The sequence below is a fragment of the Dermacentor albipictus genome, chromosome 2 (assembly GCF_038994185.2).
Source record: "Dermacentor albipictus isolate Rhodes 1998 colony chromosome 2, USDA_Dalb.pri_finalv2, whole genome shotgun sequence".
Lineage (NCBI taxonomy): Eukaryota > Metazoa > Arthropoda > Arachnida > Ixodida > Ixodidae > Dermacentor > Dermacentor albipictus.
In genome coordinates, this window is record NC_091822.1 from 114403594 (window position 1) to 114470647 (window position 67054).

The window sequence follows — 67054 nt, forward strand, 5'->3', positions numbered from 1 at the left end:
GTTTATAATTTATTTGTTGCATGAACAGGAATTACTTGTTACTTGAAGTTCATGGTGCAGATTCACTGTAAGTTACAATGCGGATTGCTGACAGATGTTATCTTTACAACTAGCTCAGACGCGGGCTACTGAACAGCGAAGCGGCTTCTGCTAGGCATAGATCCTAAGCATCGTTTAGATGAATAATACTTTCGCTTTCAGTAAGACTAAACTGCTGAAGATAATTGTGTGCATCTGAATTACCGCCCAGCTAATAACAGCGGGTACATTTTGATTGTTTAAACAACAGTATCTTTAGTAAACCTGTGAATTTATGGTAACCCTACCTCTAAGCAAACGGTGCTTTTTAAAGCAATGCATTCGGAAATGTCGACATAACGTCGCGTCGAGAGATTGAAGAGGTCACCGGTGGCTTACCATTGTGGTGTTCTAATCCGTCGGAGGAGCAGAAGCTTCTAACTGGGCTCACTTTCGAGCCTGCCTTTTATACCTGGTAGTTGGCTTCAAGAACAAGTTATAAACTGGCTTTCACTGAAGGCGAGGGAGGCACAACGCCCATATTAAGATCATCAATAGTCTCTCAATCGTTGGTTAAGGGAGCAAGCTTGCGCATCAAGTAATGCTAAGGAGCTTCCATATTTTATCCCTGCCTAGTTCTTACTTTTCTTTACGTAGTGAGCTGAGCTCCCAATTTACATATATTGTACTGCACATTTTACCACTGTGTTCTGCCGTGCAATAGTCTGTGATGGAGTAAAACCGGTACGCGATCTACGAGCGCCCAATTACTTATTCAGTTTGCCGACGGAAAGGCACGTGCGAATGCAAAGATCGCCTTTGTTCGACCCTTTTAAATTGTGTGATTTGAATTGAAATAAGTGCAAAAGTAAATGCGCTGTTCGTGCCACTAGGTGCTAGAATAGCTATGCACAGCTATGTGGTGCACCATACTAACAAAATGGATGGTTAACTCTGAACTGAATTGTACGATGAGGTGTAGCCTCATAGGCTCCAAAATTTGAAGTGCTGGGGCCTATGAGAACTTCCAGACTCAAAGGGGAAGTGAACCACAGTGACGTCCAATAGGCGCAGCCTTGTGGTCTCCACCCGGCTCCGTCGTACCCTTCCCACTGCAAGGCATTGAAGTAGGACTGCGGTCACTGCGAAACTGATCAAAGGCTATCTTTACTGCCTAAAACTGTGCTTTTACTGAGCGCATTGACGTTAGTTTTCCGCCTAAGTATTTCGGAAATAGTGTATGTTAAGGTGAAGTGGCATTTTACGACTTCGATAAAAAGCGTTTGAGGCCACCTGTGGCGAAGGTTGACTTGGGCTAAATTTTCTATAAGTGTATAGCGTATACTATTAACCTAGACAGACTCTTAGGGCTGTTAATTGTCTATCTTTCGATTAGCAGCATTTAAATTGTGCCTGCCCAGACGATGCGGGCACCTGGCTCTTATGAACATGCGTTTAGAGTTCCTTTAGAACTCCTAATGACTTCCCATGCAGTGAAAAGGGTCTCTATAGGAACAGATGTAGTCTTCTGCACAGAATCTCTATAATAAGTGTAAGGAATCCTGTCTATAGAAACAAGTCATTTCACACAGAATAGATGTACCATAGAGGATGGATTGACGTCATATGTACTGAATTCTATAAAGCAATTTTTATATAATTTCTTTAGAACTTCTAACGCGAGCTCTCTTTAGAATAGCCCTACATTCGCCGTTTATAAATGTTCTATGGGGGGTGTATTTATATCATATGTACTAAATTCTATAGAATAATGTCTATAGAACGTTTTTAACACTCTTAATGCGGCTTGTCAATAGACCCACTCCATTCACCCTCTATGAGCGTTCTATAGGGAGTTTATTGTCATCATATGTACAACATTCTATGAAAGAATGTTTATCGAACGTTTTTAGCACTTCTAATGCGGCCTGTCAATAGACTAGCTCTTCATTCCCATTCTAAAATGAACCTTTATATGACATCATATGTACTGACTTCTATAGAGGAAGGTTTATAGGACATGTAAAGAAGCTAAAGTGCGGCCTGTCTAGGAATGGCTCTATATTCGCGCTTTATAAACATTCGGTAGAAGGTGTTCAATATTGTTGAATAATATCTCAGATTGTCTTTCTAACTCGGAAAGGCAACAATGCACTCATGAAAAATTTTGTACATAAAACATATTACATGAAAACGTGACAGACATTACTTCCGAGCGAATTGGACAATTGCATTTGTCCTTATCGTGGTGCGAGGCCCATCACACTGAGAGCGTACTGGGATATTGACACATCATAATAAGATTCGCGCACTTTAGCAAGTTAAATGTTTTGATGTTTAGTTCAATATACCGTGCTGTATGACTAAGTTCTTGCAAAGTTACCACTCACGCACTTATCGAGGAATAAAAGATCTGATTATTTCAACCCCATTTCGCAGTTCTTACTATCAAGCAAGAGCGTCTTCAAAAAGACAATCCTTGAAGAAGGCGAACCAGGCACTAATCAAAATTAGGAAAACCAAAATATTGTCATGGATGAGCGCATGGTGGTTTGTTTCGCATATGCAGTTAAATCCCAAAGTTGACCAAGAAACAGTAAGCGAAACTGCGTGTAAGCAGCCGCCTCATATCTATTTGCTGGAATGCAGTGACTAGAGCACTTGGGATGGAAGCACATCGAACACCGCCGCACACCTCTGATAATGTGATAAAATGCACGCTGCAGAAACGTGCAGTTTTTTTTACACAGTCATAAAGCGCATGGAAGCATCACACACTCCACACGTGTACCTCCGAGATCGTGTTAACAATTTCTGGGCTACATTTAAACGACAGTAGGAAGTTACTTCAAAGAGAAACGAAGTGAGGCTGCAGGTATCGCAGGTAACGGCTGCGCATAAGGTCAATATGGGCTTTAAGGCCAGTGGCCGAAGCTTAAATTGTTCAAATCACACCCCAGCGATAGCTTTGTCAGGCTAGCTTGTTCAGGTCTTAAAGGCCATGCTTTTGCTGACTGCATGCGGCATCAGCGATTCAAAAACAAGGATACGTCGCCTAATTTATTTCTGCGCTAAACTATAGCGTACAATATAAACATATGTATGTAGTTAGGCACAGAATGGCACAAAAGCTGCTGTAGTGGTAATTATTCGCAGAGGCCACAACGGCCGCACAAGTATGCAGGTGGCGCTGTCGGCGCCGGTCCTACGCGGCCGTTAAAATAAGGCTTGTTGTTATTGCTCCGTCTTCAATCGGTAGTCCGAGCGGTTTCGATGTGTTTGTTTGATCGCGTGTTCTTAGGTATGCTGTGGCGAAATAAGACCTAGTTTTCGTGCACGAAAGCGCACGAAGGTGATTCGCCTCTATCTCGCTTTAAACAAGCCGTATGCGTGGCGCGTCAGCTAAATGTAGACCAAAGATTTTTATGCCGTGGATTGCGTTCCCTTTATCTCTGCTGGTTGCCCTGGAAAGTTTGGTTGTCGTCACAAAAAATAATGTGGAAGCCCCGAGCTCAATATTTTTGTAGGCATCGCATGTATCGGTCTGGTTTTTATTTTCACCCTAATTTTAGTATATTGGCTCCGATGTCAAAATTGTTTCCCTTACAACAAAATTCAAGATTTTGAACTTTGTCCGATATATGGTGTGCTTCTCTATGAATACCACTTTTTGTCACATTTTGCAGGAACAGCCAGTGTTAATTTTACACATTAACATAGACTTATATGCTGTGTGGTTTCGGTATATGGTGTACCTATTTATGAAGATCATTATTTGCCACATTTTTGCAGGGACTGCCAGTGTTATTTTTACACTTAAACATAGACTTAAATGCTGTGTTGTTTCGTCAGGCTGACACATAACATTGCACTGCACATTCATATCAGTCTATTTTCAAGCTCTAGTATCGAACCATTTAATATGCCCTGCCGGAAAAAGCAATCCTTTTGCAGTTTTAATGGTAAACTTTTTTGTCCTGGTCAAGCCTGTTATTGCCAGATGTCAACTTTAATCAAGTCTGCAACTGATCTTTTTACCTCATATTTAAAGCGTTAGCACCACAAACTTGACCGGAGAAACACTTTGGCAGCTACAGTTTGTGTGTGGCAAGTTCTAGCCTTAAGCGTTTATGTCACATATACGAACTAAGTATATAGTCTAAAGTGCAATAAACATTTCAAGCTGAATACTTGGTGGTTCTAGCGCCAATTTCTTCGCAACTTCATTTACTGCAGTCCATATCGCCTACAATACCAGTTCTCTATAGCCTTGGTAAATTGCAAGCATTTTATACACATTGGCCTAGCTTCTGTAGTCATTTGCCTGTAGGGACACGAAAGAAACTGCACAGAAATATTTTATAGAAATTTGCCTTCAGCATCTCGAAAGCAACTCGGTAGAAACGTTCTATAGAAATTTGTCTTTAGCACCTTCAAAGCAACTTCATAGAAATATTCTATAGAACTTTGTCTTTAGGATGTTAAAATCAACTACATTGAAATGTTCTATACAAATTTGCCTTTAGGATCTTAAAAGCAAATCCATTCAGCGATGCTATCAAAATGCGTCCTTAGAGTTCCTATAACATTGCGGTGGACAAATAAGTTTCAGAACTATCTAGGAAAATTATATAGGTAATCAAAATAAATACAATAGAGTTGTATAGAACAAATTCAAAAGACTGTCTAAAAAAACAGATTAAAATTTTTTGTAAGAGGCCGCGAACGGTAGTGGTGCGGATATGGCGAATGTCTTGGAACAGTGCATGACTATTAATCTCCCAGTTGCTCCAAGGCACCCAGGCACAAAATGCCAATAGATGCTGTAGAGGTGCGTTGCTCGCTCAACATATGCAAGTTGATCGGTGTACCTCTCGTATGCATTGCGTACTTGACGTACGCATTGCGCAAATAATTTGAGCAGTTGCAAGAATGCAGCCGCGATACGTGGCCGTCGGGTTCACGAACATGTATTTGAACACGAGCGGTGGCTGTACATTACAGAACACTGTGCAAAGGAAGGTCGAAGACATCTTTGCTGTTCTAGCTTTCAAGGTGCAAGCTTGAACCACCCCGCGGAAGGCAAGTGAGAGGCGGACTAGACAACGCGCACAATAGATGTAAACTGCACTTGACGAAGCTGCGCAGGCTACATTTCGCGAGAAGGGTTATTTACTTAATGAAGGGAAAGTCGCACATACACCCGTTCATAGCAGTTGCTACAAAGGAAACCCATACGCGTTCCTCGAAAGAAAAGCCTCGGAGTTGAAGAAAAACTTGTGCTGGTCCGGGACTCAAACCCGGGATCACCGCCCTTCCGGTGCAGCCACTCTACAATCTGAGCTAACCAGGTGGCTAGCGGATGGTAGGGCGAAGTCGAATTTGTCAACAACTCGAAGCAAAGAAAAGAGTTTGAGATAATAGTTCTGCGGAAACCTGCAAGGTGGAGAGAAGTAATTAATGAAGGGAAAGTCGGACATCCACCCGTTCGTACCAACTGCTATAAAGGAAACCCATACCGGTTCCTCGATAGAAAAGCCTCGCAGTTGAAGAAAAATTCGTCCTAGTCCTGGACTTCAACCCGGGAACATTTTCCCTTCATTATTCACTCCTCTCCACCTTGCAGGTTTTGCAGAACTATTACGTCAAGGGTCATTTACCTATGGAAAATGTGCATGCAAACTTTGTCGGGGTGACTTTAAGTACTATGAGCAACAATGCCGCAGAGAAAAAAAAGGTATGTTGTAATCAGGGACGATATTCTCGAGCGATCATTTCCGGCGGAGCACCGTTTTAGAGACATGTCGCACATCTGTACATGGGGCGCTTTGTAGTGCAGACTAAAGAAAGACTCTGACACAGCCTCAGAAATGGTATCAGCATTAATCGCATGCTCCATTTGTCACAAAAGAGAACGCGTCGCGGTGGTTGTGGTATTCATAGGGCAGACAACGTCGGATTTGAGAGTGCGATATGGCCAAAACACACTGACCGAAACTTCACCTCGGCCATGACTTTACACCCACTTTCGCCATGGCTGAACTACTTCTCATACTTTAGTACATATCGCGGTAGTTTCTTGCTCAGGTTTAAACCTCTTGATAATTTTAAAGTAGCGACACTCTACTCCCCGCGGCGCTTCCATCCTCAATTCTTCTAGCGCGCCAGCTGCGCTCTGTGCAAACGGCACGCTCTTTCTTCTTCGGCTCCCGCGGAGGAGCCGCAATATTCGATGGAGGCGTATAATTTTGGACGAGCTGCACTCCCCAGTGGTGTAGACAATTTTGAAGAATGGTGATAACTTCATTGAGAACGCTGAAGGGAAGGTTTATGAGGAAGTTGGTTTCTTCTTAAAGCTGTATGAATGGGGCATACTGATGTCATGGGAGCCTTGAGGCAAGTTCTACACTGCAGACATTTTTTTTTTCTGCCACATGAACAGATGCTTTTCTTTGTCCGTCAGATATGGTATTGCTTGTGGCATATCCCTCTGTGTTTGGCACCTTCTTTCTTGCCTGTGCGCGCATGTGCACCGCACGTATTATATGCAGCGTGCCTTCGTACAATGAATCAGTCGCGAGCGCAACGTCTGTTCATGTGTTCGTCTTATCAATGTGAAAGTAGCTATGGGGAAGTATCTATATTGGTCAGTATGAAACTGTATAGGACGGTTGTGCAATTTTAGTAGGAGCAAGCGTGCGCGATCACAAGAGCACCCCCTGCACATTGCCTGCATGCATGAGAAAACCAGATAGTAATTGTTACCCGCACCTGCGTTCGTAGCAGCCCAATTCAAATCAAATTCAAGAACGGAAAAATAATGGAGGAACTCTGCTGGAGTTCTCTAAGTATCCGTAAACATAACCCCAAATCTCACCTCCCGAGTTCCAGATCAGATCCCCGAGTTTATTTTCGTCAACCCGAAATTTATTTTGGCCCACCCCCACATTTCAAGTTTACCGATCTCCAGATTTCATCTTGGGGCATCCCCAATTCTAGGTTGGCGAACCCCCAAATATAAGTTTGCCCACCACCAAATTTAAGTTGGCTGACCTCCAAATTTGCAGTTGACCCACCCCTACTATAAATTTCCCGATGCATTTTCTAAGAAGCCCTATGTATCTCTACAGGTATTCTTTTTATTTATTTTTTGGAGGTTAAAATGTTCCGTATGATTTATAAAGCTACGCATCATGTAATTATGGTGCTCTACATGCCAGAACCACTTTGTGATTATCAGGCATGCTGTAGTGGGGGACTCTGGAAACGTCCACCAGGTGTAGTTCTTTAACGTGCACCTATTGAGGACCATCTATTGACCTTTAACGAACATTTTATTGGTGATATGAGGGGCTACTTCAAGTTCCTGGTTCTGAAGTGTATCCGCAATTTTGTACCTGTGAAGCGAAAAGTGCTGCGGAAGCACAATCCTTGGGTAACAAAAGAAATAGTACGCATAGAGCGGAAAATGAAAAAGGTAAGAAAACAACTCAAGCAGCGCCCACCTGTTTCCGCAAGCGATCGGCTTCTTGCCTTGCGTACATTATTAGCTGATAAAATAAAAAGCACAAGAATACTATCAAAAACTAACACTAACATTTTCTCGTCTGATCCCCAGGAAAGTTCTGGCAGCACTTATCGCCAAAATAGAAAGCTGCACCCGAACTCTGTATCGGTGTTACGGTTTTAACCAACAGTGCTGAAACCGCAGATGCGCTCAACCGATATTACTGCTCAATGTTTACGCGTGACGACTGTATCAGCCCACAGTTTGATAGCTATGAACAGATTCTGCCGATTGATGATGCCAGAATTACTGAGGAGGGTGTGTTAGTACTTACGCTAAACCTCGATGCTAAAAAATAGGCCGGAGCTGATGGAATCCCGAATGCATTTCTTCCCAGGTACGCCGAATGGTGTTCGAAGTATTTAACAATAATATTCGAGAAATCGCTCTCATGCACGGAAATTCCAACCGACTGGAAGTACGCGAAAGTCATACCAATACCAAAAACAGCAAATCCCTCTCTCCTCACATCATACAGGGCAATTTCTTTACTATGCACATGCGCAAAAACCCCCGAAAACATAATTTTCAAGCACATTTCTGCCTTTCTTAACGACAACCAAATAGTTGACGCAAGACAACATGGTTTTCGGCGAGGTTTTTCTACCGTAACTCAGCTCGTAGAAACAGTACACGACTTAGCGACAGCTTTAGATAGACAAGGCCAAATTGACTTAATATCTTTCGATTTTGAAAAAGAATTTGACCGCGTTTCTCACTACAAACTACTTCTTAAACTAACGCCAATTTTAAAGAATGCCGCCTTAGTTAACTGGATTAAAGCATACCTTTTATTACGGAAACAAAGTGTTCAGGTGAACGATACGGCTTTGACACCAGCAACTGTAGACTCAGGCACTCCACAGGGATAAGCGTTAGGGCCGCTCCACTTTTTTATCTTTATCAACGACGTCATCAGTGACATACGCGTTAAGATAAAGCTTTTTGCGGATGACTGCTTTTTGTACAATTAAATACCCAATTCAAATGATCGGGAAGCTTTAAAAACCTCGCTGTCTACAATACAAACTTTGGGCACGAAATTGCAGATGACTATTAACCTCAAAAAGACTGTTGCAGAGACCATTACTCGCAAAAAGAATCCCTTAACTCCAACTCATAGCAGCAACAACCATTCTTTATCAGTCGTTCCTACGTTCAAATACCTGGGAATAGTAATAACATCAGGTCTGAGGTTGAACGAACATGTGACAAACATATATAATAAAGCAATGAAGAAACTAAGCTTTTTAATTCGATCAATAGGAAACGCTTCACCTGAAATAAAGCTTTTAGCATACAGAACATTCATCCGACCCATTCAAGAATACGCTGCGATTGTTTGGGATCCGCACACACAAATCAACATAACTAAAATTGAGAAAGTCCAAAGAAAGTAATTCAGGTTTATTTTCAATTCCTGCAGCTTGAGCTCATCCCCATCATCTCTTCTAGAAGCTGCAGAAATGGAAAACCTTGCAGTAAGGCGTTTCCGGGGCAGAATGAAAATTTTCTTATTACTCTATAGCAATCAATTAGGAATAGATAAAACATCATATATTCTACCGGCTAGCCACCGCTGCACGCGCTCTTATCACAAAAAGAAGGTTAGAGACTTTTCCTGCAGGACCAACGCATTTTAACATTCTTTCTTCTCGCACACGATTTCCTAATGGAACGCATTACCTGCCACAACTGTCGACTGTCCAACGGTTTCATCCTTTCTTTCTGCACTTTGTGAATAAATCGTAGCGTTGATCCCTCGTTTTTACCAGTCAAATCATAATTGTGAAAATGTTTCTCTCATGCTGTTTGTTATGCAGATTCTTGTTCAGTGTTTGTTATCTTGTTTGATCTTGTTTCATACTTGTTTTTTGTAGCACATGCCTACTCCTGCCTAAGGCCTGGTAACAAGGCTGGCAGTACTTGTAAAGTAATAAATAAATAAATCTAAGTTCACGGGTGTTTCCGCATTTCGCGCCCCATCGACATGCGGCCGCCGTGGCCGGGATTCGATCCCGCGACCTCGTGCTTAGCAGTCGAGCACCATAGCCACTAAGCAACCACGGCGGGTTGAAAAGCTACGAATCATCTACAGTTACGCTATTATAAAGATTAAATGACTTAAGTTTGCAAATTGGATATTTTTGTGCTGATACAAGGCATTACAATTTTCGCCTGACGGTGTTGGGCTATTCACCAAAGAAGGCATTGCATGAAAAAAAGAGCAATGACTTTTTAAATTATGGGTTTTCAAGTTTCAATAATAAATGAGCGCCTGCCGCCGCAGTTTCTTTTAACCTTTGAAGTAACAGTAGTGCACAATGTATCTACATCAGCGCTCGCGTTCGCATGTCGTCTGTCTAAAAGGTAGCTTTGCAAACACCTGCGTGACCATGCCATATCGTATCAAAATCTGTTGTACGAATTCACTTTTGTAGCCAATTGCGCAGCCAACTATGTAAGAATGAGGCGTGCAAAGTATCCCTGAAAAATCTGCGTTACAAATATTGTCACGTAGTAGTGACGTGAGAAATGACGCAGAGTCGAAACTGGCAGTTACAAATTTAACTCTTTATTAGGCGAACTTGTCCCCAGCAAAAGAAACACGCATTCGCAATGATAGCGGCGAGCAAAGTCGGCGACTGTCTAAAATCTCATCCGCCGGTCAAGCGCACCGGCTTTCATAAATGAGTCGTCGGAAGTTGCAGCGTATTCGCTGGTGCCTGCGCGCCTTCCAGAAACTACAAAATTCCTGTCGCGTATGCAGTCAGATCATAAAGGGTTCATTGACAATAGACAACCGTCAGAACCATCGACAACATTCGCGAAATTTCCGATATGTGCAGGCGCGTCCTGCTCCAGGCGATAACGTTAAAATTCGTTCGCCGGGGAAACACCGGCACCGGATACAGATAAAAACGGATCCCTGTCAATATAATTATGCTTGTTGGTGCATGAAACAAAACGTGAAAAAGGTTTTTATGAGAAAATCATCAAAAAGAATTCAGACACCTGTATCACTCACAACAAAAAACGCACAGAATAGCTAAAACATACGTAAATCCTAGGTCCTTTCCTCTCGATTCTTGATTCCGTCAAATCTTGCACGTTGAACACCTCACTTATCATTCTAGGTGGTTTTGAAGCATCAACACCGCATCGGGAGGCACTCACATTGAGTGTATTGCTAGAAACATTTTCACTGTGTTAAGGCAATGTTATATTGTAACTGGTTTCAAGATGTGAAGCCTATCTTTCTCGACAATAATGATATGACATAGGCAGATAATACAAGCGTGACAATCAGAGGGTTTTTATAGGTGTCTTTATTTTATTGCCACAGGGGGTCCGAAGATGTGAAATCTACTTTCCTCGTGAAGGAGTAAGTAAATGGGGGGCTAGGCCCGATAATCAGGACGTTTTACAAACAAAATTTTATTTGCATATTTACAAGAAAGTTCATAAAGAAATTGTACCAACCGATCACTCCGACCGGCCGTTGCTATTTCTATTCCCTGCGTGGTGTTTGTTCAGTCTCTTCCCCCAATCCGGCGTCAGGGGACCGATGACATCAGGTCTCACCAATCCGGAGGTCTGCTGCCCCTTTCCCCCGAAAGGAGCTTTGTCGTAAACAACGCACATCACTGCGCACAAAGAGGGGAAGGGGGATCGTACACTGACTCGGATAGTACACTACTCCGTCCACGCCGTGGATGTGCCAATTTGGGCGGCTTAGAAGTGATGGACCGTACCCTTGCATTATTTGCCGAAACATCTCATGACCGAGGTACTCCCGTGCTCGTGATAAATCATCCGTTTTGAGAACCATTTTGATGAGGCCGTCGGCCCGTTCCCCATAATCGCGCTAGCCGTGACCGGAGGTTGTCGCGGGCTGAACGGCCGATCACAGCAGCCCGTACAACGCCAGGAAGAGGGCTCGCAAGGGGGCAGCTCATCGGTGCCCCTTAAAGAGGCCTTGGCCACTCAGCAGGCTCAGCTCCGGCTCGAAGTCCCGGGTTCGCCGGGAGGATCACGTCCAGGGACAATGGCCATCTTGGAGGGAGAGTTGGCTGCAGGTCGTAGGCTGCGAACTGGCATTTAGGGATCAAATCCGCAAAGCACCAGAGCAGCGACAAGGCAAGCACACAAACCACCTCCGAGATATGCCAGGTAATCATAACCTCTCGCCTAATTATTCCCGAGGTTAGATCATCAGCGAGCGCCAAAAAAGCAGCCATACGCTCCTGAAATGGAGTTTCCCGGCGACGGCCGCGCCACCTGTAGCGTGGGAAGCGCAACTCTGGCATTGACCCAACTTCAGTCGACGGTGTAGAATCCAGCTGGCGCACGTGTTGTTGTTATCACCGCATTTGATTTGAAACTTCTGAACCATGTGCGCCACCGTCTTGCAGGTAAACGTTCCCATACCGCTGTTTTACGATGGCAAATGTGCAAGACATCAAAAACTTCGCAGGAAAAAGAAAGCGTGGGGATGGTAGTACTGCTGCGTCAAAGACTGTAACGGCCGCGCAGGACTGCCTGCTTTCCGACTCTACAGATTTCCTGGCCAGACGTGGTTTTGTGCTCACGCTTCCTTCCTGGAGGATCGCATTCGAAAATATTGTAGTTAGTAGACTGAAGTTTTTGGTCCTGAAAGAGTCTTGCCGGGAAGCCTACTTACATATTTTTGTAATTTCTTCATATCTTTTAGAGCTATTTATTTTCCTGTACGAACCGTACGGCGTGGTGGCTGCGAGTCGCTGAGCATTTCACGCTGTGAGGCTCTGCTTGGGTTCAGGTTGCCGGATACGGTCACCCGAGTCTTGGCAGCCGGAGTGTCCCAAGGTTGTGCTGGTGCCTCGGCAGTTATAAACAAAGTGCTGCGGTTGCTTGGCAGAACGTAGCACTCTAATACACTTTTCTTGCAAGTTGTTTATAGATAGATTTTTATAGATAAATTTTTTCTCTCAAAACAAAGTACAGGAATGACAGAGGACGGAAGGGAAAAAGCCGCTGGATGCAGCTCGAGGACCCCCTACGCCCCACAGAACAGCAGTGTAGTGAAAATCAAAGTCAATGCGACAGAGTCAATGCAAAACATACACAAAAATAGAATTCAAAATCACAATATCCGTAATTTATTGCATAATTCTAATTTTACACAGAATCTATTACATCGGCATGATTTTACACAATTAACGCAATTACACAATTTCTTAGCCAATTCCCATTACACAATTCTAACGCCAACGTAGACAAAAATACAGATAAACAGAATTCATTCAAGTCCCCTACAATGCATTGACAAACAGTTACACAGGTGAGCTATTCGGTTGAAGGCTCGAAAAGATTTGTCAGTTCCATGAAGGTTTGTGTAGAAAGCAACCTAAGAGAAAAACTATTATCTTCGAGAACATTTAGGTACCTAGGCAGATTGTACGATAAAGATTGTGTGCGGTATTTGGTGCGACTTAACGGTAGGGTCCATGACATAGAATGACGTGCATCATATGCAGGTTCATGACATACTAGCTGAAACATTGTTACCACAACGTTATTGTTCGTTGCTACAGCAGTTTCGTAAATGCAAAGCAGTTTGAACACATACCAGGTCGGTATTCGTAAAATATTGAACTGCCGGAAATATTCTCTGGTGTGAGCATTCCACGGAATATTAGCGATCAGTCTTATCGCACGCTTTTGTGCAATAAAAAGGCGCTGTTTATTGTGTTGTGTCGTCGTACCACAAACTGTGTGGCAATAAGTAATCACTGGCGCTATATATGAATTAAAAATGAGGAGTTTAGGCTGTGTGGGGAGGGTTAACCTATGTTTACATAACACGCCATTTAACCTGTTCATTTTAGCACGAATATTTTCCATTTGTAAATCCCAATTGAGTGTCTAAGAGAATACAACACTAAGCCATTTTATACTGGGTACAATATCAATCTTGTCATTACCTAATAATAGTTCGATATCACCACTGACTACTTAATTTTTTGTTCTATGTAACCCAGCCTTTGTTTTATTTGTATTAACTTTAAGACAATTTTTATTACACCAGTCTTTTAGTAACTCAAAAAGATATGGCACCTATTATCCGTGGCCAATGAGGCTTTGCAAGCGTGTGAAAACAGCACCACGGAAGAACCCCTTTTTGCCTACGGTAGCTCAAATAGTTGGCCAACAACACCTACACCTGACGCTTAATAACCTCAGCCATGACTGCGCACTGTGTGTGCAGTGTCGCATCTGGGTTGCAAGCCCCAAGGGTAGCGTTGGCGGCCAGGCCAACGCTACCGAAAGTCCTCGCAAAGGATGAGTCGACTGCTAACAGAACAACTTGTTTATTCTAGCATCGCAAAAGAGCGGCCGTTCAGGTCGACCGAAGTGGAGAAACGGGAGACCACGTTACTCGACGGAAGAAATCGAAGCCTTTCTTGGCGTCTGGGGGCAGCTGCTTTTATACTTTCGGAGTCGAGGGCAAGAAGGAACGGCTCGAAAGAGGCGCACGTGACGGCGGCGCCCGGACACGTCGTGACAAGAAGTGACGTATCCGCCGGGCCAGTGCCGGTCAGACCTCGTCGCTTAACAGTTGGGGAGCTCCTCTCCCCGGCTGCCGCGCTTTGAGAAGCGTGGGAACCAACATGCACACGCACACACACACACACACACACACACACGAAGACATGTGGCATTGAAACATCCCTGGACGCGCTCGGCAGGAAGCGTTGCGGCAGCGCTGAACGGGCCAAAATATCCGCCGCTGTGAACGAAGCCCCGGCGTCCGTTGCATCCGCGCCGGCTATACCGCACGTCGGAGGTGAAACGTAAGAGCAGTCATGCTGGTGCTGTAAATGTTTGCTAGCAACACCATTACGCCACTGCAGATATTCTGCAGATGCACCGCACTGTGGGAATGGGCATAAGCTATATTTTCGCGCAGCCAGCACCGCTGTATCATGCTTAACCCGGAAAAGCTGCTTACTCCAGTACGCCGTCTTGAAATGGCGAAATTATGTCTTGTCCCAACCTATCATGTCTTCTTATGCGCTACATCACTCAAAAGAGAAAAATATCGGGCAAACAGTTTATTCTGCCATAACAATGATTGCACATCATCGAAACCAGAAAATCTGAATCTCCATGGCTGTGTGGTTTGTGTCCGGTCCGAGTTGCAAGATAAAGAAAATTTCTGGAACGAGAACAAAAAGTACATGTTAGCGCTGCACACATCAAGAACAGATCGATACCGCAAAAAAAAAAATATTTACTACAGGCAGTATGGCGGAACTTACACTTCTTCTTGCGGAGGAGGGTGGAGTAGCTGAGAGGAGAGCCAAGGCCGTAGCCGTAGTTCAGACCGTAGCCGAGGAGACCGTGGCCGTAACCGTAGCTGCCAGCACCGTAGCCGAGGGAGCCAACACCGTAGCCGTAGTAGGCTGGGGCAGCGTGAGCAAGACCGTAGGTAGCAACGGCTGGGGCAGCGTGGGCAACGTGGGAAACACCGTAGGTGGCGAAGGCTGGGGCAGCGTGGACAGCAGTCACGGCTGGGGCAGCGGCGTAGCTGGCGACCACTGGAGTGGACTGGACAACCTTGGTGACAGCTGGGGCAGCATAGGTGGCGACACGAGTGACGGCTGGGGCGGCAGCGTAGGTCTGGACAACTGGAGCGGACTGAACCACCCTGGTGACAGCTGGGGCGGCAGCATAGGTCTGGACAACTGGAGCGGCCTGGACCACCCTGGTGACAGCTGGGGCGGACTGGACGACCCTGGTCACAGCTGGAGCAGCGGCGTAGGTGACAACTGGAGCGGACTGAACCACCCTGGTGACAGCTGGGGCGGCAGCGTAGGTCCGGACAACTGGAGCGGCCTGGACCACCCTGGTGACAGCTGGGGCGGCAGCATAGGTCTGGACAACTGGAGCGGCCTGGACCACCCTGGTGACAGCTGGGGCGGACTGGACGACCCTGGTCACAGCTGGAGCAGCGGCGTAGGTGACAACTGGAGCGGACTGAACCACCCTGGTGACAGCTGGGGCGGCAGCGTAGGTCCGGACAACTGGAGCGGCCTGGACCACCCTGGTGACAGCTGGGGCGGACTGGACGACTCTGGTCACAGCTGGAGCAGCGGCGTAGGTGACAACTGGAGCGGACTGCACCACCCTGGTGATAGCTGGGGCGGCAGCGTAGGTCTGGACAACTGGAGCGGCCTGAACCACCCTGGTGACAGCTGGGGCGGACTGGACGACCCTGGTCACAGCTGGAGCAGCGGCGTAGGTGACAGCTGGAGCGGACTGGACCACCCTGGTGGCAGCTGGGGCAGCAGCGTAGGTCTGGACGACTGGAGCGGCCTGGACCACCCTGGTGACAGCTGGGGCAGCGTGGTAGGTGGAGACGGTGCGGGTAACAGCTGGAGCAGCGACGGCGTAGCTGGCAGCGGGGGCGTATCCGTATCCGAAGCCAGCACCGTAGCCGGTCACGCCGGAGTAGCCAACTCCATGGGACAGACCGTAATGGGAAAGACCAAGGCCACCGTAGCCGAGACCAGAATAGCCGAGGCTTCCGTAGCCAAGGCCGTAGCCGAGGTTGCTGGCGAGGGTGTAGCCACCGGCAATGTGGCCAACGTTACCAGCGAAGGCACTGGTGGCCAAGGCGAGGACGATGCAGGCACGCAGCTGTAAAGGAGAGTACGCTTCTAGAAACGGTATTGATATTAATGTTTGCGCGTATTTTAGTATGCCTCCAATTTATTTTTTGGATACAGAGGAATAAATTTTCTCTAACTTTACTTATTGTGTGTAGATTTATTGCAACATTATAGTATTGACTGCTATCTAACATGCTCTTTGCACGTCGCTCACTTGTGAGCTACTCAGCAGTGAAACGGCATCTCCTTGGCATATAGCCTAAGCATCCTTTATGTGAGCAATACTTTCTTTTCAGACACATTGGATTCTTGTCATAATGGTATGACTGTGTATTTATTACCTTCCAGTTAATAATTATGGATGATATTAAGTACCATCTAATTACTAATCATTACCTTTCAATCAATAATAATGAATAATAAATTATAAATAAGATGGATAAGTATACGTAATATTTAGAAACCTAGCAATTATAGATAATTTATGCAATATTAGTAATCTTTGCACGTTAGAGTCGCTTCCTAAAGCAGTGCGTTCGAAAATGTAGTGGCAGCATCACCTCGTGAGAACAAAGCGTTCACCCGTGTCTTACCATGGTGGTGTTCCTAATCGGTCGGAGGAGCAGAAGCTTCTGATTCGACTCGCTGGTCAGCCCGCTTTTATATCTAGTAGTTGACTTCAAGGACAAGTTATAAACCGCACTTAGATGGAGGTAAGGGAGACAATGCCCCCTTATTAAGAATAATAAACTCTCTCTCTCTCTCTACCATCGCTAAAATGAACCTGTCTTTGCCATCAAATAATGCTATGCAGCATCCATATCCTTCAGCTTCCTCATTTTAGCTTTTATTTCTTTTTGTCCTATTACCACATCTTCTCTTACTCTGCCTTTCCTCCTCTCTCTGCTGCGGTGTGCGACATGTGATGGAGTAAAGCTGGTTCTCCTAGGAGTTCTTAATTACATATTCAGTCCCTGTTTCTTAGCGGAACACCGTCATCCACAGTCAGGACCAAATGCGTGGATGCGCACACGAGCGCAGCGTATTAACCAGATGTCGCCTGCTTTAGCGTCGAACGACTTCATGGACGATTTTGTGTTTTTGTTGTCGCCGCCTTGTGTGCGCAGGCACTATGAAAAATTAGTATTTCAAGCGTCGCTTGGAGGCATTTCGACAGCATAACTTCGCCATAGGGTACAGGTTAATTAACATTTACCTCATTTTCTCTTCTCACGAAAGAATGATCGTCCCAAGGTTGTGCCGGTGCCTCGGCAGTTGTAAACGAAGTGCTGCGGTCGCTTGGCAGAACGCAGCCCTCTAATACACTTTTCGTTCAAGTTGTTTAAAAAAGTCTTTTAGTAACTCGAAAAGATATGGCGCGTATCATCCGTGGCCAATGAGGCTTTGCAAGCGTGTGAAAACAGCACCACGGAAGAACACGTTTTGTACATGGTAGCTCAAATGGTTGGCCAACAACACCTACGCCTAACGCTTCATAAGCTCAGCCATGACTGCACATTCAATTGAGCTGCTTGATCAAAGCATAATATGATAGTGGAGTGTGTTCGCGTCCAGCGATACGATGTAGCTGTGTTTGCTTTGCTGGGAGTGACACTTCGCCAACACGCTCACACCGCCGACTTCTTTCACGCTGTGAACATTCCAGGCAGCGTAGAGCTTTTCTCTGTTACGACGATTGGCAGGGCGTTTCCGACCATCTAATTCTGAGATTGGCTTGAAACAACACAGCGAAATTTGCGCCATTTGTTCGTTTTAAAACGAGCATGAACATGCGATCACGTCGGCAGATACGCGTGGGCAGCCTGAGTAGCGTGGTCCGTCAGTGTTAGTTTTGACGGAAGGTGCCGCAAGAGCTGCTGACGATCACTGCTCGGACGCGCCACATGGGCACTGTTAACAGCGTATAAAGGAGCGCCGCGCAGACGGCCCTAAACAAAGTTGAAATGGTAGCGTGGCTCATGTTTTGATTCATCTAGTTTCCATCGTCTTTCAAGGAAGGCGCAACTCACGCCGCTCTGAGGCAATCGACAAACAAAGGCAGATCGTTTAGAACACAACAAACAAAACTAAAACTCTTCGTGTTCCCTATCGATGCTTAAACATTTATCAAAAGACGTAGCTGACGAAACTGACAAAAAAATGGCTGTGGCTTAGGTAAGGTTAAGCCCAGGATGCGAAGCATACTAGCCTTTATTTTAGTTGTTGAACCACTGTTTAGCCTGGTGAACTGCTGTTGCTTGGCTATATTTGGTTCGGCTAGACGAAGAAACCACTCATGCATTACTGCTTCGCCTTCAAGAGTGGAACGCGACAGCGTTCCCGTCGACCCGCCAAGGGGTGTAAGACAATGGGCTACAGGGCAGCGACTACGCGCCCCGCATTGGACGCGGTGAGCGTCGAGCAAAGCAGCGTTCGGCGCGGCAACGAAATGTGCGCCTGAGCAAGAGACGCACGCCTTAGAAACAGCTCGTTTCTAAGGCAACACCGCATTCACTAGAGGCGCTTTTGTACCGCTTTGAAGCATCGTACTCGTGGCTCAGTGGTAGCGTCTCCGTCCCACACTCCGGAGACCCTGGTTCGATTCCCAACCAGCCCGTCTTGCAAGAGTTGAGCCAAAGCCACTTCTCCTCTGTCGTGACGTCACGGTGTCACGTGGTTTCAAGGCGACACCGCCGCGCCTGAGGAGCTGGGTTGAGCTCTCGTAATATGCTTCGCATAAAATAAAAGAAAACGAATAAATCAAGAGTCTGAATCAAGTCAGCCCTGCCAATATCTTAAACGCCTCAGGTGAGGACAACCGCGTTTTGGTTAATTCTTTGCCGCGCTGTGCACTGAAATTGCAAAATACGCTCGAGTGAGTCACATCATTGCAGTAAACGGCAATCTAAGAGTCATACTTCACCGCTGTCACAGCGGGATGTTATTTGAAACGCGCGCCCTACAAGGAGCGTGCAAACCCATGAGTAGGTTACTTTCGGCCCCATTTGTCCCTCGCCCTCGAAGCGGTCTCAAGACCGCTGTCAATCGGGTCAGAGTACGGTTAGGTCATAGGTCGAAGAATTGGGGTCCTCCACCGGCAACGTGTCCCATGTCCTCAACGCCGCCCTTCCGAACTGAAAATTCCATGTGGTGCGTGATTCACACGTTGCCAAGGAGAAAGAAAAAGGAGCCTTTTTGAACTACGGGATTCGTCACAGCGATTGAAATGGTAAAAGGAATCAGTGCCGCGTGCCGAATTGCTCGTTTGCTCAGTGCCACCTGCTAGTACCAGTACCTCTAAAGCGAACCTACTGGTCTCTATTGACCTCGTTACTCTTAATTATATTATATCATAGAGCGATATTTAAAAGAAAAAGCTACACTCTATCTGGCCTTAAAAACCTATAAACAAAAATTGCTTTACTAGCGTGAAACTAGTAAAATAAAAAGTAATCTGTTCCTAATAAACAAAAAAATTGCCTCCCGTACTAGCTACAAAAAGAAGTAACAATAACAAAAAATCTCATGGATGCACCCAATTCGACAATGACTCTCTCCTAATTCGCGCTCGATTGGGTTGCCGACAGACAGACTTCGGGCCACGCAGAGCACGAGGGGTGCAAAACCTATATTGCCCTCTGCCGTCACCTGCCACTCCGTGTGATCGCGGCTTGCTGTCTTGTACCTAAGGGGGAGGCGTAAACACGGGAAGAATGCCCATTCTCTCTTCGTCCTTCCTCTCGCGGCGCATTCCACCTCAGTGGCTGTTCGATTGATCCGGTTTCAAATCGCATGTCTCATCCAAGTTAACCATTTCAGCCGCACCCTTACTCGCAGAGACGTGCTCTATCCTGTTGTTATCAGCCTTTTGCGACGCCTCCGTTTCCTGAATCGCCACAATGAACCTTTTTTGGCTTTGCGAGACGGCCTGTTCCTCATTCTCACGCGCGGCGATGTGGCGTCTTTCGTGAGTTTTCGATGCACCGAATACTTCGCTGTTTTGAGCCTGTGCCGTCTGAACTAATTTTTCGCTGCCAAGTGGTCGTCGAATGTGCAAGTGGAACCCCTGAGCGACGATGCCCTGACCTGCCTGACCACCATGGCTTTCTCTCCATTTGGCGATTCCGGAACGTCGCTCGAGTGCCGTGGTACGAGGAAGGTTTTTAGCGCCTCCTTTAGCCTGTTAGGGCTGCTAAAACAAGCCTCGTCCCCACAAGGAACGCCTTTCGGAATTGCCACGGTCTCTACTTCTTCCTGAATTCTCGGGAGTGCCAGAGAGTCACTCAAGTGCTGAGGCACGAGGAAAGTATCCAGCTCTACACTGACACTCATAGGGTTGCTGCAACAAGCCTCGTTCCCGCAAGGAGGGCTCTGCGGGATTACCGCTGGATCGGTTTCGGCGTACGCCTGTATTGCGTAGTCACCGATGCTGCAGCCCAGAGCGATCTCCGGCCCGTTCTGACGCGTCGGGTCTTTTCGTGGCTTGGCCACTACCGTATCTGGGTCTATTCTAGACGATTCCGCTAAGTCACCCAATTGCTCGTATACGAGGAAGGTATCCAGTACCTCCTTAACCTTCTCATGGCTACTGCAACAAGCCTCGTCCTCGTAAGGCACGCCCTCCGGAGTGACCCCTCTCTGTAGACCAGCAACGGCTTCGCTTTCGACCTGCTCAGCCTCTCAAGGTTTCACCATCTCGCACTGTTCGTGCTCTTCGTTTACTGGCACAACCTCAGTTTCTTCCAAAGTACAAACATTGCACTGGTAACTTTGATCTTTTCTCTCACACTCCACAGAAATACCGAAATGGCGCAAGAATGCCTGTTTAGCCAGATCGTACTTCTTGAAGTCTACCTCAGAAGACGGGCTAAGCAACAAGGCACGTCACACGGAAGTACCCCCATCAACCTGACATACCAAAAGTGATGGTCTAGCTCTACCTCCGTGCAAACATTTCCGAAAAAATCAAGAAAATTTTTTGTTTTCGCCATCCTTGAATACGTGCAGCCTACACCGTGCCTGCAGCACCCCTAGAGGCTAGATTTCCATGTGAACTTCCTGTATTTCTCTTTCCCGCTCTACATCCCACCTTATGTCGGCTTCTCTCTCACATTCGTGTTCCGTTTCGATTTCCTATATCCGTATTCTGTGCTGTCGCTTTCGCTCATACTCTTCCCTTCCGCGTTCTTTGTCGCGCCTCATTTCGGCTTCTCTCTCACGTTCGGGTTCATCCAGCTCTCGCTTTCACTGTCCCTGAAGATCCTCCCAAGCCTCCACGATCTCCTCATCTCTGCCGCTTGCTTCTATCGCATCAATGACCTCCGCCTTCTTCAGACACTTCCCACAATCGATCCCAAATTGCCCGCATGTCACGTTTAGGTCTGTTCTGCGCAACTTCCTCCAATCCACGACTGGCTACCTCTCTTTTGCCGATAAGTTTCTCAAGGAATTAAGTATTGAAGCAAGATGTCTTCCGACAAGGCTTCGAACACCCTTGTTACTAGGAAGAACCACGTTAAGCCGGGCAACTTTCAAGGAGAAAACGTCGTGCACTCACCATGCCGAAGTCGAAGAGCTGCGCAGACTATCTCGCCGCTGCCATAAAATTTTGCGACTGGGGTTCTGAAGATGTGGGATCTACTTAGCTCGTGGAAGAGCAAGCGAATGTGGGGCGGAGCCCGATATGCAAGACGCCTGACAAAAGAAGATTATATTTACATATTGACAAGAAAGTTCAAAGTAGTACAAAAAAGGTTCATGAAGTTGCAGCAGCCGATCCATCTAGCAATACGTTACTCTTTTTATGCCCTGCGTGGTTATTGTTCAGTCACTTCCTTCAATCCGGCATGAGGAGGCCGATGACATCTGGTCCCACCAATTCGGAGGTCTGTTGCCCTTTCCCTCCGAAGGGAGTTTTGCTGGAAACACACGCACATCACTAGGTACAAACAGGGGAGCGGGGATTGTACACTGACTCCGGCCGTACACCGACTCCCTCCTCGGCGTGGATGTGCCAGTTCGGGCGGCTCACTGGTGACGGACCGTATCGGTGCACCCTTTATCCAAATCTCTGATGACCGAGGTACTCCCGCGCTGGCCATCAATCATCTGTTTCGACAACGATTTTGACGAGGCCGTCGGCCCGTTCCCCATAAGAGCGCTAGCCATGACCAGAGGTTGTCGTGGGATGAACTGCCAATAACAACACGTTAAGTCGTACTATTGAAGCACCTACTCCTATGTATGGGGGCAGCTCATATGCATAACATGAGAAATATCTGTATAGACAGGTCGTTTTTATCATTTGTGGACTTCAAGTGACCACAAAAAATACCAGTTTATTATTTTAAAAAAAGCCTACGATCATGTTTTCACTGAGAAAGACATTCAAATTGTTCTGTGAGGCACGCAATAATGTGTGTGGCATATATTATTGCACAACACTAGATACCATAGCTGGCGATTAATAAAGCTGAGAAGAAATTAATAGCACAATACAAATGATCAGGCACATAGCATGTCATTGCACTTTCTTAATTCATGCCTTCTTTCTAATTGCACAAAATTCACTGCACTGAACTAATATACTAGTGCATACCTAAGAAGCACGATTTTATGCTATGATAATAATGAATCATTCAAATGTTTATAATAGTGCCCAGGAACATCTAGAGAGCCTTCGTACTGGTGCATTTAACTAGCAATATGCCAAACAAAATGTACAGAAAACATGAGTGTGGTAGAAAAAAAAATGCAAGATAGAGAAATAAATAGGGAAAAAAGAAAACTATAATTAATTAAGTCTTGAGCCTACAGGTGCAAGTTAAGGTATACTTGAGAAGGCTGAACTATGCTCACCAGAAGAGTGGTGCTTGAAGATAGATATCAATTTATTGTGGGCGCGTTCATGAGGTCAGAATTAGATTTGCATGTTGCACCCCCATCTACAGCGGCATACTCTAGTAGTGGAAGGCACACAGCAGTATACACCAGAACACCGGGAATTCAAAGGGCGCCGCCATATTGATGAGCGCCGGTCGCGCCATCTATCCCAAGCGCCGCGAAGTAGCAGGCCTGGGCTGCCACGCCGGGAGATGCGACCCGGCGCGAAGGCGAAACTTGGGCTTTTTAGCTGGGCGGAAGGCGTGTTTCGCGTTTTTTCTAGCCTGCCACTTTCGCTGTCTCGATTCAATCAAACTTCAAGACCTCATGCAAGTCCGCAATGGCCACACTGAGCGATGTGCAGAGTGCAGAAGCGAATACATCGGGTAACCACGTAAGCACGTAACCTGTGAAGGATTTTACAGCACTGTGTTGGTGACATATATTATTAAAGAACGCAGAACATTGTCCTCTGCACTTTCAGTTTGGTCTTGTTTGTCATGGTCACTACTGGGTTGGCCGCGTTTGGCAACCAACTGGCGAAGTCGTTTGACTGCCTGATTAGCAGACGCCAGCCCTTCACCACCTGCACATTGAAAACAAAATAGATGTTATAGTAAGAAGAGCTGTAGTTCTTTCCCATGCCATCACTGCTGCGAAGATATAAAGTCCTCTCAAAATGAAATAGAAAATGCACCAGGCCAATTGTATCCTGCAACCACTTAACCGTACAACATTCAGAACACAACCCTACAGCACTCGAACAAGCAGCAAATGATGCTAAACCTGCACTCATTGGAAAATGAGGAACTACAGTAGTTATAATGTTCAACTACATGTGCAGTCAAAGCCCGTATAACAGGGCGAGCATGACGGATGCAGGTGTTGTACAGTTGCACAAACCATGACAGGGCACATAAAATTACCACCCCTACTTGACGCTGCATCATCAGGGAAGCCTTTGGTACAAGACAACCGCACCTGCATTCCAAAAAATTAGCCCCACCAACTGCAGCTACCTGGTTTCAGACCTGTTTCGCTTGTGCAAGGCCATATCGGATTGTTAGCGCTCCCTTAGAAAAGAAAACAGTAAAAAAAAAAACTGGTGAGAACGAGCAATATTTTGTTACAATATACAACAATAATTAAGCACCACATTTTCCTCGCCTTATCAACGGAAAAATTTTGCGCTTTGCCCCGCATAACAGCCCACACGCAGTTTAGAGCTCAGGAGGCTCAAGTGAATTCGTTACGAATGACACCTGCAACACCAGCGCGTAAAGACAGGCGCGCTGCAAGAACGCCTTCGTCGACGAGCAGTCGTCGTTTACGTTTTTGTGGACGCATGCTGACTTTTTGTGGACGCATGACTTCGGTTTACTTTCATTAGCAATAACGCTCACCAGCAGGGCAACATACTATCGCCTACAACTTGTCGTTCACGCTTAATGGTCATGCCGTGCACCAGCTGCAAGTATCGCTGACCGCAAACTCAACTGTTCCGCTTAACCGTCGGGAGCTCTGCCTGAATGAAAACACGAAAAGGCTTGCCTTCTTGTTATAGCCAAGGCGAAGCACCGGCGCGGGAATCTGCTCTGTGGGCTTGTCCAGAAAGTGCTCAGAGCAAACCTGCGTGTTACACATATTACGTTCGCAGGGCGCAAAGTTGAACGTGGCACCAAAATATACACCGATCGAATACTCACTCGTGCATTTTCACTGGGGTGGTAGTTCTTCCTATTCACTGCAGCTATCCACCGGTGGCGCAGCTTGTCATTCTTCGTTGCGGATGGAAATCGGTGCAGGCTGAAAACACCACACCTGCACGATTCCCTACGTGTATTGTGCACTTCGCTAACAGCGCTAGGCAACCTGCTCCTTTTCTGCTGGTTATTTTGGCATCCAAACACGACGCAACGATGCCCAGATGACTTCTTGTACTTAGGATCCGCGTGAACGGGCACATTTCTGCACTTTGGAGTCCTAGAGCTAGCGCTAGCCATGTCTGCTGGTCGCCGGCGAACACACTTTGGCAGCCCAGAACAAAATGGCGCTGGTCGACCGGGCAATCCGGGTGCGAGAGTATGTGTTCAAATAGTCTGGGCGCGAGGCTAGCGTATTCTAGTCTATACAATTTCCGAAACAGAATAGGTGAGTGGAAATCATGCAATACACGATATACAATTCCATGAACATGAAGCGCACGTTGTGCGATTACCTGTGTGAAGAGAAGCTTAGCGTTTTGTCAAAGTACACACCGATGTCTACATTTCATAGACCCTGGGCATTAAACGAGCGCTATTGAATGTACTAGACTTTAAGGAACAATCGAATATTTTTGGGAGAACGGCGAAGAAGTATGCTTCCATATGTCTTAACCCTTTCAGATGCCACTTCATCCCATTGATTCAAAACATGCTTTCGCCCCATCTCTTGCATCTTCAGAATCATAGAAAGTGTACAAATGTAGCAAAGATTAAGAATTTTCAATAATTTACCGACTTTTGTTATGTTTACAGAATTTCCACTCCATGCGAAAACTCGTTAGAAGAACATCAAAATGAGAGCATAAACTATTTCGTGTTTTGAAAAGCTTCAAAAACACTTATTCAGCCACTTGAAAATTATGCCTGGTGCATGGCATTGTGAAAAAGAATGAAAGAAGTGAAACCGCTACACACAGCATAGTGACACAGAGTAAAAACACCCAGCTGTCTACGTTTCCACTCATTTTGCTAAAACATTCTGCATGTTATTCAAAATGGCAGCACAGCTACAATAATAAATATTTCAAGATGTAGGCAGCACACTTTGAATATCATTAGTACTTTCATCAGTGCTTTTGCTGTCGATCTTGCAGTACACAATTACGTAGCAGCTTCTGAAAGGGCTAAGCACTGCGGAAGGAATACCATCAGCACCAGAAGAAAGGGAAGGTATGAGACGCTTCATACCCATGAAAACGAGGTCTCCATTGACTGATAGTGTACACACCATGCCAGACTGAGAAAGCATTTTATTTCAAACATCTTTTGCACCATGCACAGAACATAAATGTTCTTAAAAGCCATCAGCAGTGTCCGAAACATCAGCGTTTTCACCATGAAGGCATACATCATGGGCACTTCTTGTTAGAAGATTGAGCGCATACGAAATTCCACAAATATTTCGAATTACGTGTCACGGTGGCTCCAACACATTCAGTGTGGTCGTAGGCATGATTCTAATAATAATAATAATAATAATAATAATAATAATAATAATGGTACCCGCCGCGGTTGCTCAGGGGCTATGGTGTTGGGCTGCTACGCACGAGGTCGCGGGATTGAATCCAGTCCACGGCGGCCGCATTTCAACGGGGACGAAACGCCGCGAAAACACCAGTGTACTTAGATTTAGGTTCGCGTCAAAGACCCCCAGGTGGTCAAAATTTCTGGAGTCCCACCCCCCCTACGGCGTGCCTCATAATCGGAAGGAGGTTTTGGCACGTAAAACTCCATAAATAATTAATTAAATTAATAATCTTGTGTGGTATCATGGCCCTGTAGACCACTCGCAAAACTAAAAAAAGGCTGATGCCTGTATGCTAGAGCATCTGAGAGCCAGCCATGTCGAGCAGGAACTTGCAGGGTCCAGACGACACACACACACACACACACACACACACACACACACACACACACACACACACACACACGCACACGCACACGCACACACACACACACACAAACCCACACACACACACACGCACGCACGCACACGATTGCTTAATTGCAGAGCACGGAACACACGCATATAGTCGACGGGTGCACAATACGCAGGTGTGCCAATTCAGTGCGGTCGCAAGGAAAGCCAGGGAGTGGAGAGAAAGCTCTGTATGCCAGATATGCATGGAGTTGCGATCTCGGGCCGCACAGACTAGTGCAATGTTGTGCTGTTATAGCAGGGTGTGCCACTTGAAGGCTTTCAGGCAATCCTCGTAAGCTGGCATGATCTTGCGATGCTTGAAAAGACGGGAGTAGAGGGTGCATGTTGCCCAGCGCCGAACAAAAAGAAGTTTCTCAGCGACGTGAGTTTGGTACACGGTCTATACTGATGAGCAGTACTCAAGCCGTGGCAAAATAACAGAAGTGTAAAGTGCTCGTAAAACCTCAGGTCCACAGGAATGGGACACAAGACAGAAAACCAAGAATGCGACGATCCTTAGATACAGTGCTGGTGACATATGCAGAAAAGTCGAGAGAAGGGCTGAATGTTACACCCAGAATGGGAAGGACCCGAACAGTCTTTATAGGGTGCCTCCGCTGAAGTAGGTTCGACACGCATCAGTTTTCTTGTGGCTGATGCTCATGGCAGTACTTTTTGCACTGCTACTACGAAGTTTGGTATTGTAGGCCCAGTTGTTCAGCTTTACTGAAGGTATATATTTCAAGCGCGTATGCTGTACACCAGCATAAAGTTGCAGTGCAAGGGAGTGTTAACTTGTTAATCAAACACATTCTGTGGAAATGCATTAGGAATTTGGTTCCTAATGATGCATTAGGAACTGCCTTGGCTTTCTCGCGTTGATCAAGTGACAGCAAATGCTGTAAAGGTTTTATTCTTTGTTTTTTTTTCGGTAATGGCTCCCACAGAAAAGGAGACTTGTTTGTGTTGTAACGAAGAGCGTTCCTATAGTGAAGGACTGCTTTGCGCGGCGTGTGGCCACTGATACCATTTAGGGAATTGTTCGAAGGTGTCTTATAACACATTTAAGTCAAAAGGCGAGTCATGAAGAAAGGCATGGCGGTGCCCTACTTCTCGAACGGGCCGGACAAAGGGTGTTCAAGAAAGCAAGCCCAAGATTGAAGAAGCTGCCTTAGCAAAACTCCTGGTTTCTCTGAAAAAAAAAAGAGCTGGGCAGAGTTGCAACGCTTAAAGCTACTGTTGAATGTATCGAGAAATCAGTTCAGCTGATGTCAAGTCAATATGACGATATTCTGATCTACATGCGTCGTCAGGATAAAGAAAATACAGTGCCTTCGTAACAAACTAACAAAAGATATCAGGACCGCTAGAGATTAGTATTATTGCACTTTCTTAACTCAACCTCTGGGACTCTGGAGTTGTCGGACAGGAAGTTTTTATTGACCTCCAAAGAAATGATTATGATGTGATGGCTCTGGAATACATAAACTGCACCGTTGATGATATGTTTCCCTAAGTCCTGTAACTGGGTCCGGAGTAGAGTCCGTATATAAGGCCCTTCATAGCAATACAGTGAATATGTTTACCTGACGTTTCTTGTTTCATTGCCTAGATTCGCAATGAAAAGAGTCATCAACGAGCACATTAGTAGCGTCAGCATAGGTCGCTTTAAATATGAGCAGCCTAGTCTTATCGGTGTTATATCCGGTGGTGCCAGCGCCACCGCAGAAGCTGACTGCTACTTTCTCTTGCACATGACGCCTTTCCCGCAGCCGTAATAGAGTTAGAGGGCGGCGTGAGAAGAGGAGGGCTGACCCTTTAGAGCACTGCGCCAAAGAATCTACACCATGAGACGCCACAATGCTTACATGGGACAATGGGTACGTCTCAAAGATTCATAGCGTGAATGTCCAACGAGATTGAAGGTCCCACGAGACGGTATGTCCTACCGGCAGACAACATATCCAACGGGAGTCCACCTCTAACGGGTCTGAATATCCATGCTAGGACCTCAGGTGTCATTGAATAATCAGCCTCGTTGTACATATAGGCTGCGAGATTGTTTCATAAAGATGGTAGTTCGGTGCCTGAACGCCAGCCCGAACGCCCGCCCAAATACTATTAGAGAGCGTTAGCTTCACTTGTATTCGGGTGAACGCAAGCGTACTATGTGTTTCACGGGATAACCCGAGGTACAGTTGCGGACGGCCTGCACGCTGCAGCAACCTGGTGGCGCAAAGTTCAACCAAACAAAGACAGCTAATATTGCCGTAAGGAAGTCTATTTGGCTTTGCTTGTTCTGTAAATGTTTGCTAGCAACACGATTACGCCGCTACAGACATTCTGCAGATGCACAGCACTGTGGGAATGGGCATATGCTAAGTTTTCGCGTAGCCAGCGCCGCTGTATCAGGCTTACTCAGGAGAAGCTGCCAAGCCCAGTACGCCGTCTTGAAATGGCGAGATCATGTCTTGCTCCAACCTATCATGTATTCGTATGTGGTAGATCAATCAAAAGAGAAAAATATCACACAAACAGTTTATTCTGCCATGACAATGATTATACATCATTGAAACCAGGAAATCTGAATGTCCATGGCTGTGTGGTTTGTGTCCGGTCCGAGTTGCAAGATAAAGAAAATTTCTGGAACGAGAACAAAAAATACATGTTAGCGCTGCACATATCTAGAAAAGATCAATACAGCAAAAATATATTCTACAGGCAATATGGCGAAACTTACACTTCTTCTTGCGGAGGAGGGTGGAGTAGCTGAGAGGAGAGCCAAGGCCGTAGCCGTAGTTCAGGCCGTAGCCGAGGAGACCGTGGCCGTAACCGTAGCTGCCGGCACCGTAGCCGAGGGAGCCAACACCATAGCCGTAGTAGGCTGGGACAGCGTGAGCAACACCGTAGGTAGCAACGGCTGGGGCAGCGTGAGCAACGTGGGAAATGCCGTAGGTGGCGACGGCTGGGGCAGCGTGGGCAACGTGGGCAACTCCGTAGGTAGCGACGGCTGGGGCAGCGTGGGCAACGGTGGCAACAGCTGGGGCAGCATGGACAGTGGTCACGGCTGGGGCAGCGGCGTAGCTGGCGACCACTGGAGTGGACTGGACAACCTTGGTGACAGCTGGGGCAGCGTAGGTGGCGACACGAGTGATGGCTGGGGCGGCGGCGTAGGTCTGGACAACTGGAGCGGCCTGAACCACCCTAGTGACAGCTGGGGCGGCAGCGTAGGTCTGGACAACTGGAGCGGCCTGAACCACCCTGGTGACAGCTGGGGCGGACTGGACGACCCTGGTCACAGCAGGAGCAGCGGCGTAGGTGACAGCTGGAGCGGACTGGACCACCCTGGTGACAGCTGGGGCAGCAGCGTAGCTCTGGACAACTGGAGCGGCCTGGACCACCCTGGTGACAGCTGGGGCAGCAGCGTAGGTGACAGCTGGGGCGGCGTGCACAGCGGTCACGGCTGGAGCGGCGTGGACAGCGGTCACAGCTGGAGCAGCGTGGTAGGTGGAGACGGTGCGGGTAACAGCTGGAGCAGCGACGGCGTAGCTGGCAGCGGGGGCGTATCCGTATCCGAAGCCAGCGCCGTAGCCGGTCAGGCCGGAGTAGCCAACGCCATGAGACAGACCGTAATGGGAGAGACCAAGGCCACCGTAGCCGAGACCAGAATAGCCGAGGCTTCCGTAACCAAGGCCGTAGCCGAGGTTGCTGGCGAGGGTGTAGCCACCGGCAACGTGGCCAACGTGACCAGCGAAGGCGCTGGTGGCCAAGGCGAGGACGATGCAGGCACGCAGCTGTAAAGGAGATTATGCCTCTATAAACACTATTGATATTAATGTTGTGTGCGCATATTTTGGTATGCCTCTAATTTATTTCTTGGATACTGAGCAATAAATTTTTGCGGCTAACTTTGGGTATTGTGTGTAGATTCTTTGCAACATTATAGTAGTGACTGCTATCCTATCTGTTATTTGCACGTCCCTCACATTCGAGCTACTGAGCAGCTAAACGGCATCTCCGTGGCATGTAGCCTAAGCATGCTTTATGTGAGCAATACTTTCAGTTTCGTATACATTGGATTCTTGTCATAATTGTATGACTGTGTATTACCTTCCAGTTAATTACTATGCATGATATTATGTTCCAACCAGTTATTATTAATTATCTTCTAATCAATAACAATTAATAATGATGAATAAATAACATGTATAAGTATAGTTAACATTTAGAAGCCTAGCAATTATAGAGAATTTATGAAATATTAGTAATCTCTCCATTTAAGAGTTGCTTCCCAAAGCAGCGCATTTGAACATGTACTGGTAGCATCACCTCGTGAGAATAAAGCGTTCACCCGTGTCTTACCATGGTGGTGTTCCTAATCCGTCGGAGGAGCAGAAGCTTCTGATTCGAGTCGCTGGTGAGCCCGCTTTTATACCTAGTAGTTGACTTCAAGAACAAGTTATAAACCGGACTTAGGGGGAGGTGAGGCAGACAGTGCCCCTTCTTGAGATTCATAAACTCTCTCTCTCAACCATCGCTAAAATGAACCTGTCTTTGCCATCAAGTAATCTTATGCAGCATCCATATCCTTGAACTTCCTCACTTTAGCTTTTTTCTTTGTTTTTGTCCTATTAGCATATCTTTTCTTACTCGGCCTTTCTTCCTGTCTCTGCTGCGGTGTGCGATATGTGATGGAGTAACGCTTGTTCTCCTAGGAGTTCTCAATTAAATATTCAGTCCCAGTTTCTTAGCGGAACACCGTCATCCACAATAAAGACCAAATGCGGGGATGCGCACACGAGCGCAGCGTATTAACCAGATGTCGCCTGCTTTAGCGCTGAACAAACTCATGGACCATTTTGTGTTTTTGTTATCGCCACCCTGAGGGCCCAGGCACCATGCAAAATTAGTATTTAAACCGTCGCTTGGAGGTATTTCAACAGCATAACTTCGCCGTAGGGTACAGGTGAATTAACATTTACTTCCTTTTCTCTTCTCACGAAAGAATGATCTGGCCTGCAGGAGGTATTAAGATTATGCTAATCGCGGCAACGCACGCTGGGGCTAAGACAGCGCGCGCCCCTTCGTGACAAAAAGGAGAAAAAAGAATGAAGACTGGTGTGTGTTCTTCTCATGTTGCAAGTCTAGTGGCCAGTGAGCAAGCTGTAATGCAACACTAAACTCTCTTTCTTTTATGAGAGAGAGAGAGAGCCACAGAGAAGACGGATCGAGAAAAGCACAGGGAGATGGACATAGCAGGTGGGTCACTTTGAGAGGTTTTTATTTGTTTGACCTCTTGGCGGCGCATTCGTGGTACCGTCTGTGACATACTTGTGAGTAAAGGTAGCATCATCGACACCAACTTTATACTGACTTGATTTAACTATAGTGGGATGCATCATGAAAACGAAGAATGCCGTCCACGAGGGTTGCACGAAGCTGGAAAGAAAAGCTAAGTAGCAAATAGAACTATACTGTTTCAGCTTAGTACTAAACTAGAGTGGATGACAATTTTTTTCCTTTCTTGAAACTTTCTACACCTCGTGGATTTGCGCAGAAGTCGTCTGTCATATTCAGAAAAGTATTATGTCATTGTCACACGAATGTGACTGAAAGTATGAGTGTATGTTTCGAAGCAGAATAAGAAAGGATGCTGAACTTATGACTTACTACAATAACTGTTCTACTTTCAGAGAAGGTATGACTAAAGGCACCAACATAGTCTCAACGCACGTGAGTCTGAGGTTTATTTAGCCAAACTGATTGTGTATCTGCTCGAGCAATCGTCACCTAGCTCAATAATTTTTTTTCAATATAGACCTTTATTGCTGCGCAAACATAATTCGTGCAAGGGGTTTTGACAAGATCGCAGTAACATGGCCGTAAGTCATGTTTCTTAGGTCAAATATACTATCTCGCGTGAAATTCTCGAAGTTTGCGAAACTTATGCTGAACAAGTGGTCAGACTTAAGCATGCATGTACTTATCCCTGCATGCAATTATCTAAGTCAAGGACGGCGGGGGTAATGGAAACACCTGTAGTTTGCTGGAAGTTCACTACACTGCACGGGAAAGGACTTCCATTGAAAGCTTGATGAAACGAGCAAAGTTTCGTTGACGTGACCAGACAAGTTCAATGTGAAAACTGCATGAAGGAAGCAAAGCAAATTTTCTGTGGAAAATAAACTTTGTTTCAAAATATCTATTACGTGTCACTCTTTGGCCATCCACTGAAAACATCATTTGTTTAATCATCACCATATTTTCTGGTGAAGGAGCATTTAAAGTTGCATAATGACTTATGACACAAGAGAAGAACAGTGCAGCTTCCTTAGTGCAACTGGGATTATAAAACTTCACCGTATTCGCGGGTATTTTGGGCCGATAGCGCGATATGAACACGAAGCACGCTGCTGTTTGGGACTCCGTGATAATTTAGACAACCTAGGATTTTTTAAGCTGCACCCAACGCACAGAATACAAGTGTTAGTGCATTTCGCCGCCCCAACTGCCTCCGCTGCCGGCAGTTGATCCCGCACACCCGCAACGCCGCCACAGCAGGTCTAGGATTCTAGAGTCATAAGGTGAAGGATTGGAGTGTGTGCTCGACGCTAACCTTCGTCTGCACATGAAGTTTCCTTTTCCTGCGACCACGTGGCGTACCGACTTTGAATAATAAAAAACAAAACAAAAAAAAGCAAAACATGGAGATTTACGAGAATTTGAAGGAAAAAAAATTCGAAGGTAAAACCTGTACGAGTTAAAAGTGTCTTGCTGTTTGAGGCTCGAGCTGGTTCCCTAAGAACAAAAAGGGATCGGAGTAAGCATTCGCAAAAAAGATGAGGCATGTATCTGCTGCAGCAAAAGCCGGGTGACCACTTACAGGTTGTGTACCTTCCAGAAGCGCTTGGGCTTAAAGTGGACGGGATGGGCCCATCAGCCAGTCAGCAGTTGAGATAAGCTAGAGACGCATATATTATTGGTGGAAAAAGCAGGGAAGAGATTGATACGACCCGAACGGTTACAGGCATACGTCACGGTACGAGGTGGATAGAGATTTTCAGGAAGAGAAAAGACATTTGCGAGGTGTACGCAAAAATGCTTGAATATAAAGCATGTATAGGATTATTCAAGCCAGCTAGCTGACTATTTGTTGCCGTCCCGCTTAAAAGGGGAGGTCAATATATCATAATCATCAGTTTGAAATGCCCGCCATCCCTTGTGCTCTGACGCCACCTGAAGAACATATAAAAAAAGCACAACCTCAGACTGTCGCGTCAACTTGGCGCTTAACGAGGGCAGTTATGTATTATCTCCTTAGTTACCTGTTCAACTGGCAATGAATGGAAAATTTTGCTAGGCGTCCGGCGAGACAGCGTGTCGGCATGCGGATGAGATGCCTGGCCAAGATAACTGTTCCCGCTAAGCTTCTGATGAATATTCTTTTTCCTGGAGCTCTTCTCTCTTTTTTATTTTGACACCATAGTGGCCGCAGGCTTGCGCATACGCCAACTTTTTGTTTCGTTGCTTTTCCATACAACCGGCGTGATACACGTTCCTACAGGAAGCTTTAAGTTGGGACCCTACTCATATGGTGTATATTAAAAGGCACCTAAAAATTACAGAGACACTTAAGTCTCCTTACGTTCATTGGATGCGAAAGCCTTCTAAGCTTTCCGCGCGATACCTTTCACCTAATCATGGGATTCAATAGGGCAAAGTCAATTTTGAGCCTGGGCCACCCAAATGTTGGGTATGGGCCAAGCCAGTTTTGGAAGTGTGCCAGGTTGGTTTTTAACGTAAGTCAACTCAGTTTTCGAATTGAACAAAGTAAATTTCTTGGGTGTGAGCCACGGCGCCCGTCCGACGCCGTGGCCGTTCACCGTGGGATTCCAAAGTGCGAGCCTCAGCAGGTTCAGCGCCGGGAACGTGACGTCATCACTTGATCACGTGGGCATTTGTGGCATCAGATGTTAACGCCGGACGCTCGCCGGGTTTTCCGCTTCATGGGGCATATGCTGCTTCACATTGATAAAGAAACTCAGAACCCTTCCACTCTCTGAAGAAAGATGACCAGCGAAGCTGTGTATGTTGGCCCCTTAATGGCGAACTACACCTCCGCTGCGGGTCGGCCCGGCATTGCACTATCTTCGGCATCAGCCCACGTATGGGGAGTGCTTAGAGCCTGCTTCACCTGCGCCCCGGTTCTCGGCCGGCATTGCACTAAATTAGAGATCGGCCCAAGTATGGGGAGTTTTTTGCTTACCACAACGACACGAGAATTTCCTTCGACGGTAGAGGTATACAGCTTCGCTGTAAAACGCACAAACATTTTACAGGTGCCGTCATTGTCGTACATCGCTAAAAAGGGTCCACGTAACCTAGCAGGAGAGGAAAATAATAGCTCAACAAGGGGAAAGAGGTTGAAGTGACCCTTCTCTACTTGTGAGAATGCTATCTTATACGCGAATCTTATAAGTTTGCCACACTTGCATTTTCAATGGTCGACCCAGATCGGCTGCGAATTTATCGACGATTGATTCGACCTTGCCGCAAAACGAGCAAATGTTATACAGGTGGTTTGAAGCCAACGAACAGTTCCCAGCTATTGAAACGTTATACTAGGAGCGCGTAACTGCCGACACTCCTTGCTGGCGCAAGAAGTGCCGTTAATCGCCACATGCCCTCAATCGCTCTCATGGAACGACGTCAATCGTCAAATCCATCCAACCTATCGTAAAAACAATTGCAGCGACAACATCTTCAGTGGTGGGCCTTGCACCCAATATACGAAGCTTTAGATTAGTAGTTCCGCACATTCCATCCCAGCTACATCTATGGCAAGTCTACGAGTTGTGCGTACACCTGAGAAAAAAGCTGCCTACAGGGAGCGTCATGGAGAGTTGGCTCGAGAACCGGCTCGTCGTCGTAGGGCCTGCCTCACGCACAGGAAAAATTAAAAACACTCGGAGTGACGAAAAGAGGCACTACTGAAATGCTCATTACGCAAAGCACGCGAATGCGAAAATGAGGCAAAAAAAATGGTTAAACAAAAGATTTACAATATAGACTGCTTCCGAAGTATGCCGTGCGCAGTGCAACATTCGGTGTAACTAACACAACTTCGCTGTTCGACCCCCTCCGCGGACTGAAAGAGGGTGATGCTTTTTTTTCTATGAGAAAGCAGCTGTACCGATTTGCTTGAAATGTATTGCAGTTAGAAAAGAGCGATAAATTCTTGTGTGTGCATTAATTATAACTTTATTTAGCACATTAATTTTTTTACCACAATAGCTGAAGTCGGTAAGTATTAAAAATAGAAGCACCAAGATAGCACATTTGTTACTCAGCAAGGAAAACAGATATCAAACTTGCATTAACTACATCAGAGGACCTGGAGCAGGCAAATTAGATGTATGAATTTGAAACTTATATGATTATGTTACAATGCTCGCAATGGCTTTGAAATATCCTATTAAAAATTTTATTGTATATTTCAAGGCGGTGTATATCACTTTTATCCGCTTCGGGCTTAATATGAGCTCTAGTGTACAGAATTTAATCGTATTTTATCACGGAGATACAGAGTTGTAACCTTTAGATTATGTTTGGGAAATGCTGTAAGGTTTATGTATTTCTAGTATATGTTTCGCAGCGTAAATGAAGAATTCGCTTGCAGAAATTACAATATCTAAGCCGTTCCTTTCAAATTCATTTCAATTTCAAAGATCACATTGAGTGCAGTAGCACATGAAAAGAACGCCAGCTGATTCCCTGTCTATTCAGATAAGCATCGCCGAACTTAAGCTTCTTCGTGTTAGATATATCGATGTAATTAACACTCTGCTTATCAGTTGATCATAGCGTACTGTCTGTCTGTCTGTCTGTCTGTCTGTCTGTCTGTCTGTCTGTCTGTCTGTCTGTCTGTCTGTCTGTCTGTCTGTCTGTCTGTCTGTCTATCTATCTATCTATCTATCTATCTATCTATTTATCTATCTATCTATCTATCTATCTATCTATCTATCTATCTATCTATCTATCTATCTATCTATCTATCTATCTATCTATCTATCTATCTATCTATCTATCTATCTATCTATCTATCTATCTATCTATATATCTATCTATCTATCTATCTATCTATCGATCTATCTATCTATCTATCTTCTCACGCCGACCCAGTGACCCACATTGTCTCCCAGATTGGTCCGCTTTGTATTCGCTCGCGGTCATTTTGCTGTTATGATCACTTTATCATTGGCATTCTAGCTTCGTCACGGCACTTTCGTCACGAAATCGTCGTAATGCCATCGTCGTCATACACTCGTCATGCATTCGCTGTCATACCGTCATTGCGATGCCACTGTCGTGATACCATCGTGCTCATTTCCTCGTCGTCATTTCAGCGTTGTCACCTTACTTTCATCATGACGTCATCGTCCAGCCTTTGCGCCAGCTCAGTGAACAAAATTTTCGAATAGCTTAGGTTACGTGCATCTACTCATAATTGTGATGGCTTCGTGGTCGCCTGTATTGTCGTCTTGACAGCTTCATCTTCCGACAATCCTCATGCCAGCACTGTCATACAGTCGTCGTGTTTTGGCTATTAAACCGTCATCCTGATGCCGTCGTCGCCGTTGCGCCTTCGTCACTTCAGCTTGGTGAGCTGGTTCTCGCCATGCGATCGTCATCACACCATTGTGATCACACAATTGCCGTCGCATCACTGGCGTAATGCCGTCGTATTTACACCATCGACATTTCATTTTCTCATGCCAGCGTCGTCGTATCAATTTGTCGTTTCTTCGAAGTCGTTCTTTCGCCCTCGTGGCCTCGGCGTCATGTGCTCGTCGTAACGTCATCACTCTCTTGGCGGAGCTTGGCAAGCGAGTTCTATGGCAACGCTGGCCGATACAAGGGAACCGTATGCGCATTTTGCGGAACCAATAAACGTCTCAGAAGGACCACTAAAAGAGTTCAAATAAAGGTGCGTACCCAAATTGCTTGATTGCTAATCGCATACTGTCGACAGTCATCTTGAGACGGTTTCTCTTGCATATTTTTTTTGCAGTATATGTTTATAAATATCATTGGGAAGACGACTAAGGAGCGGGAGATGGCATGGATGTTAGCCTCCTTGCCTTAAAAACACTAAAGGCTTACTTGAACTATATAATGGTTACACTAAAGAAGTGCTATAGTCCCCAGTAATGAAAAACATTGAAGCACTACGCTACAGAGTGCGTTAGAAACGTCGTGCTCTTGAATTCTTCGAACTATTTGGCTGAATTATTACAGAGCTATAACTTGAGAATCTACAGAACGCACAGCCTTTGGCGAACTTGGAGAATCCTATATATATATATATATATATATATATATATATATATATATATATATGTAGCATAATTTCCAGTGAAGCTGTTTTTGCCCAGCAGTTGCAGGAGGTATTTAAATTGCATATAATTTAAACAGAATGCTTAATACCTTGCCCCCAGTTGATATTGCTAACTTTTTCACGCTTGAACCCGATTTCTTCCACATGTAAACCCAGTGTCATTTGTCGTTCTCCCAGGGTAATAAATACATATGCATAACGCTTGCATGACGCTGTAATTACGCGACATAAGCTTTGCGCGCCGACTTGGCATAGCGGGCGTCATTTATAAATATACGTAATTGGTGTCTAGTTGACCTGACCGAGGACACTGCTGAAGCCTACTACGTGCCTCTTGTTAAGTAAGAAAATAAAGGAAAAGCATTATTCACTACTTACCTGCGCGGCTCATAATTGACCTGAGAAAATGCTGAGTTAGTGCTGCGGACAAGTAAGTGTCAATTTGTGCCATTATGTGAATGTCATCAGCATTTCCCAGTCCCAATCTAGTGAGAGCGCGATTTAATAAATTAAATAAAATCAATATCTGAAAAAAAAAATTTCGAGAAACAAAGAAACATGGCTACGAGGTGAAGAAAGGTAAACGTGGTATGGGCCACCTGTATGGTTATATTCCGAAAAGGAATTATTACTAATTCGTCCTGATTCGTGTGCTGGCAACTCAAGCAAGTTAGGCTAGCATTTTTTAAGGGCGACACCATAGTCTCATTACTTAAAATTTATTTAAGTGTTATGTTAATATCATAACTAGATTGGTAATTTATTGTTGTTTATTATTTTTACGTTGACTTACTTGGGGTGCTGCGCACGTATTTGCGTAGCGGCCTCATCAGATGATCGACTAGGAACTTTTAAACGCAGCTCCTATGTTTCTTGAAGTGTACGGACATAAAGTAATTGATGGAGTAACTAAACGTTTACTCACATTTATTCTTTCAGACCACTCGTTATTTACGCCAAATGTAAACTTGGTGCCCGGTTCAGTCCATTCATGACACAGGGATACAATTTGCATAACCATTTATAGTTACTGTGAGCCACTGGCTAAGGAATTTTTCAAAACCCGTTTCAACTCAAAGTTTTAAAAGTGCCTGCCGGCCACCCTTAAAATTCTACTTATACCCACAGAATGTATGCCATGTGGCGCTTTCAGTTCTATAAAAACATCATGCAAACTATGTAAGGGATTTTATGTGGCAACCTCTGAAGGCGCATTAGGAATTTTTAGTGTTCTTGTCACCTTTTGGAATATCGCAACTACTGAGCAAGATGATCGCTGTACTTCGTGGATTTTAAGACCGTGAAATGAGAACGATGAGGAGACACTCTATATGTTATTCTACGGTGTTAGCAAGGACGAATGCTTATTGCTGAATACCACAGTGCATGGAGTCAATCTTTAGTTTTAAGCTGCCTTGAAACTAAATATCTTGTATCATTAGAGCTGTACGGACGCGCAACATAGCGATATCATTAAAAGAACTATTTATTACAGAGAAAGACACCGAACAAAAACCCTGGTAGCATAGAATGGGTTCTGCAAAGTTTATCAAGCACAGGCGCTTTAAAAGGCTGTTTGATTTTGAATCTAGTTTTTGTTTATCCCAATACGTTTTTGGATGTTCATTATGAGCGCAAATAATGAGTTCAATGAAGGTAAGTACCGCTGCACAAAAAAATAGTGTTGGTTACAAGAATCACAAGGCAATGATGCTCGCTTGCTTACCGTAAGAAAAAAACAATATTGACTAAATGCTTTGCTTTAGCTTAGCATGAACCATTGTGCGCAAGAGCTGTTAACCATACTTTTCAAGGTTTGTGTTGGCTTACCAGGAGTTTGCATAACTTGCTTAGTTAATATGACACAATTACCTTTTCTGGTTATTGTGTGTTGCAATTTTTCCGAAATAAAGACTGCTTTCGCATTGTTTGACATGTATCTATTACTGTCCCACAAGGCTTAACTGCGCACATCTACACCGCACCAAATATCACTTCTACTTAGCAATTAATTTCACGAATAATATCTTATGGTCTGTGAGATAGTTGGACATGGTTTTCAGACACGATGATTTCACTATGAAATACCAGGTATCCAGAGCTTCTCTACGGTGTGGTAACCATGCCAGTTGAACGTCGGCGTTTACGCGGACTTGTCGATGTTGGGCAGTTTCTTTAGACCGCGCCTTTCTTGTGGCCTCGACATGAGCGTCTAGATGGCGTTATCTCTGCGCAGCAGCTTCATCGGCATGTTCTCGACATTTTCTCAACTAGTGTGTTTCCAACTTCTTCTCGTTGAGCTACCATGTCAAGAACAGTCGACGTACGCTCGCGTTGCCGTTTAAGCCGTGGTTGTGCGTTTCGTCGAGCCTGGCGCTCCGCGTCGACCAACCCAGTTGTATCAGCCGCCTCATCATTGGCGCATCCCTGAAGAACTGACGCGCTGCTAATCTATCTGTGAGACGAAGTGAACCGCGCGCGGCGCTTTCTCCTACCTGCCACAGCTGCCGCCCAGCGTGGGTTCCTATTGGCTGCAGGTGTCATAACGCGCGTGCTCTTATTGGATCCGCAGTGCGCGGCGGGAGTGCGTCATTGGCTATTGGGGGCGAGGAGTCACGGAGTCGCCATCTGTCGGAAGCGCCTCCCTTGCGTAGTATGAGGGATCACGCGGCGCGCTCCTCATAGGTTTCGCTTACGGCGCTCAATAAAAACATCACGCGACAGCCCTCCTGGACATTTATGTAGGTGCTCTCAAAACGAGGGAAGTTTTTGACTCTCGATATAATAATCTTGGGCAAACTTAAAGTACTGAATCGTTTACATACGCTATCTCTTTACCGAATGCGTACAGCAAACGCCACTACGCGCGGTCGCCGCGATGGAGGCTCCCGAACCGGCTTCTTGCGTGATAGGTAGGCAAACGCTGAAAATAAACTATGTGAAATATGTTCTTATAGTAGGCTGTCTGTATAGCCAGATGGCGCATAAGAGAATGAAGCCTCAATGCAGCGATCGCACAGGTCGCAGTGACCGACTGCGCGTCTGCATGCATGCCCGCGCACAAAGTTTTGCTTTCGCTGTGAGCGCGTTTTCGCACCGTGCCGCGTACTTTAGGCCGCAGCATATGAGCATTTGACAGTACACTAGCAACCATTTTTGCGTGGACGCTATCAGAACTGTTCAAAAATAATTTCGTTATAGAGAGTTCGACGCCTACGGCGACTGTGATGTGCCGTCGCGACGAATCAATCTTTTTTTTTGTCTTCTAAATTCTTGGACATTTCAATATTATTCCTTAAGTTGCGTCGCACTATGTTTATCGGTCTTCTCAGCGTGCGATTTCCCGCTGCTTCTTTTTCGTAATCCAGTGCATTAATTCTTAACACAAACATGACCATATGCCATGCCTTTCTTTAATCTGCGTCTTACCGCTCCCTTTCCGTCCCAGTGAACTTGCCAGTATCTAGCATCAACAAGTTATAGACCAAACCATCCTGACATCATCCGGGCAGCGGGCGCGGGCGAGCGTTTCAGTGCGCGTTTTCTGCTACTCACCGAACATCGCGCACTCCCGGCGCCGTAGCAGAAATCTTCCTCGCGTGTGTGCTTGCTGCATACACGAGTTGTAGCCGATGGCTGTCTGCCGGTTCTAAGTTTCGCCAGCCATGCTTCACGCAGCTCCTTGCCCTGCGGCTACGTATGAATAAGGCTGACACCGGGCTCCGTTGCGTACATCCGGCACTGCGGCACCGTGCAGTAGCCTACCATGCTGCACGCCTTCAAAGGCAGCCACTACCTATTATAGTAGTTTCAGATGTTGTCAAGTTGACACCCAAGGCGGTAAAGCCTCACCACTTAATCAGAACCGCGGCGCATGTGGGATTTTAAACTTTTGTTTTCAGCTCGCTTCGGCGCTTCCGAAGCAGCCGACCCGGCCGCCGTGTCCACGTGATCCCTAATGTGACGTCACGCCGACGGTGGCACCAGCTTTTCCAGTGGTGGAGCTCGCCGCCAATAGGTGGTCACTCTCCCCGGACGCGTGATGCGCGTACTGCTTGCTTCCTCCATCGCGTGACAATGCTGCTGGTTCTTCAATAAAACCCCTTAAACTTCGTAAAGTAGCGCAATACATTGAAGAATGCCGCCTCCTCCTCGCGCACCCAGGCCGAGGCCGACACCGCGCCGCTATTGACCTAATGGCATCACGTGGGCTCTCGCGCCGGCTTCGTTTGGTTACAGCCGCGCTTCAGCACCATTTTCGCTTGAGAAGAGTCAACGACGAGGCAAGGAGCACGTGTTGGCGCCGTTGCTCTTCTGTGTTGTTTAGATTTACGAACGCCTTGAACTTATGTGGCAAATACGACGTCGCTTGACGGCATTTTCGATCAGCATAACCTGCTGCGCCTTCGTATGCCAAGATAGTTTCAGCAAAGGTAGGCTCTTCTCGATACCGCCCGATAAGCGGTACGGGTTGAGAAGAATTCATCGAATTGGGAGGGAGAAATTAGGACCAACATTCTCCACCCGACTACACGAGGCAGTTGCGAGTCCCTTGTACTATAGTATGTGCCAGTATTGCGTAATTTGTTGCGTAGCATAACGTACTAGATATTGTGCAGTTCACTGAGGATGTTGCCATTTCTCTGCACGCTTTAACACGGTTCCTACGCGTCGAGTGCTTTGTTTATATAGGCATTACGTCGTCGTATCTGGTGCACGTAATCGTAATCAACGCCAACAGGTTTGAATTCATGGGCACGCGAGGATGCGTGCGAAAACGTAATTACGAAACCTTTAGGATTCAGCGCATTCTTTACAGTTGAGGCTCGAGCGTGAAAACTCATCTTAGGAAAGCAAGTCTCAGCATTTCGTGGTTACTAACTAGCCTTCTTTGGAACGAATAGCATTGTTTGCCTCTTTTGTTCGTGTTTGTCATTGCCGGTTACCCAGTGGATTTGCGATACAAAAGAAAATTGCCCGTGCGCTTCCGAAACACCGTTCCACACCGAACGACAGCATCATAAGTCTTTGAGACGTACTTGTTAATTCATGTCAGCTTTGAATTGCGTGAAGGTTAAGATGCTGTGGTGGAGCTGAAATGCTGAAATTTATGTGAAGCAAAGCTAGATTGAGGAAGAGAGAGGAGAACGTATTGAGGAATCACAACGTCCCGCAGTGTGCTACATTGCCAAGTACAAAAGTGGTGAAAATTATGGACTAACGAGTAGTGATCAGGACACGAAGAAGGATGCGGTTATATGCATGTTCGAATTCCAAGGCCCTGATCGCAGCTTTGAATCTACACCTATGTTAATTTATTATTCAAAAACCTTGATGAATGGCTTCATTGATCTGTCCGGTCGACGGCCAAGTAATACGTTTTATCAAAGCAGCCCGTTGTTAATGGGCGCCAAGGAATAAATAACTGCCTGCCATTCGTCGTTCAAGGAGCTGTTCCAATGAAGGGCTAGAATGGCGTAATTGAGTTGGGGCAAGCAGTTTATTCTGTAGTCAGTACAATCAATACATTTGACTGAAGCCTTGAAAACAGTTTCCACGTTGCTCACCGCATTGCATTCAGTTCGATGGCCTAGAACAAGAGGATTTCTGCAAGAACAACAAAACGTGAACATTAATGAGATATCAGAGGCCAAGTGTGGCGTTAAAATTGGAAAGAATTGAAAAGAAAGCAGAACTTACACTTCTTCTTGCGGAGGAGGGTAGAATAGCTGAGAGGAGAGCCAAGGCCATAGCCGTAGTTCAGACCATAGCCGAGGAGACCATGGCCGTAACCGTAGCTGCCAACACCGTAGCCGAGGGAGCCAACACCGTAGCCGTAGTAGGCTGGGGCAGCGTGAGCAACACCGTAGGTAGCAACGGCTGGGGCAGCGTGGGCAACACCGTAGGTGGCGACCGCTGGAGCAGCGTGGGCAACGCTGTAGGTAGCGACCGCTGGGGCAGCGTGTGCGACGGTGGCAACAGCTGGGGCAGCGTGGACAGCGGTCACGGCTGGGGCAGCAGCGTAGGTCTGGACAAGAGGAGCGGACTGGACAACCTTGGTGACTGTGGGAGCGGCAGCGTAGGTGACAGCTGGAGCGGACTGGACCACTCTGGTCACAGCTGGGGCGGCAGCGTAGGTCTGGACGACTGGAGCGGACTGAACCACCCTGGTGACAGCTGGAGCAGCAGCGTAGGTGACAGCTGGGGCGGCGTGGACAGCGGTCACTGCTGGAGCGGCGTGGACAGCGGTCACAGCTGGAGCAGCGTGGTAGGTGGAGACGGTGCGGGTAACAGCTGGAGCAGCGACACCGTAGCTGGCGGCGGGGGCGTATCCGTATCCGTATCCGGCACCGTAGCCGGTAAGGCCGGAGTAGCCAACTCCGTGGGACAGGCCGTAATGGGAGAGACCAAGGCCACCGTATCCGAGACCGGAATAGCCGAGGCTACCGTAGCCAAGGCCGTAGCCGAGGTTGCTGGCAAGGTTGTAGCCACCAGCAACGTGACCAACGTGACCAGCGAAGGCGCTGGCGGCCAGGGCGAGGACAATGCAGGCACGCAGCTGCAAGATAAAATAGTTCCGACATCGCAAAAAAATGAGTAGCGCTAACTAGCCCCATCAGTGCGTATAAAGCTTTTCAGGTCTGCCTGACGTAGAACGGTTTAGTAGTGATCAGTCTTCGATTTTCTATGCTACTTTTTGGTCTCCATTTAAAAAACTCCTTTCACATTATGCGGTGAGAACACACTTAGTAGTGAATGTTTAGAGCGAAAGTGAACATTGCAACAGCCTTTACTTGAGGGGACATTTCCACCTAATGTTTGAATATCGAACTGTTGAATTATGCGCTCAATGCAAATGAATGCAAAGCTAGCATAAAGGAGGTCTCTTATAAGCTGTTTCTTCCAACAACAAGGTTTTGTAATTTTATGTGGAGCTCGTTTATGGATGTTAATGCCAGTTATGGTGCGGGGAATGCCTTATCACCTGGTAAGGTTTGCACATAATAGCGAGAAGTTCATTGGTGGCTTACCATGGCGGTGGTCCTAGTTCGATGGAGGAGCAGAAGCTTCTGGTTGGGGTCTTCGAGGAGTGGCCTTTTATACTCGTTGGTTGGCGTCAAGAAAAAGTCAGAAACCGGCCTTTTTGGTGGCGAGGGACACGTTAACGCTCTCTTTTATTCTTGATTAACCAGAACCAAGCGTACACGTACTGTGGCATTAGGTAGACTGGTATTCCCCGCGTTTGATATTCGTTCGTGTAAGAAAAGTTCTGCTCTTTTGTTTCTCTTCCATTCTGCTCTTTCATTCGCCTGCAAGACGTGATTTGAAGAAGGCTTTTGGTGGGGCAGTACTCAATTAAACATTCAGTTCAACGTCTAACTTGGACACCATGAACAGCAGTGAAGGCGAAAGGAGGAAACACGTTCACGAGCACTGCATAACCAGATTCACCTGACATCGTGGCCGAACGAACGCGTGGTATTTTTGTCTTTTTATTAGTCTACGTATTGCGATAGTCATGGCGGGATATTATTATTGCAACCATCGCTTTGAGGACGGATATTGGGTCTGTTGGGAGAACAAGGAACTGGGCGGAGGATCGCTAGCGTACTTGCAGTTCACACTAAAGTAAGACGTCGTGCGGAATATGTGAAACACACAGTAAAATCTCTGTCCATTGTGGCACAGTCCAACATTATCACTTTGTAGTTTGTAAAACTGAAAAAATATATAGTACGATAGTTTGACACGTGATGATTATTCTGCAATGCGAAACAGCGATGAATGAAAAGGCGATTTCAAACCATCTTGATTTCAGCGATGGTGGCTTTGTGAAAAATTTCATGAAGTTGGACTATCGGTATTACTCGCCGACGATTTTATTTCCAGAATATGTTTCAATTTCCGGACACATTAAATACTGGTGTGTCTGCGTTCGAAAAAAACCAGCGAGAATTCTCACAAATAAATGTATAGGCAATCTGAAAGACTACAAGAGAAGGCAAGGAAACATTAATGCAGCGGCCTTTTATCTAAATGATTTGTACTGGACAGCGAACGAGAGGATGAAACCTCGTCAAATAATCACCATAGCTAGCCAACGAACCATAAAGCCAAAATAAAACTATCTGTGAATTACGAAAAAGTTGAAACTGTATTTACACAAGCTAATTTCATTCCACGTTCTATGAAGCGGTATTTTCTCAGTGCTTTCCTCGGCGATCATACGTGAAACTTTCTGCCTTGATAGGGTTCTTATCACCACTCAAGTGACGTGCTTTGCCAGATTTTCCTAACGTATTAAGAAACTGGAAGCATTCACCAAAAAGCCTATAGGAAAACATATGAAATCCAACCAACCAGTCGCACCCTCTCAAACTACAGGAGGAGACTTCTTGAGTAGTGGGCAACTGAGGACTAAACTAACTATGAAGGACAAGCCATCCTAATATAATGCGAAGGGATTGAATCAGTGAGATCCGTAGGTGATTTGCACCTTCTAGATGCTCTTGAATTTAATGTGGACGGATGCATCAACTGGTCTGCAGTCAAAGTAAGCAGGAGTCATTTAGAATATCGGCGGGAAAAAAAGCAGTGTGGAGATTTATACGACCGGATCCCTAACCAGCATAGATTATGGTACAATGTAGACATATCTTAAAGAAGAGAGCAAAAAAAAGGCTCATGAGATGTACGCGAAAATACTGAAATGGAAGGCCCGTACAGCACATCTGATTTACTCAAGCAAGAGAGGTGAATGTGCCACCACCCCCTTTCAAACGGGATGCCAACAAATTTTCATCATCATCATCATCTTCATCATCGTCATTACTTTATCTACGCGTAGTTTTTTTCCTACAGTTTGAAGATGCAGACTCAGAAGCAGGGGACCACTATGGTTGATCCCAAACCGATAAAAGCAGGGAACCTCGTTGTGGAAGCAGTTGAGCAAGAAGTACTGGCGGAATTCACACCGCCGCCGGAAGTGTTCGTACAGTATGTGGAGGAATGATTTTGCATTCTACACAAGGAATACGTCGAAAGGTTTGCGCAGAGCATGAACTTACTGAAGACGACCGTATGCTGTACCAACGAACTGCCTTTTCAGTACTTTACAGTAGTTTCAGTAGTATAGCAGTAGCTTTGCCCATGTAATGAAGAAAGAAGACGGCGAGCGTCATTCGACTAAGTGAACTCGTACGCGCAATCGCGTACTTTCCCTCATTTCTGCTTAAATTGTTTTTGGAATTATTTGCTTTCATAATGCGAAATTATGATATGCCCCATTACGGGAAGATTGGACGAAGTCGGCGTGACTGAAAAATGCTACCAGAAATGGCCGACAGCGCAAAGAACAAAAACACGTCAAAAATATGTTGGGCTTGACGTGAAGTTTCTCATGGAGGTTCCTGTAAAGAAAGGAAATTATTGGGTCCAAGAAGACATTGTTTTTTTTACATCTCGGTCTTGGAAAAAATCAAACCCTGGCCTTCGGGGTGTGAGGTGAGCACGCCTCTCCGAAGCCGCGGCGCTTTCACTGCTCTGGCTGCCTAAAGGTGGGCCTAGTGCGTGTGCCATACCACACGTCACGTCGCAACCATCTGCCCGACGGAACGCTAAGCGTTAAGTGAGTGTTAATTAGTTTTAAAGATGAGCGCGTTTATGGGTCTATAGACGGGCTGAAAACGAAATAATGCTTTCGCATTCCCACACGTAAGCAGTCTAATGTGTGTTGGCGAATTCTCTTTATTTAATTGTTTGTATTATTGTTTGTTTAGCTATTTCTCTTGTAATTAAGACGACTTCAACGCAGAACTATTACGTACATACAACTGATGATGTGCCTCGCCGAGCGCTGCATTAGGTCGGGCAATGTAGCCATCCAGTCCGCGCTTGCCTACCTGAGCGAGTTGGCACTGCGCCAACTGTGTCGATAACATGATCAATAACGCTGCTCGTCTATCCATATGTAGGTCATCCATTATCAGGCGTGAGAGTCGCGCGATTGAGCTCATTCTTTGCTCTGTGCTAGCTTTGATCACCGAGCTTCACACACCCGCATCCAGAATCTTTAAAGGCGGCAGGGGAGGGGGACGGGAGGTGGAATATACGCTCGCGCGTAAGAAGACCAGCAGACTTCAGCGATTCTTTTCCCTCTCAACACCTTTACTGCGAAAGCCGCATTCTCCTCCGTGATGGCCAACACTTATTTGTCTGTTTTTGTTGCGTGCTTCTTCCTCAAATAATATCCCTCACCCACTATAGGGAGCTTAGCAATCACCCAGCGGTTATAGGCTGGAGAAGAGTGCGGATATGTAAAGAGGCCTAATGCGCATAGTAATTAAAAGTAGCAATATAAGATTGGAGGCTAAATATAATTGTGTGTTAGTTCAGAAATTACCGCCAATTAGAAATGATCAGACTCTTAGCGATGAACGCAACTACCTTTGTGTTGTGTCTTGCGTTACCACAGACATGTTCTGGATTTCAGCCATATGGCGTCGTTGTATCGTGCTATCAGATTCGCGTTCTAGCATCTATCATATGGTTATTCACTACATGATGAGGTCATGGCGGCATTGGTCAAGCACAGTGAAAAAGGCGACAGTATGGCGGCCGGAAATGCACGCACGTGCAGTACAGCTTCCGAATACGGTCACCGGGTTACTGTAAGCGATTCGAACGAATCGTGTAACAGCAGGCGTAACAATTTTCTTTGTGTGGTGACGTAGGTGGCTGGTCATAATCGATATGTGTGCTCCAGTATCTGTGAGGGCTGTGGTGAGCGGACCATCAACTTGGACGTCAGGATGGTTATGTCTCGTAAACATCTTGAAAGCAGAATTTTGCGGCGAATCCGAGATTGCAGCCCGACCTCGAGGTGTCGCATTGCCTAGTTTTCTTGCTGGGACGGTCCTGCGTAGGTCGGCGACGGCGAGCGGTGAAGCTGTGGTGGACGTGGCTGGCGATGTTGAGGCGAGGGCGAGCGCGCATAGTGGCGAATGGAGGTAGTGGCGTCGGAAGCGTCATAGAAGCGATGGGGTGAGGAATTTTGTGGCGAACTTACATTCCGGAACGTGTTTCGAGGAGGGGACGGCCAGTGGCTCCCGCAGTAATGGGAAACGTGAGGGATTTGGCCGCAGCAGAAACAGATCGGCCTGTCGCCAGGTGCCCGCCAGTCCAAGGGATTCCTGGTAACGTAGGGATAAAGGACACTGTGAGGTGGACTGCTATAGGGCCGAGGCATAGGAGCAGGGTGGGTGTCAGGGCGACTCAAGGAGCAGGCGCTTGGAAGACCCATATTAGCGATTTTCTGACGAACCACGGACTGGATCAGCGATATCATCTCAGCAGTGTTGTTCCAGAACGGTTCTTGAGGCAAGGCAGGAAACGCTGCTTCGAGTTCACGGCGTACAATTCGGGTCACGTTTTCGCTTGGTGATGGCGAGCTAGATTGGTCGGTACAGGAAGAGGTCGCTGCAGTATTTGGAAGCCGCGTAAACTGATTCCATACACGGCGACTCTTCAGCTGCTGGAAACGGCGGAATTGCTTCATGTTGCTGTCCACGGTTGGTAAGTTTCTGAAGACAAGAAGGTTGAATGCATCGTCCGCGATGCGTTTGATAATGTTTCCAACCGCGTCCCCCTCTGGCATGGACGTGTTGATTTTATGACAGAGGGCTAGGACGTTCTGAATGTAGGAGGCATACGACTCGGTAGCAGTTTGGGCACGCGTGGCGAGTTGTTTGGTGGCCAGTTGTCGACCTGTCGGATTATCAAAAACGTCGGAAAGTTTTTCTTTGAACAAGTCCAAGCTAGTTAGCCCTTCCTCGTCTGCGTAAAACGACATTCGCGGTGTTCTGTCGTGGTAGAACACGATATTGGCCAGCATTATGTTCAGATCCAACCAGCACACCTTGCTGACGCGCTCATACACCTTCAACCCTTCTTCTACGTCAACACCGTCAATGCCAGCGAGCTTGCCGGGGTCTTGCGGTTGAGGTAGAGCAACGTACTGGGTATGTGTAGTCAGAATAGCAGCTGCAGATGCAGTGCCTTCAACTGGAAGCTTGGTCCCAGGCTGGGGAAGAGGTTCGTTGTGGAGCTCCGAGGCGAATACGCGTAACTCGCACGTCCACCAAAATATCATGCCTACAAAACTATTTATATAGTGCATTTACAAAGCGTATACAAAGAGCTGCCGAGAATTCCGAGAGGCTGTTGCCTTTGGCGTACTTACTGCCGACGACTTTATTCTCATTTCCCACCGCGACAATACGATAGCGCCAATAGAACTACTGAGAAAAAATGACAGTGCTAAGACCAAGAAGGTGGCATGAAAGTAACCCTGTGGCGAGTTTATCCTTGGAATTAAGACGAAGTTAATTAAGGCACAAGTAATTACTATAGAGTTCATAAGGCCCTCGAACCCACTACCTTTGGCCGTAGGAGAACCGATTACCTTTGGTGTTAATTAGAGCGAAGTTAATTCATGCACGCCTAATTACAGTAGCAACAGTTAAGGCTCGAACCAACAATATTAGAGGAGGAAAAACAAGTAATAGGACGTAACAGCGCATTCGAATGACAATGTCCAGCCATTTAGGCAATGTCTGTATAGTGCGAAGACTTTCACAATTCAGCTTCTTTGGCGTGTGCTAAATTTTTTTGTCATTTACATAACTTTGACCTAATTGAGTGGAAAAGCCTCTTCTGGAAGCTAGTTGTCTGTGCGACAAAATATCGAACTTTGATAGCTCACTCGCTGACCTTATTGCTGGTGCTTCCTCTGTTTGCTTTAATAATTATTATAGCATGGCCATAGGGCGAAAGGATCATAATTTGATGGAATGTATAGATAACCTTTTCTGAAAAGTTGTGTGACTTGCGGCACCAGTAGCGCAGCAATTGTTATCTGGTATTGTCGCCATGGCATAAAGACCTTCAGATTCTATTATGGAAGGCGACGTCTCACGCACTAAATTTTCACACCTACACTGTATGCATAAAATAGAGTTTGGAGGGTAGCCTAATAATTTTCTTGTAGAAAGACCAGTTCATGTAAATATAAAGCAATCAAGAAGGCGGGCATATGTGGAAATTCTAAATTAGTTTCGGTATTATCGCCTAAGCAATGTGCCAGTTAACAAAGCGAATGAAAGGTGAAATGATGAGAAGCTCAGCGCGTTGGACGTTGTCGACGTTGCGCTGCCCCGAGCACTGCCAAATAAATACCTTTAGAATTGGTGGAGGTGCTGGGAAACCTCAGACGATCATCCTGGAACTCCGGGTCCGTACCCTACCATCTACCATGCCCCAAGATGCCTCCCAGCAAACGCCTCCTCCTGCACCCACTGCTTGTCCCGGGGGGCCTCGTCATCGCGACCCTCCTATCTACACTGGAGCGGATGACACTGACCTGTACGAATGGCTCACGGCATACGACAGGGTAGGCGACCATAACAAGTGGGACGAACGGCCAAACTGAGCCATGTTCTGTTCTACCTCGCTGGAGTGGCCAGCCTGTGGTATAACAACCATCAAGCAGAGTTCCAGACATGGTGGGGATTTAAGACTTCCCTCGCCGATGTATTTGGTCGCCCTGCTGTTCGCAAGCTGCGTGCCGAGCAACGTTTGCGAGAACGAGCTCAACAGCCAGGCGAAAGATTCACCAGTTATATCGAACATGTCCTGGACCAAAGCAGCAAAGTCGATTCGACCATGGCGGAGTCTGATCGAATCCTAAACATATTGAAGGGTATAGAAGACGACGCCTTTAACATGTTGCTGGCCAAAAGTCCACGCTCTGTGGCTAAAATTGTCACACTGTGCCAGAGCTATGAAGATCTCCGCCGGCAGTGGTCACTGACCTGTCGATCGCTACCGCGTGACGAACACCTCGCTGGTTTGGCTGCCATGTCCAAACAGGCAGCATTGCTCGCAGAAATGAAGGCGTTCGTCCGCGAGGAAGTTGCCCGGCAACTCACGTTGATGGATTTTGCACAGCCGCAGTCGGTACACCCGCCTACGCCAAGTTTTGCGCCTCCGCTTCGGCACGTCCTAGCGCAAGAACTGCACGAGGTTTTGCCTGAGCACCACCAGCGTGTTCCTGTGGCACCGCCTCACAGCTACGCCGAAGTCCTGGCCAGGCCCCAACAGATCCCGATGGCTGTGCCACTCAGCTACGCGGAAGTCGTCACCCAGCCTCAACAACTCCCTCAACGGGTACCTATCACGTACGCCGAAGTCCTCGCTATGCCCCGACAACAGCCTGCTATGGAATCACTTTACCAGCCGCCACGTCCAACGCGTCCTTCCACATGGATGGGACCTGCCGCAACGACTCGGTGGCGTACAGCGGACTATCGACCGATATGTTTTGCGTGTGGCTATGCAGGCCACGTCGCACGCCACTGTAGTCGCGTACAGTCGCCTAGTGCTACACCATATGTGCCAAGTTATATGGCGGGTTCTCCGCGCCTTTATTACGAAGACGAACCTGGGGCTGCGTCACCACCATTCCGCAGGTCCGCCAACATCCACCGCTCAACTTCTCCACGCCGACGCTCCCCATCACCGATGCGGCCTCGTCCCGAAGCTCGGGATGAGGAAAACTAATCGTCGCAGTCCAAGAGGCAAGGGCTGCGACGCCGTCGAAACGCGGAAGTCTTCAACGTAGCCCGACCAATGTGATAGACGTGTTAGTTGACGGTCTGCGCACATATGCCCTCGTGGATACCGGACCCGCTGTATCAGTTATGGACGCAAAGCTTTGTCGCTTCCTTCGAAAGGTTACGACGCCCATTGCTGGATTCGCCCTCCGCACAGCAGGCGCACAGCGTATGCAGCCGATTGCGGCGTGCACCGCTCGTGTTCTCATCGAGGACGTTGTATACGCCGTCGAATTTATTGTGATTTCTTCGTGCCCCCACGAAGTTATCCTGGGGTGGGACTTTCTCGCCCGCCACGATGACGTCATTCATTGCGCACGGGCCGAACTAGGACTGTCCCCGACCTCAGGTATGACGCTTGCCCGTAATGCTTCTTTTGCAAACAAACTACTCGTCAGGCACGACACCAACATTCCTCCCAACTCGTCAGTGATTGTATCAATGCATTGCAGCAGCCTCTCTGACGCCATCGCACTACTTTCTCCGTCGGGCCACTTTTATACTCGAAAACGTCTGCTGCTGCCTTTTGTGACTGTGAACGTCAGTAGGGCTCACAGCTATTTTTGTCTGTAACCCCTTCTCATACCCTGTGATGCTGCTTCAAGGCGAATGTCTTGGCCACGTGGAAGTGATCGACACCGTGCAAATTGCGATGTTCCCGAAGACACGTCCTGTGCCAGTTACAACACGCTCGGTTCTCTCTCTACGTCCGACCCTTTGCCCACTGGTGTGTTCGATTCATCTATTGCCGATGGCCTCACCCCACCTCAGCGTTCGCAGCTTCCGCGCATCTTAGAAAAACTTCGTTCTTCTTTTGATGTTGGGCAACCTTCCTTGGGCCGGGCGTCTGCTGTCACACACCATATTCACACTGGCTCCCAACCGCCACTGCGGCAACGACCATATCGCGTTTCTGCCACAGAACGTCGTGTGATTAATGAGCAAGTGGATGATATGTTTCGCCGCGAAGTGATCCGACCCTCGAACAGTTCCTGGGCAGCCCCTGTCGTCCTTGTTACGAAAAAAGACGGCTCGGTACGGTTCTGTGTAGACTATCGGCGCCTGAACAAGATCACTCGCAAAGATGTATACCCGCTGCCGCGAATCGATGACGCTATCGATAGCCTACAAGGAGCAGAATTCTTTTCATCTCTAGATTTACGCTCTGGCTATTGGCGAGTACCCATGGCTGACTTCGACATGCCGAAGACAGCCTTTGTCACACCCGACGGCTTATACGAATTTAATGTCATGCCGTTCGGACTTTGTAATGCGCCAGCAATCTTTGAACGCATGATGGACACAGTTCTCCGCAGTTTAAAGTGGCACACGTGCTTATGTTACCTCGACGACGTTGTTGTTTTTGCCTCTGACTTCACCACGCACCTTCAACGCCTGCGGCGTGTTTTGACGTGCTTAGCGAACACTGGCCTTCAACTGAACCTAAAGAAGTGTCGATTTGCAGCGCGGCAGCTCACGATACTAGGTTATGTCGTCTCGAAGGATGGGACCCTCCCCGATCCAGCCAAACTTCGTGCCGTAGTTGAATTTCCTAAACCAACGTCCATCAAAAAAGTGCGCAGTTTTGTAGGTTTGTGTTCCTACTTCAGGCGCTTCATTTGCAATTCCAACGCCGTCATATCGCCCCTGACGAAGCTCCTTGGCAGCCGCGGACCTCTCCATTCATGGTCGCCCGAGCGCGACGAGGCGTTCACTAAGCTCCGTCGTTTGCTGACGTCTGCTCCCATTTAGCGCCACTACGATCCAGCGGCACCTATTGAGGTACACACAGATGCCAGCGGTGTTGGCCTCGGCGCTGTCCTAGCGCAGCGCAAAGAAGGGTTTCCTGAATATGTTGTGGCATATGCAAGCCGTATGCTTACGAAAGCCGAGACCAATTACACCGTCACGGAAATAGAATGCCTTGCGATCATCTGGGCGCTTACCAAGTTCCGGTCCTATTTGTATGGTCGCCAATTTGATGTCGCCACGGACCACCATGCAGTATGCTGGCTGTCGTCATTGAAGGATCCCTCCTTCGCTTACAGGATTACAATATCCGCGTACTTTACCGCAACGGGCGCCAGCATGCTGATACTGACGCCCTCTCATGTTCTCCCTTGCCAGACGACGATGCCTGCTGCGCAATAACCCAGCTTGACGTTTCTTCTGTCGACATTGGGACCATCGCTTCTGAGCAGCGCAAGGACCCCTGGATTGCCTCTATCATAGACTGCCTTGCTGATCCGTCATCGCAGCCAACCACTCGGGCGGTGCGCCGTCAAGCTTGCCATTTCGCCATTCGCGACGACCTGCTTTGCCGACGCAGTTAAACCTCTGACGGCCGCCAGTGAATATTAGTTGTACCTCGAAGGCTGCGTTCTGAAATCTGCGCATCGTTCCACTCTAATCCTCAGTGTGCTCACTCGGGACTTTTCAAAGCCTACCAGCGCCTCCGACAACGATACTTACTACTGGCGAGGAAAGTACAACTACATTCAAAAGTTCGTTCGTTCATGCCCCGACTGCCAGCGCCGAAAATCTTCACCCCACCTCTCGCCAGCTGGCCTGCAGCCTCTAACCTGCCCTACCCGGCCGTTCGGGCGCGTTGGCATCCATTTGTATGGGCCACTTCCCCTGACGTCAGCTGGTAACCGCTGGGCCATTGTGGCAGTACATCACCTTACACGATACGCTGAAACCACCGCTCTTCCAGCTGCTATAGCGCGCGATGTTGCATCATTCCTGCTCCGCCGATTCATCCTGCGGCATGGTCCACCTCAATAATTGCTGAGCAATCGCGGACGCGTCTTCCTGTCGGAAGTAGTTGAAGCGATTCTCAGAGAGTGCCACGTTGTAGTCAAGAGTTCGACAAAAGTTAGTCAGGTCATGTAACATGATGATGAAGAAATAGCGGCCACTGACCAAGTAAAGGTGAAAAAGCACATACAGAGACGTTTCGGAACCCGTACGGGTTCCTTTATCAAACTGGTTCCTTGATCACAGTGCCACGTTGTTCATCGGACGACTACGGCGTACCACCCTCAAACGAATGGCCTCACAGAACGCTTCAACCGTGCGCTCGGCGACATGCTTTCGATGTACGTTGCCTCCGACCACACGAATTGGGACGCCATTCTGCCATTCGTCACCTACGCGTATAATACCGCTACACAGAGCACCACTGGATTTTCACCCTATTTCTTGCTATATGATCGACACTCTTCGCACACCATCGACATCATTCTTCCGTACCGGCCAGATGCATCCGAGTACGTCCCTATTTTTGCCACGGTCAGACATGTAGAAGATTGCCGCGACCGCGCACGGGCCTTTACTTCTGTTGATCAAGAGTGCCAGAGGAGCACTCGCGGTGACGCCACTGCCACGGTCACCTTCGATCTGGGAGCGCGCGTGTGGCTCTCAGTCGCATTATCTGCCCCTGGCCTCTCATGAAAACTGGTCCCTAAGTATGAAGGCCCTTATCGTGTTCTCGAACGCGCATCTCCAGTGAAATATGTCATCGAACCAGTTGAGCCATCTGAAGACATGCGCCGCCGTGGACGAGACATTGTCCATGTCGACCGTTTAAAGCATTTCTACGACCCGCTCATCGTGACGAGCTGTTAGGTCGCCGGACGGCTCCCCTCTCGCTCCCGGGGGGTGACTATAGCGAAGAGAGACGCTAGTGGGTTCAGCGCGACTGGCTCTAAACGGTAGTGGGTCTTGCGCTCCTGCTCAGCAACTAACGGCTCTCGTGCTTGGAAGCTGTGACTGCCCTGCCAGTCGACGTTGCGCTGCTCCCAGCTCTGCGAAATAAACACCTTTAGAATATATATATATATATATATATATATATATATATATATATATATATATATATATATATATATATATATATATATATATATACATACATATATATATATATATATATATATATATATATATATATATATATATATATATACATATATATATGTGCTTCAAGGAGCCATGTTAGTATATGTACAGACGGTGAGACGTAGTTGGCGGAAGCAGTTTATTCTGCAGTAACAATACGAACACTCGATTGATGCCTTGAAAACTGCTCCTCCTTTGCTCTGTACATGGGATAGTTTTAGATGGCCTAGAACAGGAGCATTTCTGCAAAAAAAAAACAGGGGACGTTAGTGAAAAAGGATAGTTCGAAAGTGACATTTCAATAGAAAAGAATTGAAAAGATATTAGAACTTACACTTCTTCTTGCGGAGGAGGTTGGCGTAGCTCAGGGGAGAGCCCAGACCGTAGCCGTAGTTCAGGCCGTAGCCGAGGAGACCGTGGCCGTAACCGTAGTGACCGGCACCGTATCCCAGGGAGCCAACGCCGTAGCCGTAGTGGACTGGTGCGGCGTGAGCAACACCGTAGGTAGTGACGGCTGGGGCAGCGTGGGCAACGCTGTAGGTAGCGATGGCTGGAGCAGCGTGGGCAACGCCGTAAGTAGCAACCGCTGGGGCAGCGTGGGCAACGGTGGTAACAGCTGGGGCAGCGTGCACGGCAGCAAAAGCTGGAGCAGCGTGGACAGCGGTGACGGCTGGGGCAGCAGCGTAGCTCTGGACAAGAGGGGCGGACTGGACAACCTTAGTCACTGCGGGGGCAGCATAGGTGGCGACACGAGTTACAGCTGGGGCGGCAGCATAGGTCTGGACAAGTGGAGCGGACTGGACCACCCTGGTTACAGCGGGGGCGGCAGCGTAAGTGACAGCTGGAGCAGACTGGACCACCCTGGTGACAGCGGGGGCGGCAGCGTAGGTGACAGCTGGAGCAGACTGGACCACCCTGGTGACAGCGGGGGCGGCAGCGTAAGTGACAGCTGGAGCAGACTGGACCACCCTGGTGACAGCGGGGGCGGCAGCGTAGGTGACAGCTGGAGCAGACTGGACCACCCTGGTGACAGCGGGGGCGGCAGCGTAGGTGACAGCTGGAGCAGACTGGACCACCCTGGCGACAGCGGGAGCGGCAGCGTAGGTGACAGCTGGGGCAGCAGCAACAACTTGAGCGGAGCGGACAACGCTGGTCACAGCTGGGGCGGCAGCGTAGGTGGCGACAGCTGGCGCGGCGTGGACGGCGGTAACGGCTGGGGCAGCGTGGACAGCGCTCACAGCTGGAGCAGCGTGGTAGGTGGAAACGGTGCGGGTAACAGCTGGGGAGGCAACGGCGTAGCTAGCGGCTGGGGCGTATCCGTGTCCGTAACCAACGCCATAGCCAGTCAGGCCGGAGTACCCAACTCCACGGGAAAGGCCGTAATGGGAGAGCCCAAGGCCACCGTAGCCAAGGCCGGCATAGCCAAGGTTGCCATAGCCGAGACCGTAACCAAGGTTGCTGGCCAAGGTGTAACCTCCGGCAACGTGACCAGCAAAGGCGCTGGTGGCCAAGGCGAGGACGATGCAGGCTCGAAGCTGAGAGATCAAAATCAGTTTCGGCATAAAAAAGTGCAGCTAACTACACCAATGTAGTAGTACGCATAATCACTTTCTTTTTTCTCGTCATTTCCTCAGTAAATATTGCAATTTTACCGGATCGTTCGTAATTGGACGGGTAGTTCTATTCGTGGTCTTCATTTGAAGAACTTCTTACAAACAATACTCTAAAAAGATATGGGGTTGAGAGTCTCGACAGTAGAGCGAAACGTAACAACCCTAACCACGTTCGGGTATTCTTGTAGAATTATTATTGATTTAGTAAATTATAGGGTTTTAAGTGCCAAAACGACGTTCTGATTAAGAGGCACGCCGTAGTGGAGGACTACGGAAATTTCGACCTCCTGGGGTTCTTTAACATGCATCTAAATCTAAGCACACGGGTGCTTTCGCATTTCGCCCTCATTGAAATGCGGCCGCCGTGGCCGGGATTCAATCCTGCTACCTCGCGCTCAGCAGCCCAACATCATAGCGACTGAGCAACCACGGCGGTTTTTGTTGCAAAATGCAAGAATAAGCTTGAAATGATTTTTGCTTGAGAAATTGCAAGAAGTGTTTACAGTTTCGACAGGGAAATGAACAGCTCATTAGCGACTTACCATGGTGGTGGTCCTAGTCCGATGGAGGAGAAGAAGCTTCTGATTTCAGTCTGTGAGGAACGGCCTTTTATACCTCCTTATTTGCTTTTAGAAGAATTCAGGGCCGTGCATTCCGAGTGACGAGGTGATCTCATTTTGATTTTTTATTCATATATGTCATGGAAACACCGTGCTTTCGCGTTAAGCAAACTCGATGCAGTCCTTCATGATCGTTATTCGTTTTTCCTTCTACTGCAAATGGGCAAGAGCTATTCGTTTGTTTTTCTTGCAAGCTGGTTTTACATTCGTATGCAAGGCTTCATTTAGAGAATTCTTCTGGGTGGGTTGGTATTCGATTAAATATACAGTACAAATTCTGCTTTGAATACCGTAAATGGCAGAGAAGAGGAAAATGAGAGTGCTTGCGTGAACACAGCATAACCGGATGCTGGATACTCCGCGGAACGAACACACACGATGCTTATTATCTTGTGATTATTAGACTTATTTCTGCAGGCATGCCAAGAAATTAGTATTGGAACCATCACTTTGAGGCAACTATAGGGCTTGTGGCAAGCACAAGAAATGGGTGGAGGAATGTTAGAGCTTTTTCTGCTTACCGAAGAAAACCTGTCACTCAGATTGTGACAGACTTTCTCTGTATTTTCTACAAATTACGGCACGTTTCAGGCGTCTAATTTTCTAATGAATTGAATTAAATACACAAAATAAAAGAGTCATACGTTGTGCTGGTGCTGTATGCGACACAGAGCAATAAAATGAAAGAACATTTCAAGCCATACTTTCTTGGTATATGAACTATATGGACACTCGAAGCGCAGTTTTGCTTTCGATTCGGGGCTCCGCATATAGTGATTTACATCTATGCTACATGCAGGTGAATTCTGTTTATGCGGGCTATAGTGCTACACATTCAATGACTATGTTGAGAATGGCTGTCCAAAAAAATTGAAGCCCCGTTCTTAATGGAAAATTGTTGAACACGAAGCTTTTCCCCAATGGAAACTGAATGAAAGGCCAAAATCAACGACCACACAACGAACCCAAGAAATGCTGAGCGACCCGATACTGTGCGTATGTGATATGACTGCTTTTTTAGGATTGCATTTTTTGAACAGTGAAGATCAATGGAGACAAATTTCATTAAGTTGCGTAACCTTTATTTTAGCTCATGCCGCAGTTTATTACACCCACAGACTCAGACTTTCACGGGCGATTCTACACTTGCGCAGTATTGCATAGTGATCGCTGTGGTGGACGGTCAGCGGCGCTGCCATCGTAACGTGACACAGCCTGCTTACAAACGTGAGATCAATGCTGGAACGTTGGAATGTCGCGTCGTGGGTCTCTGCAGCGTCTTAAAATTCAATGAGTATTGATCTACCATGAAACTTTCGATCCATTTGCCGTGTTTTTTTTTTTTTTTCGCCACATTAATTTTAAAGTCACCATACACGAGGATCCGCGTAATATATGGCTTTGAGATCTTCATTTGTTTCTTCCAGGAAGGTTTCCGCGTAACACGTGACGCGTTCGGTCGTATTTACCAGTTGATGATCACAAAATCACTACGCGTCTCAACTGTGCAAGCGTCTCCCACATGACATCTGCATGCCGTTGCCTATACACTGGATGGGCCTTACGCGCACGACCAAGGTCGCGCTTACGTTAGCCTACTGCAGTCTCTTCTGCCGCGCGCTGCACACGCGGCCTATCCATTTTAACGGCCAGGAATGCATTGGGTGCTTTAGTTCGCCTGGCTAGCGTTGCGTTCAACCATCTTTCTTTAAGAAAGGGCCTTCGGTTTTTCTTTCCAGGTCCTAAGACGAGTCCGTGTTCACGCGCACTCGCTGTCTCCGATAAGCAGGGAAGTTGTGCTAATCGCGATAGGCGTGGTGCCATGCCTAGCAGACGCAACTTGCACTTGCAGTGAAATCTGTGCGCCTGCGCTACTGTTGCTGAGCTCTTCCCTTCGCGACATTATCATGCGCTAACCTGCCGACCAGTCGACGCTGGCGTGGTACTGCGAATGTAAACTGTAGCGTTCCACACAGATGATAAGTTGCCTTTTCTTCAGTGCGTTTTCAGCGCTCACGGGCGAATCAGTGAGACATCGAAAGCTTCGCTTTAAAACAGATGTCATGAAAGGCACCATTCACTGCTCACAACTTTTATCCTAAATCTTCTCATAGTAATAAACGTTAGGAGAGCAAAAAAATAAAAGCGCTGACACCTGAAACTGACTCAATTCTACTTGCGCCGCTCTTTACAGGATGCCTGGTGGCACTGGAGCGCTGCCATTACATGTCTTATAAGGCGAGTTAGAGCTTTTGGGAGGGCCAGAAAGCTTGGCGTATCCGTATATTTCGCGTCCACGGACCCGCGCATTGTTAAAACACTGCCGTAGAAGTATTGTTAAAACACAGCCGTGGAAACAATGCGCCACAAGCGCAAGGCTAAACTTTGCTATCGCAGTCGATGAATCGCTTTGCGGAAGCGTTGCTTGGGTGATACTGCATCGCTATATTCATATTGTCATTTATTCACGTCAACACGAACATAGCATACATTCGAGGAATCAAGCCAACGTTGTATAGGAGTAGGTTAAGTGCACTGATTCTTTATTTTCCAGTTTATCAATTCCACTACACGGATACAGTGACTGAAGGCGCGCAATAAGCGAATAAGCGATTTCGGAGACTCTTATGCTGCCACTGCCCTGTTCTCTTCCTCTGGAGATGCAATAACGATATATCACTTCAGCGATTTTTCATGGTGGCTCATTCACATAAGTGCGCAGGTGGGGGCCTGGAAATCAACCAAAAATAAAAGAACTTGCGTCATCGAGGATGCGAAAAGGTTATGTTGGCTGTAGGAATACTTACTTTAAAATTATCTCAACATTGATTTCAGTTGAATGAAGTGTCCTTGTCTCTCGCGAATGCGTATAACGCAAGGAAGCGTTCATTATATGACGGCAGTGATACTGGGTCAAGACACTTAAACCGAAAACAGGACATATGGATGTTGCCCAGTTTGAAGAAAACCGGCTCCAGGCAGCACGACTGGCGGCGAAAGACGCCAGGGAGACAGAGGGAACTTCTAAGCTAGAAGAAGAAAAGCGCCAGAAGGAAGCGCCATGCAGCCTGGCGCCATCTCTCGAGGCGATGCGAAACCTGTGGGGCGGAACTCACGGACCACTGGCCTTCAAATGCACAAGCAACCCTTTCTCAGCACCTAAAGATTCCCATGAAGTATATTTATTTATTTATTTATTTATTATACCCTCAGGGCCAAAGGCATTACAGAGGGGAGTGGGTAATACAGGTTACAAAGACAATAAATACAATACAGTGAATTTTGTTAGGACATAATTTCAAGATTCTCCAAAACAAACAAAGGTTGTTAGTGCATCACGAAATCGTTGATTATCCTCAATGGCTGCAATATCGGGAGGGAGGAGGGTATGAGTGAAAACAAGCTTTAGATTTGCATTTTTGGATGCCAACCTTGTGCCGATGATCAGTGCGATTGGAGATGTATTCCGGTGGTGTAATAAGATCGTCATGTAGCGTGACGTGATGATATACCTTGTGAAATAGAGTGAGGCGACTGATTTTCCGACGGGATTTTAAAGATGGGAGAGAAAGGTTAGTTTTCATGGCTGTGATACTTGCAGTACGGTTGTAATTTGAAAAAATGAAGTGAACGGAGTTATTTTGTATAAGTTCAAGAGAATATATAAGATTTTCATGCCCAAGGTTTTCAAGTTTATTGCTTCATTCATAGGTGGTACATATATGCAGTAGAAGTTATACAGAAAGAGGTCCCACAGTTATAAGAGGTCCCATATAGATGACGCGTATTCAAGTTTAGGTCTTATTAGTGATTTATAAAGTAGGAGTTTTAAGGACGAAGGAGCAGAAGAGAAGTTGCGACGTGAATACCCTAACATACGATTAGCGTTATTGGTAACGTATTCAGTATGGGCATTCCATGTTAAGTTTCGTGATATATGTACGCCTAGATATTTATATGATGTGACGGAATCAAGAGGAATGCCATTAAGACAATAAGAAGAAGGGGCAGTGTTAGAGCAGCGAGAAACACGCATGACCTTACATTTGTTAATATTTAATTCCATTTTCCAAGTTTTACACCAGTTAGAGACCAAATTAAGATCGGTCTGGAGATTATTAATGTCGTTGAGGTTACGTATTTCGCGGAAAATTACACAGTCGTCAGCAAAAAGGTGGCTGGCAGAAGATAGGGTGGATGCTAGGTCATTAATATAAATTAAGAATAGAAGGGGTCCGAGGACGGATCCTTGTGGTACACCAGATAGTACGTTAGTAAGCGGTGAGGTTGAGCCATTAGTGAGCCATTAGGTTGAGCCATTAGCCCTGCATCTCCCTTTTCAACGTCGCTATTGGAAATGACAATAAAACTTCAGCGTACTAGATGCTACAGAATGATGTGACCACAATAAGGCAGTTCCGCCCGAAAGGCGAAGCACTGATTGCGATAGCACATTTGTAGATAAGTGCACGGAGCAAGGATAGTACTTTCATTGGCCGTGTAAAGCTGTAACATTCACTTAATAACTAAATTAAATACGATAGAATATGTAAGCGTGACACCGGCAGAACGTAGAAAGGAACAGAAAGACAGGGAAAGCGCTGTCTTTGTTTGTCTGCTTCTTTGTACGTCCTTGTTCAGTCACGCTTACACATTCTGTGATGGATTCAAATCAAGCAGTCCGTCAGCGTGTTTTAATTAAATTAGCCAACACGGTGTTACGCGTGCCCAGGTAAACACGAACACACATCGCTCGATGACAGTGGAAACTGTCTGTGAAAGCGCTGGAGTAAGGAATTGCGGCAACAGCGGCGAGCCAATTTACCTCCGTGCATCTGTCGCATCAACGCGTTCGGAACGTCGAAAGCACAGCGCATGCGAAGCTGCCGGGACTACGCGCCTTCTGCAAACATCGCAGGTCGCTTTGAAGATGAGGCCCGCACCGCACGGGCGCGTATTTTAGTCACGTGGCAGACCGCTTTCAAGATACACGAGCGCCAGCAACGCGTCCCTACAGTGTCCGCCAAAGGCATCTACGGCGCCTGCGATTCGCGTGGCAAGTTCCGTAGTAAACGCCGCGTTAGTGTCCACTGGGAACGGTGCGGGGGCGAGGAGGACATCGAAGCACCGTAGTAGCCGCCGGAGAAGAACGGCCCTCCTCCATCGCCTCAGCCCCCTTCCTCGCACCCCAGAGGAGAGGGCACGCATCCAAGCCGCGTTCGTCGATCGCGCACTCGTGATTGAACCGCGATCGCCGGCTTACGTTCACACGCTTTCACTCATGAAGAACTTCGCGGTGACAGCGATGGTAGAAATGCGCCTAATGTGTCCATATAATTGCTATCGCAATAATAGAAAAAAAAACTTGGACGCAGTCTCCTTTTAACTTGTTGGGGCAGTAACTAGCCTATGTAATGCCCTCCCGTACAAAGGGTTGGTGGCCAGAGATTGTATTTTCTTAGTTTTGACTGGTTGCCCAGATGATCTCGTTTTGTTCTCGCAACATACCTGGACGTTGCCGCTTGAGTGCCGTGATATCGGCTCTGGCGCTTGCCTCAAGCTCTCTTGAAGGCCGTCTACAACCGGAGCTAAAAGCATTTCATGTGTAAAGAAGGCCCGGCCTGCACAGGCGAAGAAAACGGTCTGATTCATCGCGGTGCCATGTAGTCGGGCACTGTTGTCTGGAATCGGGATAGAAAATTCATCAGAACGGGCCCGTAGCGCCGTCGCAAGTGGAAGCTGACGCATCCCAACCCCAACTGCGGTGACGGGACGCCGTTCGGCCCAGCCAACCGGCCGTAAACACAACTACGGCTGTCAGCGCATTCCCATCGAAGTCCACTGAAGCGACAGGCCGCATTTATTTCATTTTTAACGCACAATCTTGCTGGCCAGCTCTTCACATCCGCGGTGTTTGTCTGAGGCTTTGAAGCGTTCTATACGGCACTGAAGTAGTTATCCAGTCGCTGAAGTCGCGTGCACTTTGTCTTACATTCTTAGCAAAATTATTGCTGCGAATTTTGAGATAGCCAATCTACATACAAATGTCATGAAACATAACACCGATAGCGCATGCTTTTTATGTTAAATTTTCTTAGGGTGAAATATTAAAATTGCGAAGCAATAAGCAAACATCGGCCCACGCTAGAGGCCCCGTTTCTGCAAGAGAGAGAGAGATAATAAACATTTATTTCATAAAGCGAGTAGAAAATTTCCTCGATGAGTGGGGCCCTCAGTCCAGGGCTACATTGCCATGCGCGACTTCGCGAGCCCGCTGGGTCAGCCGTTGCTGTTCCTGCTGGCTTGTGCTGAGCAGCGCAGACTCCCAAGAGGAAAGGGTAGGGTTGGGTATAGGAGCAACACCTGAAGGGTTAGGGCATTCCCATTTGGAGTGATACACCATGAGTTTGGCCCCACAGTGGGGACAATAGGAAGGGTACAGGGTGGGATGAAAGATATGTAGCATGTGGAGACAAGGAAATGAATTGGTGTGCAGTTGCCGCCAGACAGCGGCATCTGCTCTATTAAGCGAAGGATGAGGATGGGGATAGTTACGGCGACTTTGTCGGTAGTACTCGAGCATCTCAGTGTACTGTAGGGGCTCTGGCAGTACGTCGTCAAGAAAGCTTGCCTTATAGCATAGCGTTTTCCGCCAGCGTTTTCCCGTAAACATTATGGTTACATAACCAATTGCTCACGCAAGCTTTTGGACAGCAAGTGTCCGTGGTCATCACCGGTGAAGTGTTCAGGTTTGCTTTTGCGCGCTGACACCATGCTAGGTAATTTATGTATACTAAACAAACAGGCTTTCAGGCCGTAAGCATGAACATGAATATGAATAATAAATTTGTTGAGCCTGTGGTACAAGACAAATTCCAAACAAGAACAATTTTTCTGGAGGTCTTGTTGAAATATTTGGTGACGGCAGAAGAAAAGAAAGATTAGCACCACATGCAGAGTCAACTTAGAGCTTGGAAACATCAGAAAACGTCCGATTTCCCCCAAAATTTATGCCATACACCCATATCTCCAACGCGTCTTTGTGGTCACGGGATGCGCCTTCCATTGGAGCGTTTATTCAGTGACCGACATGCCACCGATCTCTGTGCACTCGTACTCTTCGCCTCGCGCATCAAAGACAGATAAGGATGCAAGAGTTGATGATAAGGATAAGAAGTGATCAGGGGTTATATGAGGCTCATGACGGTTAATAACGGTTCAACCCGTATAGATAAGGTGCTAAAGAGTGATGATGACTTTTAGTGGGTGGGACAATTCTGACAACGAGCGATAAGGTTTTAAAATCGGATCAGATCCGATAAGAATGATAACGAGAGATAAGGGTTGATAAATGTTTATACTGTGAGGGTCAAGTTTGGCAAAATTGATAATTACACCGGGCTACGGTGAGACGAGCATGTGGCATGCCTGCGCATACTCATATAACTCCAGCAGAGTTTCGACATAATTTTTCGCGAACCGAATTTGTCACTTTACAAAGCTGTTGTCTTCCCTTCGACACATTAAAGGCAAATCGCGCAGTATTTTCGGTATATCAAGGCTGCTGTAACGTATGAAGTATAACGTAGGAAGCTGATGCGCAATACTTCATGGATAATTTGAGCTAGTTATTACTTGTATAAGCAACTCGTACTTTCTGCTTGGGTTCTTACCATTTCAATAACGCCAGATAGCGTGCATGGAAGGCGGCGGAATGTATTTTTCATGCGGCATACTTGTGCATCTTGCGCTGTAATACGTGCAAGCAATGTAGCTCTGTGCTAAGTTCGCAAACCTTGTTTGTTCGGAAGCGCATTCCGGATTGGTTGGATTTTGGATATTTGTTTATTCATTTATTTTTATATATTAACCACAGCGCCTACGTGACATTACAGAGGGAGGCGTGGGGGGAGGGGGCGAGGGGAATGTCCATACATATATAACTACAATGGAAGCAGGATACAATAAATATTTGACCATGGCTTACCTGTAAGAGGGCAGTATTAGTTTCCAATGCAGAACAATCGAGCGTACACA

The 67054-nt window shown here is 46.9% G+C and overlaps 4 protein-coding genes and 1 pseudogene across 5 annotated transcripts; all 5 read right to left on the reverse strand.

Moving 5' to 3' along the window:
• The window catches only part of LOC135910962 (pupal cuticle protein G1A-like), a 1889-nt pseudogene extending 1446 nt beyond the window's left edge, over positions 1 to 443 (reverse strand).
• Positions 444 to 14674: 14231 nt separating this feature from the next.
• On the reverse strand, positions 14675 to 16892 carry LOC135910959 (uncharacterized). The gene is made up of 3 exons (XM_065443029.2): positions 16836 to 16892; positions 14890 to 16270; positions 14675 to 14786 (listed from the first exon to the last, which is right to left on the reverse strand). Coding segments are annotated over exons 1-3 (1386 nt in total). The 5' UTR covers positions 16839 to 16892; the 3' UTR covers positions 14675 to 14784.
• Positions 16893 to 29335: 12443 nt separating this feature from the next.
• Positions 29336 to 31194, reverse strand: LOC135910964 (pupal cuticle protein G1A-like). Its single transcript, XM_065443036.1, has 3 exons — positions 31174 to 31194; positions 29552 to 30605; positions 29336 to 29454 (listed from the first exon to the last, which is right to left on the reverse strand). Coding segments are annotated over exons 1-3 (1059 nt in total). The 5' UTR covers positions 31177 to 31194; the 3' UTR covers positions 29336 to 29452.
• Positions 31195 to 43690: 12496 nt separating this feature from the next.
• On the reverse strand, positions 43691 to 58951 carry LOC135910986 (cuticle protein 16.5-like). 2 transcript variants are annotated; one of them, XM_070533879.1, is made up of 3 exons: positions 58940 to 58951; positions 43910 to 44768; positions 43691 to 43816 (listed from the first exon to the last, which is right to left on the reverse strand). In XM_070533879.1, coding segments are annotated over exons 1-3 (864 nt in total). In that variant the 5' UTR covers positions 58943 to 58951; the 3' UTR covers positions 43691 to 43814. The 2 variants fall into 2 exon arrangements, with proteins under 2 accessions (XP_070389980.1, XP_065299133.2); XM_065443061.2 differs by lacking the exon at positions 58940 to 58951 and adding an exon at positions 45241 to 45266.
• Positions 56983 to 58346, reverse strand: LOC139056456 (ice-structuring glycoprotein-like). The gene is made up of 2 exons (XM_070534701.1): positions 57119 to 58346; positions 56983 to 57027 (listed from the first exon to the last, which is right to left on the reverse strand). Coding segments are annotated over exons 1-2 (1230 nt in total). The 3' UTR covers positions 56983 to 57025.
• Positions 58952 to 67054: the final 8103 nt, after the last annotated feature.

Coding starts and splice junctions, on each gene's coding strand:
- LOC139056456 (XM_070534701.1), bottom strand. CDS start 58,346: ATGCCGAAACTGATTTTGATCTCTCAGCTTCGAGCCTGCATCGTCCTC.